The sequence below is a fragment of the Artibeus jamaicensis genome, unplaced genomic scaffold (assembly GCF_021234435.1).
Source record: "Artibeus jamaicensis isolate MK-2021 breed Jamaican fruit bat unplaced genomic scaffold, CSHL_Jam_final contig_391, whole genome shotgun sequence".
In the NCBI taxonomy this organism is placed as follows: domain Eukaryota; kingdom Metazoa; phylum Chordata; class Mammalia; order Chiroptera; family Phyllostomidae; genus Artibeus; species Artibeus jamaicensis.
In genome coordinates, this window is record NW_026521814.1 from 25,254,346 (window position 1) to 25,326,434 (window position 72,089).

Sequence of the window (72,089 nt, forward strand, 5' to 3'; positions counted from 1 at the left end):
TGACTTGGAATACTTCTTTCCAGTGCCTTCTTGCCTGTAAGGTCTCTTGAGAAATCCGCTGACAGTCTAATGGGAACTCCTTTGTAGGTGACTGTCCCCTTAGCTCTTGCTGCTTCTAGGATTCTCTCCTTCAATTTAATATTGGCTAATATAATGATGATGTGCCTTGGTGTGTTTCTTCTTGGGTCCAACTTCTTTGGGACTCTCTGAGCTTCCTGGATTTCCTGGAAGTCTATTTCCTTTGTCAGAATGGGGAAGTTCTCTTTTATTATTTGTTCAAATAAGATTTCCACTTGCTCTTTCTCTTCCCCTTCTGGTACCTCTATAATTCGGATGCTGGAACGTTTAAAGATGTCCTGGAGGTTCCTAAGCCTCTCCTCATTTTTTTGAATTCTTGTTTCTTCATCCTTTTCTGTTTGGTCATTTTTTTCCTCTTTCTGGTCTACTCCCTTGATTTGAGTCCCAGTCTCCTTTCCATTACTATAGGTTTCCTGTGCATTACCATTCATTTCAATTAGTTTAGCTTTCATATGTTTCTCTAATTTGTGACTAAAATCAACCAGTTCTGTGAGCATCTTGATCACCAGTGTTTTGAACTGTGCATCTGAAAGTTTGGCTATTTCTTGATCACTTAGATTTATCGGCTCTGGGGCTCTGAGTTGTTCTTGAGCCATGTTTTGATCTGTTTGTGCCTGTTACATATGAGGAGCCTTAGATGTTCACCAGGGCGGGGCCACCCAGGTCGCTGGTTTGTGATGCTGTATGTGGGGGCAGGGTCAGAGAGGGAGCAATGGCGGTCCCCTCTGCCACTTCCTGCCACTGGGGCCTGCATGGTCTGTCTCACCACTCACTCCTTCACCGGTTTATCTGTGAGCTAATGTGTAACCATGGTCAACCCTCAGTGGGTCCACCACCTTGTGCCCTCAGTGGGTCTGCCCGTTGCTTCTCCACACCTGGGATCCACCCACAGCTGCTGGTGCACCTGGGTTGGTCCAGTGGATCTTTCCTGCCAGACCCTGCTCTGCTGATGGCTCTGCCCCTCTTACTGGTTTGGCTGAAGAGTTCATTGTTGTCAGACTTCCATATAGTTCAATTTTCTGTGGTTTGGCTGCGTTTTTGTAGCTAAAACTTTTGTTGTTTTTAAACTTGGTTCTGTGAGGAGGCACAGTGCTTCCATCTTGGCGGAAGTCCCAAATGAATAAAATTTTGGAAGGCAGACATCCATGATCTCTCAGTTGCAACAGGTTCAGGAGTTAGCACTGTCTCACCATTCATTCCACACTGCCAGCTTTTCAAAACTCTTGCCCTTGGACTGCATTGCTTGTAACATGTTAGGCTGTGAGCATTACCTTGTGACCACGGAGACCAGGAGCCGGCAGCGCCTAACCTCCAGTCAGCTTACTGGTTTATCTCTCCAGCAGAACTCTAATTCCTTTTTTCTTAAGAAATTTTTTTGTTGTAAATGAGGCTGCATTCTCTGTTGAAATGGAATGAGAAGGACAGCACTGATCTAAAGTGTAATTAACGTCACCAAATTTCTGTGTAATTAACAGTGAATGTTTATTCTCTAATAAAGGTGATAGGTTCTTCCAAGCCGATAGTGTCTGGAGTTGGGAAGTGGAGTGTGGTGGTAACGGGGGAAGGGCAAAGAAGGGCGGTTCTGCAAAGATGTACCTCCCCATGGTTGATCAGGTAAAACACACACCTGCTAACTGAGATAAATATTTAAAGCTGAGGAAGCAAAGAGAAGTAAATGTCTTCTCCAGAAACAGAGAATGAGGCTAGAGACTGTGGGCAGAACTTGTTTCTAATATTCGTACTGCAGTGCCCACAGGCCATTGGGCCAGCCTATAAAATGTGACACTAGTCTGATCATCCAGGTAGTTGGAGAGCAGTATGTATTGGGGAAGATTTTGTTCTATTCTGGGGGCCTTGAGGGATCTCCAGAGTTGTTCAGCTAAATTTAAGTTGTCCCTTTAATTATCATTATTTTTTTAATTTTTGATTTTTAGAGATGGGGAGGGAGAAGAAGAGGAAGAGAAACATCTATGTGAGAGAGAAACACTGATTGGCTGCCTTCTCTATGTGCCCCGAATGGGGACCGAACCTGCTACCCAGCAATGTGCCCTGACTGGGAGTTAAATCCACGGCCTTTTGATTTGCAGGATGACGCCCAACCAACTGAGCTACACTGGCTGGGGACCTTTAATTATCTTTTTACCATCACCACCCCATTACTGCCTCTGAATGATAGCTTTGTGCATTTTTCACTTACAGGTAATGAACTGCTCTCTTAATCTAGTCCCATCATTCAACTTTGTTCCAAAGAGTTTCTTTATAGGCAATTTCCATTTTAATCAGAAGTGAATGGGACTATTGCCTTTAAAGTGGACCATCTGTGGGCTTACCAGGAATGTTATCAACTTTGATCTTTATTCAATTTAATTCTCTGCTAGAGCTTCCAGTAAAATTCTTTCAGACCTGCAGAAAACAGAGGGTGAAGGCAATTCCCTTGCATTCCGTGTGCCAGGGCACATGCTCTGTGCAAAATGAGGAGGTTTTGTTGTATGAATTCCCAGGCGGGAGGGTGGGAGGAAGCCCATTGGGAAGGTAAGAGAAGGAAATATGTGGACAGAGGCTGCAATGCTGGTGACAGTCTAGGTGACACTGGCAGCTGGCAATCTCCTGGAAGATCCTGAAACAAGCCTTCAAAGTGACTCCAGTTGGAGACTCCTTTAAATGGAAGGAGTCTCCATTTAAAGGCTGTTTAAATGAAAACTGCTTTCCGCAGTGTTATAAGTCCTGATGCCAGCCCGGGCTGAATGTGATGGGCAATACAGTGATGTAATAGTGTGGACAGGTCCAGACCAGCCCACTGTGCAGCAGGACCAGGAGACAGGTGAAAGTTTGCACGGGGGCATGGGCAACCGGGGCGGGTGGGCTGGGCAGCAGGCAGGGCCTTACAGAACCCAGCTATTGCAGGCCACAGCACAGGCTTGGCTTTCAAGCTTCCAGATAGTTCTCTGTCCTTTGAGGGGGAACAATTTAGGTTGCCTGTGGATCTCTCTGTGTTTAATAAACAGCCCCTGCCCTCCGTCCGAGGATATGCACCCCCGCACCCCCCTCCAGCTCAGTTGTCTTTTACACTTGGACAGGAACTCTTCTTGACTGTCAGAGCTCCTAGTCGGCTGCATTCCTTCTTTCTTTTACAAAACAACTTTATTGAGATAGTTACATACAATAAACTGCACAGAGGCAACTGACATGCAATACACCGCATAGATTTAACATGTATAGCTTTATAGATTTCGACATATATATAGACCCCAGAAATGGTCACCTCAATCAAGATAATGAACAGATCCTTCATTCTAAAAGATTCGCAGTGCCCCTTGGTCATCTCTTTTTTTTTGTCCCCATCTCTAGACAACCATCTGGACTATAGATTATTTTGCATTTCTAGGTTTTTATGTAAGTGGATTCATCTTTTTGGTCTGGTTTCTTTCATTTAGCATAGTTATTTTGAGATTTATCCATCATTACATGTATCAAGAATTCATTGCTTTTTATTGCTGAGTAATAATCCATTGCATGGACATATCCCTATTTGTTGACCTGTTGAAGAATCATTCTTCTTGCTTTGCTTTATAAAATCATAGAGTTAGAACTGTAAGGAGCTTTATTACTTAATCTAATTTTTAAATCTAATTAAGAAAATCATTATACAGATTAGATAACTGAAGCCAGAACCCAATTTAAAGATTTCCTTGGAGGTTATTTAAAGTTATAATTCATACCTCTTCCTTCCATTTGAGTCCAGCGATGGGGTGGACCTAGGAGTCTGCACTATTAACAACAACCTCTGGTGATTCTAATCCATGTATACAGTCTACTATATTTAAGATGCTGAACCAAATGATTTAAATAATTTGGTCAAGGTCATAGAAAGCTAGGAGTAAAGGCTGACTTTAAATCAATAGGTTTTGATATTTAATTTAAGGACCCCTTGTACTACATCATGCCCACACCAAACAGCATCTGCCACATGGTAGCCTGACACTGTCTAGTAGCATGAATCACTGCTTTCTGATGAAAGAGAACGCCACAGCTCTGGGATTTTGAGCTACTTTCATCTGTTTCCAGAAGAGGGCAGTGATAACAAATCCTTTGTTTTATATAATTCTTTTGTTGTTGTTGTTGCTATATTTCCTCCCTCCCTCTCTCCCTCCCTCCCTCCCTCTCTTCCTTCCTTCTTCCTTCCCTTCCTCCCTTCCTCCTCCCCACCCTCCATCCCTCCCACCTTCTCCCCTCTGCCCCTGCCCCATCTCTTGGTGTTAGAGTCACCTAAGTTGCAAATATAAGCAGCCATGAAGTGAGAGAACCATGGTGTGGGGAAGTACTTCGCTTTGATAAAGAGATAAAGCCCTCTAGAGAAATGTCTTTATTATATTTTAATACAACTTTGCCCATAGGCATTTTTGTTTATTGGCCTCTTATGTTTAATTTTGTGACTCAGTACTTCAGTGACCTTCTTAAAACTGTAGAAATAAAGGGGACTGAATAAAACATACAGAGTCAAGGATGCTAAGATTTAACCCAAACTGAAGAAACAAAAACTTTGATCTTTAGGAATAAAAACTTTGATCTTTAGGAACAAAACCAAAAATTCTTATTCGAGTAATCTTATTCCTTACCTCTTTCTGTTGGTTATGTTAGGAAGTAACAGGTAAAGCCTCACCTGGTATATTTTTCTCTGGTTACTTCAATTTCAGTGATCATTGGGCTATTTTTCTTTAAACTTTGAAAATTTGAACTCAGACAGAAAGTCCTAAACCCTGACTTGACACCTGGTGGTTGAAAGTGTTGCTTCTCTAGAGTCGGCCAAGCAAAGCTGTCAAGATTGTGAAAAACCACACAATAATAAAGCAGTTGAAAGAAAACAGAAGCAGGAGTCCAACCGAATCTGACAAGAAAACTTATTTCATTGTTGACAGATGTGGCATTTTCCTAACAATACTTTCACGATGAGTTGGGGGACTCAAACGCACTTGCTACTCTCAAAGCCCTGGAACGTCACAGGCCTTCCCTCCGTCAATGAGATGGACTAAGACAGGGCTCTGAGAACTCAACAGCTTCCCTGGGCACAACTGTGAGAAGGCACCTGTGTTCTCAGGCCTGTCAGACTTGCCTCCTCCTCTCCCACAGCCTCTTCTGGCCCCTCTTTACCAGGTATGGGCATCCCATTGTTTTCCTTATGAGATTCTTAGTGTGAGTTACTAAGGATCTCGCATGAAGTGAGACAGCCGTGGTATGAGGAATTATTTAAGTATCCTGTGTTATGTACCCTTACATTTTAACATGAATCGTGGGAATGAAAGGCTTTATCTTTACATCACAAGGCTTGGTAATGAGATAGAAGTTTGGGAATTAGAAGTTCTGATCTGTTTATCTATTTATTATATGTGAGCCTGTAAGCAAGTCATTTCTGAGTCTGTTTCCTCATCTGTAAATGGTAATAACAATTGTAACCTGCACATTTGTGAGTGGCTGTAGAGATTAGACATAACATATATAAAGCACCTGATTTATAAATGGTAGTTAAAGGAATGTCATACAAGGGTCAGAAATGAAAAGGACAGAAACTTTTGGACTTTGCCTTTTGACAAAAGGACTTTTACAAAATGACAGAAATGGGACCATCACAATGGAGAGTAGGGACCACCCTCACAGTTAGAATGGCTCCCTACGCCCTGCTGCTGTACGTGCACCTCAGTCGTCTGCACCTGCATTGCACTTCTGGAGCCGCGGTCTTTGGAGCATTTGTAAGAGTCATACAGCTACGGAGGGAGTGCGGAACTGAGAAGAGACTCCAGCGTGCTTGTGAGCCAAGCTATTTTAGTGTTGCTGCGTTTGAAACACAATTATAGAATACACGCCTCTACAGAACGACAAATGATCCCTATGAGTCTGACAAGGAAACGAATCTCGTTACTTTATGGTCACACTTCTGTGACAGTGTAATTTTATTTTGCCAAAATGTATATCTGTGTTTATGCATATGTGCATGCTCCTTGATGGCTTATTTCTATATACAACCCAAAATAAATACAATAACAACTGTCTCTTTACGATCTGGTTAGTTATTTCTTGCATGTGTTATGACAGAAGCACTCATTGTAATTCCTGCTCTCAGGTAATGAGAAGCTGTGATAGACATTAACAGAAGAGGCTTCAAGTGAAAAGTTCGCCCAGACTTTCTCATCGCCTACCTCCACATTTGATGTGCTGTGATGTTTTTAGTCATATTGTTTTAGAGTCTGGGTGGTGATGTTGAGAAAGAGGAGATGAAGCACTGGAATCTAAAAATGAGTAAATAGCTGTCAAAGAGTATTCTGAACAAGTGTCCTAAAGCTTGGAGAAGTTTTAAAGAGTTCATTCTTGGTACTGTTGCCTATAATCTGTAATTAGTAACCTATTGAAATAGCATTTGTTAAACACCTACATTGAGATAAAGACTATTGAAATTACATTCAGCTGGTGGGAATATATACTGCAATATTCACTCTGTGATAGATTTTAGTCTCTGGGAATTGGTAGTTAGCTTGAAGCCAAATGGTTCTTGGGAATCAATAACCTAATTAGCCCCCGGAGACTAGGATTTCTAGACCTATCAGAGGAGTACAGTTGCTGAACATCTGCCGGTGGGCACCCACCTTAGTGGAGAGATCTTTTTTTTTTCAGGCTTTAAGCTCAGGAGAATTCAGCAAACAGCCCTTCAGGTGCTGAATGACTACTTGTCAACATTACAGTTGGACTCATTGCTGTCCCTGCCCTGAAGCTTTTGCTGATGTCTCCTTACAATCAGTCAGCTCAGGGATTAATCTGGTCAATCCCACTCAGTTTTCCCTCAGTCCACAAAGAAGGAAGAAATGTCCAGATTTCCAAAAGGTTTGTGGTTTTCAACATCTTGCATCAATATCAGACATATGGGGTAAAAAGGAAGCAAATTGTTTTCCTTATTTAAGGGATAGATGAGAAATATCTGTGTCTCAAATGTAGGCAGAATTAAATATGTGTATTTCTGCTGCATGGCTTAACTGACTACCAGTCTGTTCAAGAAGTTAGTTGGTAACAATCAGTATGTTGGCAATTTCTTATTTCTAGCAATGCTCAGTTGGGGCAGACAGTAAAGTATAAAGTATAGGGTCTATAAGACCAGCCACCAACAAAACTCAGGTCAGAAGGTTGTCTTTGCCCCGACCTACCAACCTCTTTTCCAATCAATCAAAGTATTTGTGACAAATCTTTAACTAGACTCAAAGAAAAAAAGAAAAGAAAAGAGAACAAGAGGGAGGGCTACTATATTACACCATTCACAAAAACTAACTCAAAATGGACTAAATCCTTAAATATAACACCTGAAACCATAAAATTCCTAGCAGAAAACATATGTGGTACGCTCCTTGATACTAGTCTTGGCTATCATTTTTTTTCTTAAAGATTTTATTTTCTTTTTGGACAGAGGGGAAGGGAGGGAAAAGACAGAGAGAGAAACATCGGTGTGTGGGTGCCTCTCATGCGCCTCTTACTGGGGAACTGGCCAGCAACGTGGGCGTGTGCCCTGACTGGGAATCAAACCAGCAACCCTGAGGTTCACAGGTTGGCACTCAGTCCACTGAGCCACACCAGCCAGGGCTAGGCTATGATGTTTTTGACTCCCACACCCAAAGCAAAGGTAACAAAAGCAAAAATAAACAAGTGAGATTATATCAAATACAGCAAAGGCAGCCATCAATAATACAAAAAGGCAACCTATTTAATGGGAGAAAATATTTGCAAATTATTTATCTGATATTGGGTTAATATCCAAGATATATAACACATATAGTTCTATAGTAAAAATACAATTTGGTTAAAAATGGACCAAAGATCTGAATAGACATTTTCCCAAAGAAGACACAGATAGCTAAAAGGCACATAAAACAATGCTCAACATCACTAATTATCACAAAAATGCAAATCTAGACCATACTGAGTGAGATATTACCTCATGCCTGTCAGAGTGGAACAAGCATTGGTGAGGATGTGTTAAGAAGGGAAACCTTGTGCACTGTTGGTGAAAATTAAAATTGGCACAGCCGCTACGGAAACAGTACATACAGGTTCCTCAAAAATTTAAAACTAGAACTACTGTTTTATCCATCAATTCCACTTCGGAGTATCCAAGAAAACTAGAACAATAACTTGAAAGGATCCATGCACTCATGTGTTCACTGAAGTATTGCTTACAGCAGCCAAGAAAAAGAGCGCAAGTCTCTATCGATGGATGAATAGATAAAAAAAATTAGAGATCATATATATGTGTGTGTGTGTATATGTAATTCAGCCATAAAAAAGAATGAAATCTTGCTGTTTGTGACAACATAGATAAACCTTGAGGGCATTATGCTAAGTGAAGTAAGTCAGAGAAAGAAAAATACTACTGTATGATGCCACTTATGTGCGGAATCTAAAAAGAAGAAGAAAAGAACAAAAGCCAACTGTGTAGAGAACAGGTTGGTGGCTGCCAGAGGTGAGGGGGTGAGAGTAGGCAAAATGGGTGAAAGGGTCAAAGGTACAAGTGTCAGTTTTAGGACAGATGAATCCTGGGATGTCCTGTGCAGCACAATGACTACAGTTAATATTTGAAAGTTGCTACTAAGAGAGATCTTTCATCTCCCAAAAATAGTTTTTTGTAAGTATGTAGGGCAACAGGTTTTTGGTGATTATTTTACAATGTATACAAATATGAAATCATCAATGATCTACTCCTGAAACTAATGTAATACTATATATCAATTATTTAAAATTAAAAATAATTTGTAGAAATTAACGGTGGCCTGAATTATGTCAGTGGCATGAGATGGAGTTAAAGGGGTTGGATTCAAAGTTATTAAAAAGGGAGTCTAAAGAGCATTTGGTGACGGTATTGGTTTCTTAGGGTTTCTGCGACAAATTCCTGCAAACTTGGTGGCTTAAAACAACAGACAGTTAGTCTCTCACTGTTGTGGGGTCCTGAAGTCTGATGTCAAGGTGTTGGCCAGACTGCACTTCCTTCAGAGACTTCAGGTGAGAAGCCTCCTTGCCTCTCAGCTTCTGGTGACTGGGCATTCATTGGCTTGTGGCTGAATGACTCCAGTCTCCACCCAATCTTCACATACTGTTCTTCGATTTCTCTCCCTGTCAAATCTCCTGCCTTGCTCTTACAAGGACACTTGTCACTGGATTTAGGGACCATCCAGATACTGTATTTTTGGACCATAAGACACACCTAGGTTTTAGAGGAGGGAAATAGGAAAAAAATTTTGAAGCAAAAAATGTGGTAAAATGTTTAATAACATAAATAACATAATATTTCACCAATGTAAATGTAAACAGAACTCAACAGCAGTATTAACAACCATTATTCCTCCCAAATTTGGTGGGGGTTGGGGGGGAGGTGTGTTTTATAATCTGAAAAACACTGTAATTCAGGATGATTTCATCTTGAGATCCTTAAATATATTTGCAAAGACTCTTTTTCCAAATGAGGTCACATTCACATGTTTGGGGGTTAGGATATGAACATTTCAGAGGTCACTATTCAACTCACCACTGTGACCACCTGCATATGTTACTTTGGCTGAGCAAATGCCAATGAGGATGAATCCCAAGTCCCTCATCTGGAGAGGTGGCAAGTGCGTAGAGAGGGAGCACTAGAGGAGGTGCTGTTTTTGTGATTTAGACACCAAGTTTAAGGTGGGGAGTAGGGAAAGTAGAAACTTGACTTCACCATTTTGCTTTGTATCAATGCAATCTTGAGGTTTTCAACAATGCTGTCAATATTATTCAAATTGCAGTTATGAAAACAGTCAAAAGCTACATTTCTGAGTTGGGTTAGGGTTATCGTATCCTTTTTGAAAAGCTTTATTTTAAAAATACTTCAGGGTAAATAGCATAATGTATGAGTGAAATTAATTTTTTAATTATATCCTAACAGTAGTTAGGTAGAATTTGAAGTATTCTGATCAAGAATCCCCACTCCAGGGTGATTATCAGGCACTTCAAATATTGCTGTGGAAATCTACTCATGAGGATTGGCTAATTAGCATAAGAAATAATTTTAGCTGATGAAATGAGTACATTCAACATATATGTTTACTTGCAAGTCCAGCACCCTTGCATGAAAATGTATGGGAATCCTGCATGCACAGCCACCCAGTTCCTTTGGAGAAACCCTCAGAAGAATAGCTCTTTTATTCCTGGGTCCTGCACTCCACACAGCATCCCTGTCTGATCAGAGTGCTGCCTGTTTGCACTGTGAGAAAAACATGGCTTCTGCCTTCCCAACCTCTCAGGCAAATTGCCTGCAGGCCTGTCTGAGGAGAGAGAGTGGAGTTTGCCCAAACTTACCAGTTCTGGTTGACTGTTTTTGTGTCTGCTGTTAAATATTTGAGTATTTGGCAGAATTTGGCTTAATACTGACCACTTGTTGAAGGGGGTAAGGGGAAGTTCACCTTCCTCTAATCTCCAGAGGCTAAGGACCAAAATTTTTATTTCCCAAAAGTCTCAAACATTTGTGGAACACACTGGTTTGGATAAGTTTGCAACAGAATCTCTGGGCCCTTGATCCCAAATCTCTTTGAGGACTGTTAACAATACACTCATCAGGTACTTAAGGAAAGATAGGCTACCTGTGGACTTGGGCAAAGAGCTGGGTGACCTCTTCATCTGTAATCTGATGGCAGTGGTCTGCCTGAAACAGGGCATTGTAGAATCACTGCATACAAATGGAACTCTGTGACTTCTCTGATTGGAGAGGTTGGATCCTCTGAGAGAAGTTCCCAGAATGAAAAATGTTCTCTATATATAACAGGCTTGGTGTTTTTTCACTTACGTTTACATTAGCAAATAGAGTGGCCAACCTATTTCAGAGATTCTTTAGATTTAGCAAGGTCTTCTATATATGTACACACACACACACACACACACACACACACCTGAATGAGAGGAGATAGCCCTGCTTTGTAAATGATGCTTCAAATCTGAAAGACTAACGAATGATTGTTATTTATTTGCTTCTATAAATGAATAGTGTTTTTGATCATTCAAGTAATAGTTCTAACCAGAAAAATGATAGCTTTCAAAGTTCCATCTATTAAAGTCACATGGTTTGAAGGAGTTACAATAATACTTCATTAGTTTAGACACTAAAAAAGGGAGCAGTTCCAGTACTTTAATAGTGCTGTTGGTTCTGTGTTTCATAAAGTCCTCACTGGGTTTACACTTCTGAATGTGTCCATATTTGCAACAAACAGAGGCATTTATGGAAGAGAGACCCATGTAAGAATTATAAACATATGTTAAGGGTAAAATTCTCTAAAATATTTTATGTTGCTAAGAGTAAAATTTGCATATGGAAGAGAAAATGGTTTGTATAATGAGGGAAATGTGTCACTTTTAGAGAAGACTGCAAGCAAAAATGTGAAATACTAGCTATTTATAACTTTTAACTCAATCAGTATGGAATTTCCTCAAAAAACTAAAAATGGAACTGCCTTTTGACCCATCATTTCCATTGCTGGGAATATACCCTAAGAATCCTGAAACACCAATTCAAGAGAACCTATTCACCCCTGCATTCATAGCAGCGTTATTTACAACAGCCAAGTGCTGGAAACAGCCTAAGTGCCCACCAGTAAATGAGTGGATCTAAAAACTGGTACATTTACACAACAGAATATTACACAGCAGAAATAAAGAAGGAGCTCCTATCTTTTGTAACAACATGGATGGAAATGGAGAGAATTATGCTGAGTGAAATAAGCCAGGCGGTGAAAGACAAATACCATACGATCTCACCTGCAAGTGGAATCTAAACGGCAAAACAAACAAGTGAGAAAAATACAACCAGAGACTTGGAAATAAAAAACAAACTGACAGTAACCAGAGTGGAGGGGAAAGGGGGATAATGGGGGTAAATGGGGGAAGGGTTGTCAAGGAACATGGACAAAGACAATTCAGTGGGGGAGGGAGGATCGAATGTGGGAGATGGGAGTGGGCAAGGCAGGGGAGAGTAATGGGGGGAAATGGGGACAATTATAATTGAACAATAAAAATAATAATTAAATCTTATTTTTTCCCTATTTTGGGGGAAGGAATTAATAACTAGGCAGAAACAGAAAATGTGGTGGAATTTTATTGGAATTCTTTTTCTTTTTTTATTTTTTAAAATATATTTTATTAATTATGCTACTACTCTTGTCACATTTTTTTCTTCTCTTTATTCCCCTCCACTCTGCACTCCCCTCCTACCAGCATTCCCCTTGACCCCTACCTTTAGCTCATGTCCATTGGTCGTATGTATAAGCTTTTTGGCTTCTCCATTTCCTATACTGTTTTAACCTTACCTTGTCTATTTTGTACCTATCAATTATGCTTCTTATTCCCTGTACCTCTCCCCCTATTCTTCTCCCTCCCTCTCTCCATTAATAACCCTCCATGTGATCTCAATTTCTGTGATTCTGTTCCTGTTCTAGTGGTTTGCTTAGTTTGTTTTTGTTTTAGGTTCAGTCGTTGATAGTTGTGAGTTTGTTGTCATTTTACTGTTCATATTTTTGATCATCTTCTTTTTCTTAGGTAAGTCCTTTTAACATTTCATATAATAAGGGCTTGGTGATGATGAATTTCTTTAACTTGACCTTATCTGGGAAACATTTGATCTGCTCTTCCATTCTAAATGATAACTTTGCTGGCTAGAGTAATCTTGGATATAGATCCTTGCCTTTCTTGACTTTGAATACTTCTTTCCAGCCCCTTCTTGCCTGTAAGATTTCTTTTCAGAAATCAGCTGATAGTCTTATGGATACTCCTTCGTAGGTAGCTGTCTCCTTTTCTCTTGCTGCTTTTAAGATTCTCTCCTTATCTTCAATCTTGGATAATGTAATTATGATGTGCCTTGGTGTGTGCTTCCTTGGGTCCAACTTCTTTGGGACTCTCTGAGCCTTTTGGACTTCCTGGAAGTCTATTTCCTTTGCGAAATTAGGGAAGTTCTCCTTTATTATGTTTCAAATAAGTCCTCAATTTCTTGCTCTTCCTCTTCTCCTTCTATGGAGGAGGTACCCCTATGGTTAGGATGTCAGAATGTTTAAAGTTGTTCTGGAGGTTCCTAAGCCTCTCCTCACTTTTTTTAATTTTTGTTTCTGCATTCTGTTCTGGATGAATGTTTATTTCTTCCTTCTGCTCCAAGTCATTGATTTGAATCTTGGTTTTCTTACGAATGGTTCTTTACCTTCACTGTTGGTCTCCTGTACATTTTCCTTTATTTCACTTTGCATAGCCTTCACTTTTTCCTCTATTTTGCAACCATACTCAACCATTGCTGTGACCTCATGAGTACCAGTGTTTTGAACTCTGCATCTGATAGGTTGGCTCTCTCTTCATAGCTTAGTTGTATTTTTTTCTGGAGCTTTGATCTGTTCTTTCATTTTGGCCATAATTTTTTGTCTGGGCATGCCTGTTACATAGTAAAGGGCAGAGCCTTAGGCATTTGCCAAGGCAGGGCAACCCACTTTGCTTCATTATGGTGCTGTATGTTGGAGAGGGAACAGTGCCACTTGCTCAGCTTTTGGCTGGCTTTTAGTTACTTCCCCCACAACCCACAGGCAAATTGGACCCTTCTGGTGATGATTCCCAGGTGGTTGAACTTGTGTACATTCTAGAACCCTGTGGGTCTCTCCAATAGACTCTCCAGTGAGGCTGGGAGTTTCTCCTGCCACTGCAACTCCCACAGATTTTTATAGTCAGAGGTTTTGAGGCTTTATAACCTCACTGGAGGTTCCTCACTGGAACCCTGAATTGAGTAGTCTGTCTCGCTCCCCAGCTGTTCCTCCTGGCTTATCCAAATATAAATGTGGGACTGCCTGGTCTTCCAATTGTTGCCTTGCCACAAGCCCGCTCCACCCCAGCTGCCCATCTCCACACCTCCTATCAGTCTGGATAAGTGTTTCTTCTTTAACTACTTGGTTGTAGGACTTTCATACAGTTCAATTTTCTGGCAGTTCTGGAGATTTTTTGTTTTAAAACTTGCTAGTCTTCTTTTGGTTGTATAAGGTGGGAAAATATATCTACCTATGCCTCCATCTTGGCTGGAACTAAAATTATCTTTCTAGAGAAATCTACACACTAACCAAAGGGTAATCATTTGAAATTGAGACTTCACTTGAAGTAGAGCCAGCTAGTGTCACATAGCTATCCAAATCTTAAGTCTGAACAACCTTTTGGCTCTTGGCCAAAAGGTCTTACTGTGATAGGAAAAGGCAGAGAAGGCAGATAAGGAAAATGAAATGAGCAAAGGAAGGATACAAATCCAGTGAAAAAATAGTGTCCATACACTCATAGAACCTTAGCAGCAGAGGTTTCTGTATTTCTTTTTTTAAAATATTTAATTTAATTTTTAATTTATTTTAATTGGTTATCAAGTATAGTTCTCTGTCTTTTACTCTCATCCCAGCTCACCCCTGCAGTGCTCCCCACCTCCCTCCAATTTCCACCCCCCTTGTTTTTGTCCAGGTGTCTTTCATACTTGTTCCTGTAAATCCTTCCCCTTTTCCCCTGAAATTCCCTCCCCTCTCCCCTCTGGTCACTGTCAGCCTGTTCTCTATTTCAGTGTATTTGGTTATATTTTGCCTGCTTGTTTTGCTGTTTACATTCTTGTTAAAGGTGAGATCATATGATATTTGTCTTTCACCACCTGGCTTATTTCACTCAGCATAATGCTTTCCAGTTTCATCCATGCTGTTGCAAAGGGTAGGAACTTCTTCTTTCTTTCTGCTGCATAAAATTCCATTGTGTAAATGTACCATGTTTTTTTAATCCATTTATTTATTGATGGGCACCTAGTTGCTTCCAATACTTGGCTATTGTAAATTGTGCTGCTATGAACATTGGGGTGCATAGGTTCTTTTGGATTGGTGTTTCAGGGTTCTTAGGATATAATTCTAGCAGTGAAATTGCTGGGTCAAAAGGCAGATTCAATTTTAGTTTTCTTAGAAAGTCCCATACTGTTTTCCATAGTGGTTGTACCAGTCATCCCACCAATAGTATACTAGGGTCCCCTTGTCTTTACAACCTCTCCATTGCTTGTTGTTTGTTGCTTTGTTTATGATGGCCATTCTGACCATTGTAAAGTGGTATCTCATTGTGGTTTTAATTTGCATCTCTCTGATAGCTAGTGATATTGAGCATCTTTTCGTGTGTCTCTGGATCCTCTGTCTGTCCTCCTTGGAGAATTGTCTGTTCAAGTGCTTTGCCCACTTTTTAATTGGGTTGCTTGTTTTCTTAGAGTGGAGTTGTGTAAATTCTTTGTATATTTTGGAGATTAAACCCTTGTCTGAGGTATCATTGGCAAATATGTTTTCCCATACAGTTGGTTGTCTTTTTATTTTAATGTTTTCTTTAGCCATGCAAAAACTTTTTATTTTGATGAGATCCCATTTGTTTATTCTTTCCTTTATGTCCCTTGCTCTAGGGGACATATCAGTAAAAATGTTTCTGTGTGAAATATCTGAGATTTTCCTGCCTATGTTCTCCTCTAGGACTTTAATGGTGTCACAGTTTATATTTAAATCTTTTATCCACCTTGAATTTATTTTGGTGTATGGTGTAAGTTGGTGCTCAAGTTTCATTTTTTTTGCACATAGCTGTGCAGTTCTCCCAACACCATTTGTTGAATAGGTTATTTTTACTCCATTTTATGTTGCTGCCCCCTTTGTCAAAAATTAATTGACCATAGAGACTTGGGTTTATTTCTGGGCTCTCTGCTGTTCCACTGGTCCATGTGTCTGTTTTAATGCCAGTACCAGGCTGTTTTGATTACAGTAGCCTTGTGATACAGTTTGGTAACAGGTATTGTGATCCCTCCTACTTTGCTTCTTCTTTCTCAAAATTGCAGCAGCTATTCAGGGTTGTTTATGGTTCCAAATAAATTTTTGAAGTGTTTGTCTATGTCTGTGAAATATGTCACTGGTACTTTAACAGGTATTGCATTGAATCTGTAAATTGCTTTGGGTAGTTTGGACATTTTGATGATGTTAATTCTTCCAGTCCACGAACACGGTGTATGCTTCCATTTGTTTATGTCTTCCTTAATTTCTTTCTTCAGTGTTGTGTAGTTTTCTGCATATAGGTCTTTTACCTCCTTGGTTAGGTTTATTCCTAGGTATTTTATTTTTCCTTTTGTTATATAAAATGGGATTTTTTTTCTTGATTTCTGCTTCTTAGCAGCAGAGGTTTCTTAGAGGTCACCTAATTCTGTCCTCCCAACCATGTTGCAGTAAGTGGCCACCCTGGCCCACCTCCACTTAAGGCAGTATTTACAACTCACCTGCTCTAACTGGTAGATGCTTTACCTCACAGTGAGTCCAAATACCTCCCTTTAGATTTGATGGGCCCTGGTTCTGTCTTCTGGAATACCTGGATCACTCTTCTCCATCTCTGGCTTGACAACCTTGCAAATATTCAAGACAGCTGACATCTCTTTTCCTGCCTTAAAATAAATGGATAATCAGAAACAGTTAATATGTCTGAGGTTTAGGATGGCTGGGCCGTTCTGGGGAGTGCCGCACCAGCCCCATTCCCTCCCTGTGGGGGAAACAGCCTGACAACATACACAAGAGTCCTAAAATAGATTTATCCATTTGTTTGTCCTAATCTCAGTTTGGTCAAAAGGCTGAAGAAAAAATTCTAATGCTATCTTGAAAGCTTTGTTTTTAATTGAAAGCTGAGTAAATTCTAAAGTCATGCATTGTGATATGATTTTTAAATTGCTACTTTTCATGATTAGCCCAGTTTTACATCCTTGGTTTTATAAACCAAAAAGAATAAATTCAGTACAAATAACAGATTAACATGATGCTTTGATAATGCTTACAACAAGAAAAGTTGTTAATTTATATTTACATTTTTAAAAAGGAATCCCAGAGATACAGACTAACAGGGACTTGCAATTTGAATGTAAAATAGCAGGTATTGGTACAGAAATCACCCAATCAATACCTTTTTGGGACATTGACTGGTGGTATGTTCCTGAAATTTACTTTAAAATACCTTACTATGGACGGTGCTTTACTTTTAGTGTACAGTATCAGCTTCAGAGTGCACCCAAGTGATGGTGACTCCCATTTGAAGTGCCCCGATTAGGAACACGCCATGGAGATGGTTCTCCAACGTTGGAGGGATGGACATCAGGTCTACACTCCCAGAGGAACTCCTCCGACACCTCAGCTGGCTTGCTTCTTAGTTTTTAATCAACACCAGACTTTTTAAATGGTTATATCACTAGAAATATATTTATGTTAATTAGAAATAATTTCCTTATGGATAAAATTAGTCGTGATAAAAATGTGGATTTGCTGAAAATATTGTACAAACATTCTGGCTCTTGCATTCACAGGGTGTAAGAATTTCACAATGCAAACAATGGTAGTCTTCAGAAAGACACTCCTGACTTCTGCCTCTGACCACCATAGGCTCAGATTTGGAAGGTTCTGGTCACTTGACTTCTATTAAAAGTTAGATAAATACTGCTACTATAATAAATCTTTCATTCAAGGCACCTAAAAGGGTAGCAATCTGGGACTTTGTCAGGTTTACAGACGCTCTGCATGACTGCTTTTGTGATGACTTGCCTGTATGTGTGGCAGAGTTCTGAGACTTACTTAGATTAGATCATTCTACCTGGTAGCAAGTATATGGAGAAAAGACATGGCCTTCTCTCACCTGTAGTTATTGAAGATGTGTTGGACTGGATTATTGTTCAAAAACATCCACTTTCCCTCCAAATTCCCACACACCCATGGAAGGAATATGCTTTCCTATTCTTTGACCTTGGAATGGCTATGGGATGTGTTTCAGCCAACGTAATATTCATGTCACCATACAAGCAGAGGCTTGAAATGTGCTTGTACTGGAGGGTTGGGCTCTCAAATCTGGGCCAAGACCTTGAGAGGAACATGCCCTAGGTGGCACTATGGGACAAGAAAGCTGAGAAACGCAGGGCGCTGCTGTCATTGGACCCAGCCTACAGCTCAGTTGCCCAGGCATTGAATGAGCCATGGCAGCAGGCCCACAGAGAAACTTGTGTGTACTGTTGATATTATGCCACCGAGATATTATGGTTGTTTATTCTGTGGCAATCACTGATTGGTGTATGAGGCTACCTATATTTACCTCCCAAACCTAACAACTGTGGAAGTTCAAATCAGATTAGGTAGTAGGCATTTTACAAATATTGCTTCATTTAATTCTCATAAAAAATCTGGGAGGTAAGTATTATTTTTCCTATTGTATAGATGAAGTAAGCAAGGCTAAGAGAGACAAAACAACTTGATCCAATCACACTACTAGGAAAAGAGAATGGGAGTTAGTTTCAATCTAGACTGGAGAGTCCATCCGTTCCCACTACACTTAATTGCTCACTCCCACCAACTCGCACAGATTGAACTGAATCTTAACTAAACCTACATCTATGTGCATAGCAAGAGGGACGAGAATTGAGCCCATGAACTAGTGAGGGGCCTTCATGTGCACATTCATTTAACACACATTTAATGAGCACCTACTATGTGCCAGTGTATTGTGGTATGTTTTGGGGGTTTAATGAGAAGCGTGACAGATCCCGTCCTGCCCTCACAGGGATTGCACTCTCATTACAGAGGTGTTTGTTAAATACATGCTTCAAGTTTTGTTTGTGGTGTAAGAATTCTGGCCTCATTTTACACTGTGTGTATAAATAAAAGCCCTAGACTAAGGGAACTCCCTATCTCTGTGTGGGTTTTAATGGGGCACCTAGTCACTAACTGGGATGCAAGTAATAAATACTCTTAGAAATGCATTCATCTGCTAATGATAACTCTGGGTGGCTGTTCCACAGAGTTCTCCCATATGTTAATAGATCAAAGAGTTTGGAAAGAACAAAGTGACTCCTACTGATCTACAGGGAGAAAAAAAGTAATGGGAAATTATAATTTTTATTAATAAACATTATTAAACTCAGATGATTTCTGAATTTTAGAATAATCTACTGAAAGAATGGTAAACCAGGAAATATTAAAAATTATAATTAAAGAATGGGAATGACATTTAGTATCAGAGCATCACAGCAGCTATCTGAGCAGCACACTAAATGAAGTGAATTATTTCTACCGTAATAATGGTATTTGGTATAATAAAATGGCATACTAGAAATCTAATTGCACCCTGCCACAGAGTTAAAAAAAAAAAAACCCACAGTGATAATGTAAAAATATAGGAAGAATAGCTATGATCTGTATTTTTAAAAGAACATGGTAATACTACTATATGGTTCAATTTTCAGATACCAGGATTTAATATACTAAGGAAAGACAGAGAAAATGAAAATTGGGGAGGCATTTGAATAGGTGCTTTAAGAAGGGGATTTGCAACCGAACAGAAGCGGGCTGATGCTGATTACACTTTAATGTGAGATAAAGTAAAGATGGAGCAAATCCAAAGTAAAACATAATTATAAGTTTCCACATAATTCCTGGCAAAAATATGAGAGATTAGATTCCAGAATTGTGTTAGTAGCTTCATACTTTTGCCATTCACATTTACCCACTGTGTATTAAGCATTGTCAGAAAATAGATGAAAATATATTCATACACAGAAATAATTATAAAGGTATTTAATAAGGTATCTGGATTTTAAAGTTTTGCCTTCTTTCTGAAATAGAAAAAATCATAATTACAACTTATAATAGAAAATAATCCATGTAAACATCAGAGTGAGAGTCAGACAGAAAGCTATGAATTCATTTTTATTTTATTTTTTTTTAAAGATTTTATTTATTTATCTTTGGAGGGGAAGGGAAGGAGAGAGGGAGAGAAATATCAATGTATGGTTGCCTCTCACGAGTCCCCTGCTGGGAACTGGCTTGCAACCCAGGCATGTGCCCTGACTGGGAATCGAACCGTGATCCCTTGGTTCACAGGCCTGTGCTCAATCCACTGAGCTACACCAGCCAGGGCTTGAATTCATTTTTAAATAGAAAAAAATTAAGTGCAAACTACTTTCTCTATTTAGAAAGCATAAACCATGCATTATACTACCCCTTGATTTCTTTTCACAGTATCTTTTGCATATATTGTCAAATTCCCATGGGAGCATATTTGGAAGGGAAGACAGGTAATTAGTCTTGAATGTTAATGGACCACAAACTCAGACGAGCAGTCCTAGCTCCACAATGACTGAGAAAGATGAGTATCATTCATTCTAACATAAAAACAAACATCAAATGGGAACCAAAAAAATCAACAGTCCTTAACTCACACGCCGACAATCGATAGATCTGATGTACTGCACACAGGCTTACTTCTCCTTCTCTGTTGCACTCCGCCTTATTGTGACTCACAGACACTGCATTTTTAACAAAGTGAAGGCAGGACCGTCCTCTAGCAGAATGACTATAAGTAGCTGAACGTTCAGATGATGGTTTACATTATTTAGCAATACAGTATTTTAAAATTAAGGTATGTACATTGCTTTAGACATAATGCTATTGCACACTTAGTAGACAAAAGTATAGTGTAAATGTAACTTTTATATGCACAGTGAAACCAAGAAATTTATTTGACTTGCTATATTGTGTTATTTGCTTTATTGTGGTAGTCAGGAACTGCACCCATAATGTCCCTGAGGTACATCTACATAGGTGAGAATAATAGCCTCATTTCAGGTGAGCATCTGAGAGTTGGGAATATCTGATTATGAAGAATCCGAAATTGGCTAAGTTAGTGTTCATAGAAACTGTTCATGAAATCTGACCAACATCCATTTTATGCTCTAAGAAACCAACAATGTGGTAATAATCAGGTGATTTGGGTGTCTTTTATTTGTCAGTCTACCCGCAATACAGAAGCAGGTGGCCGAACAAAATAAGCTTCTACTAGAAACCTGATGAACAATAAACACCATCTGTCAACGCTAAGTCCAATGTACTTTTATGAGCTGGGTGGAGGCGGGGAGAGGGAGAGAAGGAGAGAGAGACAGAGAAATGTGAAAATAACTAGAAAATAACTTTTTTAGAGATAGATGCAGACATTTTTACAAATAAAATTCAAAAAGCAAAATACAGAAAGCATTGTATAAATGTAAATAAAAGTTGCATTCCTACAGTAATGTCGTCTCTGAAAAACTTGTTTTAACTTTATGCATTACTAAGTATTTTCCTGAAATGTATAATTAAATAATATTGGCTTATATTTTATTTTGTATATTATTTATTATTTTTATCTTTATTGTATTTTTCTATTACCACTTAGTCCCCTTACATCCCCCTCCCCTAGCAATCACTGCACTTCGTCCATACCCATGACTCACATTTTTAAAAAGGATAAAGAGATGTTATTTTTATTATTATGTTACTTTCATAAATTCATTGTTAAATATATTGACATTTGAGGTGGTTAGAGTACTAGAACACCTAGATACAACTATGAGTTTAGGAGAATGTATATTTTACTTCTGATTATAATGGTATTACATTTGGAGCAATTTGGATAATAAGAATAATTAAAAGAAGAAATTGACAAATCTTTCATACAGATTGTAGGTATTATCATTCTGACACATTATCATTTTGGCACTCTTACAGCTTTTTAAAAAATATATGTATATTATGTTATAAATTTGTGTCCTATTTTTTGTAATACTACATCAGAAATATTTTCCTATTCAATTAAAATTTTTAATACAAATCATTTTTAATTGCTGTATAATATTTCATTACATAAGTGGGCTACACATTAATGTTTATTTATATATTCATTTTTGTGACTTTTGATGACCTCAGAATAAACATCTTTACACTTCAGAATATTTTCTTTGTAAAAATCCTGAGAACTGTGATTGAGTCAAAGGCTAAATATTTTATGCACTGCTGTGGCAGACATCGGCTGGCCCTTTGCCAGACTTGTTCGATTCTCCTTCTGGACACAGAAACAGCATGTATTGCTCAGCCTCCGTCGTGGTTAGGTGAGCATACAAGAAAGAATTCTTTCCAAAAGAATGTGTCCAGAAGGGATAAAATGATGTACAATACTTCCAGGGCCACCTCTCACACTGTGCTCAACCTCTCTCTTACCTGTCTGCTGGCTGTGTGTCAGTGCAGAGTGAGCTGGGGTGGTTTTTGTTGAGGACCACAGGGCACCTGCCAGGCTGTCTGTGAAGCATGCTGGAGAAGAACCCTAATTTCACCTGCCTCTAACCGATACTATGTGAGTGAGAAATAAAATCACATTGTGTTAAGTGGCTGAGATTTGGGGGTTTATTCATTTTAGTGCTAGCACTATCTTAACTAATAAAGATATGGCATTGGAAGTAAGGTACAATTCTCTAATAAAAACCTACGTGAACTTGCCATTGGATGTGGAAACCAATAACTCCAAACATGGAGACCCATGTAATACAGAAGTTAACTATGTATTGAAAACGTCACTGGAGATAAGCCTGAAGAGGGACTAAGTACTCACTGCGTCTGTAGCTCTAGGGGAAGAAACCGGAAAACAGAATTTTGTGCTGTGCATTGGTTGTTACTAGTTTCTAGGAGAAAGATAGTAGAAGAAAAAATAAGTAAAAAAATAGCCAAATGGTTTTCAAGCAGAAATAAAATGAAATACAGAGAGAGAAAAATGGGGGAGGGGACATGAAAGAGCTGGAGAAACTATGTCTAGACCCCAAACAATAGAAAATAAGATTGAAAATGCCTTTAAGTGGTGGCTCTGTGACAAAGACCAGACGAAGGGCTTAGTGTCCTGTCCCAAGACTCCCTCTCTCCTGTAAGGCCTCAAGGATGCTGGCATTAAGTTGAGTGTATGTGAGAGACACAGGAGGCTGAGGAAGCAGGAGAGAAATCAGGATTAATGGTCATGTTCAGGAAAAAGTTTGGAGTGGGGTTCCTGGCTTGTGGGGCTGAGTGGAAGCAAAAGGATTAATAGCCTGCTAAGTAAACCATAGCCAACGAAATCAGAAGCCTGGACTGAACAAGTTGTTCACTGCTCAAGCCTTAAAATAATCCTTGGGTCTCCACACTGCACAAGTGAGAAATGAGCTGAAAAGCCATTGGGTCCCCGGAGGAAGTGTCCACTCCTGCTGCGAATATGGCCAAGATGGAGAAGGGGCCTCCAGAGGTCAAGGCCAGCAACCACAGAGGAAAATGGACAGAGAGGCTTCTTACGGAAAGTGAAGTTAAGGTCAAGGCAAGGAACTTCTCCACCCTCGAGGTAGGAGTCTTCAGAATTCCTCCCATGTCCAGAATGCTCCTTTCTTTTGAGTGAGGGGATTTCTTTTAGTAGTCGTCAAAAATCCTGTTTAGCAGTAGAAGTGAACAAAGTACTGATACAGGCGCTATGAGATGAATTTCAAAAACATTGTGCCAAGTGGAAAAAGCCAGACACAAAAGGCTGCATATTGTATGATTCCGTATATACGGCATATGCCCCAAATGCACATTGTTGAGGCAGAAAGTAGGTTAGTGGCTGCCTGGCCCTGGAATAGGAGGGAGGAGTGATTACAAATGGCCCTGAGGGATGTGGAAATATCCTAAAGCTGGGGTGTGGTGATGGTCGCACAACTGTGTTTACTTATTTAAAAATAGTGAATTTTACACTTAAAACAAGTACATTTTTGATATATAAGTTTATCTCAATAAACATTTAAAAAAATCTGCTTGTGAACATGAAGGAAAGTCATTTTAATACAAAGTAAGAGTAAACTTTGGCATAGCCTTTTTTGCGATATCAAGTAATATATATCAAAACTACAAATATTTATATTTTCTTACATAGCAATTCCATTCCTAGGAATTTGTTCTAAGGAGATAATTGGATACATGATACATAGTTATTTCTTACAAAGTTGTATACAATATTGGATAATTCTATTAACCTAAATGTTTATCAATAGGGGATTGGTTAGAAACATTAGGATATATCCAAACTGTAATAGCCCACAGGGGTGATTTTACCATGAAAATCTTCATGTATTTATGTAGAAAACTGTCCAACAAAACAAAAATGCAATTAAGGTACAGTGTTTATGGTATGGACCTGTTTACTTTACAAAAACATGGGGGGGTGGTAAGGGTGGAGGATACTAACTTTTACTTTCCCTGAAATATGTGATTCTTTTCAGATACAATGTTATCAGGAAAATAGAAGCAAAGAAATATACACTTTGGACATAACCTTATGTTAAAGTAAAACTATAACCAAGTGAAAATCTCACACTTTCATTTGGTATATTGGCAAATGTATATTAATTTGACTAAATTCAGGGATTCTCCCATTCCAGTTTGAAAATCACTATTTATGTGCAGGTGTTCAACTCATTTGATGTTAAATAACCCATTTGACATTCATCTTTATATTTTAATTTTTTTGACGTTGATGAAATAAATGGTATAATTCACCTTCATTAAATTTTTCCTATGGGTTGGTTTTCATTAATAAAGAGTTCCAAAAGTAAAATCCGGTCTGTAATCTGTGAGAGACTCAAGCCTGCGGCACAACATACAGGATTACAGGATCTTTTAACAAAATGAGCTAAAAGTGAGATGTGGTCTGGGGTGGAGGTCACTCTTCCGGTCTCGTCCTTCACAGTTACCGGAGAACTCTGCAAAGTAAATGTTTAGAAGCTAGATTCTTACTAGGAAGTAAAAGCAGAAGGAATTTATAAATTTCCTTTATACACAAAAGTAAATATTTAAGGAACTTCTATGTCAAATAGGCTGAAAAAAATAAATGTAGCTTTAATAGCTCTCTCTTACAGTAAGTTACAAACACATTTGCTTAAGAGATTTATAGTATTTATTGATGGGTGCTAAACTCAAAAGTAAAGGATCTTTCTGTACGTATGTCAACCAACTATAGGATAAAAATCAGTACATAGGTCAGATTATACATCTGAGTTTTCTGAGTAGGTTAGAGCTGCTACTGGGGGCAGACAACAGAAGAAAAGTCATCTCTTTCAAAGGCAATTATTTCCAGAGCTCCTCTGACATTAAGCAGCAGGGAGAAGCTGTGTGTTAGAAACTAGTACTGTCTTGTAGTTTATTTCAAAAAGGAGCAAAAACAGTATATTGGTACATATTCTAAGTTCCTAGTCATGTGGGTATTGATAAAAATTATGAATTTCAACTAATAAAACCTAAAAGGTGACAAATGAGTAATTGCACGTTGTTTGGAACCAATGAATATTCATGACAATAAAAATAGGAAGAGAGAAATATTTGGATACAAAGCACAGGACATTAACTGCCTAAAAAGTAGAAAATATTGGAGCTATTTGAGAAATAAAGCACTGGACTTTTATTTTATATAAAAAAACTACCATTCTTTTAAGTCCTTCTGTAAAAAAGGTAAAAGCTTGTCTTGCACTTTAATAGGAAACTTGCAAATTTTTAAACTGACAGATATTTAGTATTCTATCATAATTTTCAACAGGTTCTTATTTTTCCCTAGCTTCAAGATGCAATGGAAGTCTCATACTTTTTGACTGTGCAGTAGGCTGTGGCATTGTATTCTTTTTCCTTTAGATCAGATGCAGGAGAAATGTTTGCTTGAGAGGAAATTTTAGGGCCCAGGTGGCCACAGGGTTGGGCATTTCAAGGTCAGTGTTATTGTCTCTCTAACATTTCCTGGGTCTGCTTCTTTACCATTATTTTGGCCTCTAGGCAATTGTTTGCAGCCTTGGCTGCCATTGGAATCACTTGGGGAGTTTGGAAATAGTGATGCCTAGGTCTGACTGCCAGGAAGTCAGGTTTAATCTGCCTGGGGTGTGGCTTGGTCATCAGGACTTGAAACAAGTTTCCAGGTGATACTGATGTGCAGGCAAGGTGAGAGCCATGGGTCTAGTTAACAATATTCACAGCATGCTCCCAAGACAGAGCAGAGCAGCACTGGGAAATCATGAAGAATGGGAATCCCTAGACCTGACCCCAGACCTCCTGAGCCAGACGCATGGGAGCGGGTCCAACCCTCTGTGTTTTACCCAGCCTTTCAGGTGACCTGATACATGCTGACGTTGGGAACCACTGCTTTAAGAAACCAGCCTTTCCCTTATTGAGAATGAAGCAAGCAGAGCGAGTGAGCAAACGTGGCAGTTGTTCCCCTCTCCGATAGCTTAAGAGGATTTTGAAGACTTTTCCAAGGGTTGTGTTCCTTCACAGGTTTTACTGTGTGACTGGTGACATCATGTGAAGTATGTCTGTTATAAATGCTTTTCTTGGTTTCGTTCTCTGAATTGAGTATTTTTAGACTTGTCAACTATCTGTGTGTAGACACTAGTGAAAAACATGCTATTAATTATACCCAGTAGATGGCCTTCCATGTCTTCTGATAATGTAAAAACTGAATCTGAAAAGGCAATCTTACTACAGTAGAGCAACTGAGGGTTTTCTTTAATGTTCTAAAATCGTTTACTATGATCACTGTAACTATAGGTCTCATTAAGACCTCTAGTCAGAGAAATTGTTTAATAAGTATAAATTCCAAGGGAACAATAATATATGCCATCTCTTAGGTGGTAGAACATTCAAGTGAGGTACGTTTCTTCAGTAACGGCACTGTTTGTCCCCAACTTATCTTCCTTTCTGTATCTCTTACATATCGTACCAGTTTGCTACTGCTTTATAACAAGTGACAGCTAATTTGTGTCAGAAGCTTGAGCTGGGTATACGCAGGGCTAAAATCAAGGTGTCCTTCAGAACATTCCTTCGGGTGGCTCTGGAGCACAATCTTTTTTCTCGCTTTTTTCAGCTCATAAAGGCCACATGCCTTGGCTTGTGGCCCCTTCCTCCATCTTTAGAGCCAACAGTGTAGCATCTTTAAAGCTCTCTCTGACTTCAATCCTCTTTTTTCATTGTTATATCTTCTCTTTTCTGATCCATGAGTCTCCCTCTTGTAAGAATGTTTGCAATTACGCTGAACGAATTCAGATAATCCGGGATAACTGCCCATCCCAAGATGCTTAACTTAATCATATCCAAAATGTCCTTTTTTAAAAATATCAGGTAAGAATCACAAATTCTGAGGATTACGATGTGGACATCTTTGGGGGGCTGTTACTTATTCATCACACATATCAAGGGACAAAAGGAGGGGAACATTTTCTGATGAGAGACCCTTAGAGACTAGACTATAGTGAAGAATTGAAAAGTAGCTCCTTGGGGAGATCCACAAGCAGTATGTTTCAAATTGTGTGTGCTTAATGATCACCTGGCGATTTGTAAAAAATGTGTATTCCTGAGCCCCGTCCCAAAAGATTCTCATTCAGTGGGCCTGTGGTTCACTCTGCGCTCTGATTCAGTGCAGGTAATCCACAGATCCCACCTGGAGAAGCCAATGGGAGGGAGGTGGTGAAAAGCGCAGAATCTGAGACGACTCTCAGGCAACATCATGACTGATTCTGAGTAAACATCAGAATTACTGGAGGAACTTGAGCCCCACGCCAGGAGATTTTGATTCTACAGGCCTGTGGTTTTGAAAGATCCTCACCGGTGATTCTGAATGAGCATCCTCGCATCAATCTGCCTGGAATTCTCCTGTCCTAGGAAGTCCTACCTGCTCCCTCTGTGGCCATGGAAGTCTCCTATTCTCCTGTCTTCAAAAAAATGATTCTACTAACAAATATTATTTTTCTCTGTGGCTGATTAAAGTTCAGATCATGTTAATTATTTTTGTGTCCTTGATGCCTTTCTCAGAGCCTGGCATCCAGTGGGTACCAAATAAATGCTTCTGGAATAAATCAGAGGTTCTCAAACTTTCCTTTGAGTCAGAATCGCCAGGAGGGCTTGTTAGAACTCAGGGCTGGGCCCAGCCCTGGAGTTGCCAGCTCAGTCCCCGCCTCTGGGCGTGGCCTAGACCCTGTATTTTGAACAGTTTCTCAGGTTAAGACTGGTGCTGCTGGTTGGGAGACCACACTTTCCAGGCAGCGAAATAATTAGAGTTTAAATTGTTGAAGCTCTAACTCTTTATTACAAAGTAAAAATTTTTATATGTGATTGAGGGGGTTAGAACTTCACCTTGTTTTTGAATTGTAATTTTTTTTATCATTTCTATTTTTTCCTCTTAAAAATTTTAAGCTCCAGAAATTGAAAAAGAAAATCATATTTCTCCAGTATTAGCTGTCTACAGTGTTTTATTGTTTATTTTTTCTCTGTATGTGAATTCTCTAGACAAAACAATTGAAGATATTTGGGGAGTTTCTGTTGATAAAGAATGTTTTCAAACTTGTATCTTCGGCATTGTGCATACACAGTATGCACAGTCTAACAGTAAATTATCTTTTAACCTGAAGTTTTAGTTTGATTTGCATTTTTGCTTGTTTAGTTAGTTGATTTATTTTGCTCATATTCCTCAAAGGGGGTGAAAATATAAAAGAAGATAGTTACATGCAGATCATGTAACAATATTATGAGTCCAGCCAACACAATTAACAAAGAACTGCTGATTGGTTTGTCTAATTGCCTGAGTCATGGCAGTGTACACTTTTTATTACAAAAATGTATAAAAATTATCCAGTGTATATTTCCAGGAAATTGTATTTCTTTGGAAGAATAGTTGAATCTCCCCCAATACTTATTTAGCTAGAGGTCACACACAGGGGATTAATTTTCCTTATATGTATGTTTTCAACCTAAGAAACTCTTTTGAAGAGTCAAGGATAGCTTTCCTTACTCATACAAAATTATCACAGTATGCTTTCTTCATAAAATAGGCCCTGAAGTTTGGTCCAGCCTTGCAAACAGCCGTTTTTTTTTTGTTTGTTTGTTTTTAAACTTTGGTTTAGTAATAGTTTCTGGTGGTAAATTAATAAAAGATATTGATTTTATTTATTGTACTCCCATGAAAAGGCTGTATAACTGAATTGATGGGATGGAGGATTACTAAAAATATTTTTATAGGGTTGGAAAATAGTAATCTTGTATACAGTGCTGAATTTGACTATTGCTGGAATCTTGTAAACAAACTCTTGCATTGAGTTAGTTACTCTTGAGTGGCTGTTAGTGTCAGTACATTTTTATTGAGTGCACGCCATGTTTGCAGTACTATTTAAGTCATTTTCTATCTGGTAAGTTTTCTGTTTTTGCCTTTTGTGTACTTTTACATGATATAAATGATAAAAAATAAAAATTGGTATAAAAAGTTATTGTCCCAAATACATATATTCAGGTTAAAATTTTAAGATAACATTTGCATACAATGAAAAGCAGAGATGAGATAGATTTTGACAAAGGCATACATTTCTGTAATGCACACTCTTATCAACCAAGCTGGAAACTTTCATCACCTGATAATATTGTAAAAACATCAGGTGGTGATAATGTTTTCATCGCCATGAAAGTTTCCATCAAATCCCTTCCCAGTCAATTCCCCTTCCACAAAGAACCACTGATCCGATTTCTGTTGTATGCTCTCTCTAGGGTCAAGCTTCTTTGAATCAATACAATGCTTTTGAGATTCATCCCTATTGTATGTATCAGCAGTTGGTTCCTTTTAATCAATGAGTAGTGTTCTACTGTACGAGGCATGGGCAAATTTCCGGTCCAGTTGAAGCTTCCCCAATGGAGAGAGAGAACAGGCAGTATCTGAGGGCGTCTTTATTTCCTCCACTCTTCATACATTTAAGCCATTTTTTCCTAGAAGGGCCAACTTTGGACTTCTTTATCAGTATCGCTAAGACCCCACTATTAGATCTGATACTGATAGATCAGAATCTAAATACAGGGCGGAAGACCTGGTATTTCTAGGCAAGCTCACTGAGATACTTAAGACTGTTAATGATTGACACTATTGCTTCAAGCAAACCCTCAAAAGATTAAAGGCTAGAACAAAAAGAAAAGAAAAAAAGTGGCCAAATCGCTCCCAGAAATTTATGCTGATAAACCAAAGTAAGCAGGTTTCCAGGATTAAAACAGCAGCGAACTGTGTGGGGTGAAAGGAACAGGAGTCCCAGGGCTCAGGCCTGATTTGTCCTTGGAGGGGCATAGAGACCTGGACCTGAGCAAGTCACCTTTTACCTCTCTGCACTTAAAAAGAGAGGGTTGGGCGAAACAGAAGGGGGGAGGTGAGAAGGAAAAAAGCAAGACTGTTAGTTTGTGGTGCCTCAAAGGGAGAGAAAACAGATTTCAATTTACCCAGTGAATCAAAGCCATTCCTTGTTTTTCCTGATCACTCTGGTCCCACCTGCTGCCTCCCTGAGGGCTGCGAGCTCACCTGCGTTTCCCCTGTTGTTGCCTCCCAGCAGCAATGTGAGTACAGCTCAAAGGTACAAGAGCAAGCTTATCAGTGCTTCTGAATCACTGGTTGAAAATACAGCCCGAAGAAAGGGGATCTTTTCTCTCATGCGCCGCAGTACGGTGATAAAATGCCAACACGATAAGAACAAGATAAATAATGACAACGATCCCCATGGTGCACCCAAAAATGTCAGGTTGGTGCTACACGCTGTCCAATGAAATGTTTCAGATGATCTAGAGGGGAGTATGTACTTTTCACTTACACAACTAATTCTTTCAAAGTGCCAAACTGTTATGAAACATTTCCACCATTGCAATGAAGTATCTGGCTATCCCCTACTTGCAGTTGCTGCACAGACACTGTACACAGATAAACATACATCTCATATTTCATGTGTCTTTGTCAGCACTGCTTGGGGCACATCTCCTTGGTTGCCGTCTCACTCTAGAGTCCTGAAGTGTAGCGCGCAGAGCGTCTGTGGCTACGCTGTATCAACAAGCTATGCTGTACCAATGCAGCCCCACCCTCTATTCACCTTGAGTCGTTTCCTCTTTCTACGGGGCTCAGAGGGGAGATAAGGGGAGAGGAGGTAACTGAAGCCCTTCTGACCATTATCCTAGCCAGACCTTTCCTCTTCCTCCAGGGAAAAGCTTTTACCCCGGCTTAGATCCCCTGGGTATTTTAGAACACAGGCTGTAGTTCACATTGTTAGTGAAACACAGTCTAACAAAAATACAAAGAAACCCTTATTCAGTGGTCTTACTGTTAGTAGTAATATTGATTTTATTATATTATATTGATATTATTTTGAAATTATTACATGTATTATGCTTATAAACTAATGTGTTACTGTTGTAATTCTGTTGATGATACTGTTAAGAACCATAATTTTCACCATAAGAGAAAGGAGATACGAATATAAAATTTTTAAAAAGTTGTAGGTTACTTTTGATTAAATTTGTTTGACATATCAAATATTCAAATATATTTGAATTTGATATATAAGAATGAATTTATGTTTTTAAGTGTTTAAACATTTTTAATGTTTTAAAAATTTAAAATGTTAAGACACCTTGGGTGTTTCCCCTGAAAAGACCCAGAAGCAATGACAACCCAGAGACGATGTGAATGTTAGTGCCCGAACTCCAAACACGACTTCCCACTGAAAGGAGAGGTCGCTGGTTCCAGGTGTGGAACGGCAAGCGACAAATCAAGTCCGGAACACCTTATTCTGGAAAGCAAGGGAGCTACCCACTGACCAGAGGTGGACGATTTGACTATCAGAAAGAAAAATGACAGCCAATGATTGAAACACACTAATTAAATAAATATCTCCGAATTTTTAATGATACTCAAAAGAAAAAGCCAAAGCAGCTAACACAACTAATTTGTCACTATAGGAGTCTATCAACTCCTTACTCTGAGAATTAGCAATTAAAAAGAATTAAGTCTTAATCTGCCTTTCCTAAGAAAACTCTTATTTGTAAGTTACAAGTAGCTCTAGTTGATGAAGAAAAACTTTTCTTACAGAAGTATTCTAGAGTAAATATCAAGGAATAATAGAATTAGAAAAATCACCATTTTACAATGTCTAATGAAATAATCGATTCAGCCCTGGCTGGTGTGACTCAGCAGACTGAGTGCCAACCTGTGAACCAAAGGGTTGCAGGTTGGATTCCCAGTCAGGGCACATGCCTGAGTTTTGGGACAGGTCCCCAGTAGCTGGTGCATGAGTGGCAAGCACATATTAATGTTTCTCTCCCTCTCTTTGCTCCTATTTTCCCCTCTGTCTAAGAATAAGTAAATAAAATCTTAAAAAAAAAGAAAATAATTGATTCAGGTCATTAACATGTATGGTAGCTAAAACGAAGAAGACAAATATTAATGAGGATCTAGGTATTCTGAGGGACCTAAAATGTCACACTACAACTTTATAACTAGGAATCAGGCAGTTGGATCTACCAATCAATCAGTATTGTTAAAATCAGGGCAAACAGATATTAGGTACTTTGTGGTATGATGTAATTTAAAGTGCATAGGACCACTTGTGAAGTATTCATGCCGAAACTGTAAGCCCTGATCCTAATCAAACCTTCATATGTAACTTCTAGGTTATAGAATCAAAGGAGATAAGAAACAAGTAGAAAGAAATCATCAAAATTCAGAATGTTATGGGACAACTGACACAGTCTTTAAAAAGTTACTGTCTGAGAAACAAGTGATAGGAGAGATAAACATGCCAGACAAAGACCTATCAACAGCAGCAATGAGATTTCCCTTTGTTAGTTAAATCTAGCTCTGCATTTGCATATGTATTGATAGCAAAGGTCGGTGGTTGTTCTGTTGATGACATAGTGCTTCTACTAACTTCTTCTGAAGAATGTAGCTGGCCTGGTGATTCCCGCACCCCTTCCCACATTCTCTGACCTCCCCTTCCCAACTTCATCAAAATCCAGAGGGACCAGTTTATGAAACTAATAGCAACCAGAGGAACATAAACGGACAGAACTATTTCTTAGAACAAATGAAACTTACCTGAAGCAGTCATGGAATTGAGTGGGGGAGGGGGTCACAGAGTCGAATGCTGTAATAAAAAAACAATAATATTGTGGCCAATGATAACAGCTATAGTTACATATGTTGAGATGAAAGTAATCAAATCTCATGCACTGTGATGGAAATCATTGCTGCACTATGCGAGATGGTGCTGTAGGGTTCTAAAACGAAATTTCCCCAAGCTGTGTGCAGAATATTAATAGCTGATTAGAGCTCTCTCTCTAAGTATCAAATATAAGTAGCTCTAATGGGAATAGTCCCAAAATATAAACCCAATTTAATCAGGCCCCTCTGTTTAAAATTCAGAACACATTTATATACATGTACATGAGCGGTATGTCTGTATCTATCCAGTTTCATTTAACTCATACTTACACTGTCAGAATTGACTCATTTAAAAAAATTTAATTGGATGAGTTTCTTAGTGAATCATGGCTGGATGCTGAATGATTACAAGTTAGTGGCAGAGATTAAATATTCTTAAAAGAAATATTATGCTATAAACTAATCTGTAACAAACCATAATCCACCTAGATCAATGATTGTTTCTACTTTTCTTTTGGGGGGGTGTCAGAGATGCTTCTGAGAATCCTATAAATATTTAGGATTCTTTTCAGAGAGAGATGTAAATATGTGGAAAATTAGTCTATGGTTTCAGAGGTGATGCCACCTCCCTTCCGTGGCAGAGTGCATCTTCCAAAGATGGCCACAGTAAGAGCTTCCATTGTACATGTTCTGCAGTGTGACTTGCTGATCTCTCATCAAGAGGTGAAGCCTAGTTTGTCTTCCCTTACTTGTGGGAAGTGATTTGCTGAAACAGAAGAATGCAATAGAAGAAACATTCTGTGACTTCCAGGGTCAGATCATAGGACACCTTGCCACTTTCATCTGGGACTTTTGGAACATTCTTGGGACATGCCCTCTCAGGACACCCCATCTCTGAGCATAGCCACCATGCTGTGAAGGTCACAGACTACAAGTAGAGGCAGCTTAGAGCCAACACCCCATACCAATGGCCAGGTGTATGATGGCACCATCCTGTACACTCAGTCCAGCTGAGCCATCAGGTGATTCAGCTGCAGCCCACATCTGACTGCAGGCCCATCAGAGATGCCATGAGAGCACTGCCCACCTGAGTCCGTTTGACCTATAGAATGATGAGTAATAGTTGCAAATTGTTGTTTTAACCCACTAAGTTTGGGGTAATGTGTTACCTGGCTTTTATTGATATATCAAAAAGAGGAAATAAAGTTAATAGATTGTAGTTAAAAATTCTTAGGCCCAATGATTTACTAGCTTGTATATTTGTGTATCTTATAAAAATCAGTAAGTTTTTACAGCATTTAGATGTGTTTAGATTTGAGCAGTTTGTTTTTTTATTTCATTTAAAAGGGTTTTCCGAGTACAACCAGTAATTCTTGTATATTTGGTATCATTCTACATTAGATTTGGATGGTTCTCCCATTAGACATTGTGGAATGCAGCAATATATCTCTTTCCCTCTATTTTCTCTTCCCTTTTCTTTCCCCACCTTTTCTTTCTGTTTTTCTCTCTACCCTGACCACCCTGTTCATATACATACATAAACCACATATATTACTATATTCTCATTTATATGTGGTCAGCATATCTAATTCTATATCCCCAACCAACTTCCTAACATTGACTGCCTTAATTTTAATAGCAGATAACGGTGTGAGAAAAAACATTTTGAAAATAATTCTTTCTTATGCTTTGACCCAGAAATTTCACTTTAAGATATTTTTCCTTAAAAATGAGTAGTTAATTTAGATAAAAATTTAGTTGCAAGGATGTTTATCACAATATTACATATAACAGGGAAAATTGGAAACGACCTGAATGCACATCAGTAAGAAACTTAATAAATGATGTATATTCCTATGTTGAAGAATACTGTGCAGGGGTTAAAATGAAATAAAACTCATATTTACATGAAAAGATGTTCAAAATATGCAGCTAAGTAAAAATGGAAGAGGCTGCGCACTATGGATAATGACATGTTTCCACAAACAACAATAAAGCACATGTGTATGTACAGGAAGAATTGTAGAATTGCACACCATGTTGTTGAAAGGGGATACCTCTGGGCGGTAGGAGTATAAGCTTTTACTTTTTATTTCCAACACTTTTGTACTATACTGATTACTTTTATAATAGTAACAACTTTAATATGTTTTATTTAAATGGGATATGAGAGAAAAATTCATAAAACAAAAGGTCATAGACTGAAGTTTCTTACTTACTAATTCTAAAAGATTCTTCCCTCTGCATAAAAAGGGAGAATGGGTAGTGGGTCAGTGAATCAATGTCTTCATCTCTAAAACTTGCCCTTTTGGAGTATTCTGTCCTACCTACTGTACCTGGATTATTTCTCTTTGGCACTGTGCTTCCTGTCAGTCATGCTGTTCGGCTTTAGTAATCTTTTCAAAGATTACTAAACAGTTTTTACATGTATATTCTACATTCTCAACTATATTATACATTCCTTGGTTATTGCCTTTTCTTTATACAGATTTATGTGATCAATAATACTTTGTTTGTTGAGGGGCTGATACAGAGGTCATCAAACTCTGGCCTGTGGGTTAAATCTCACCAACTACTGTTTTTGTATAGCCTGTAAGCTAAGAATAGTTTTTAATCTTTAAATGATTGGAAAAAAAGAATAACATTTTGTTACACATGAAAACTATGTGAAATTTAAGTTTCAGTTTCCTTATCCATAGTTTTATTGAAACACAGATATACTCATATTTTTACTTATTGGCTATGGCAGCTTTCATGCTATAATGTCAGAGTTGTAACAAAGACTGTATGGCCTGAAAAGCCCAGAATATTCACTAGCTGTTCTTTACAGAACAAGTTTGCCAGCCTCTGAGTTAACACGATGTGTGTAGGTAGTATCAGAAAGGTTCTTTACAGGAACATCTGCTTTTGTAGATTGCCTTAAGTAGTATGGTAGATCACACTATTGTTCTCAATTCCTCTCTGTTGCTTGTGTAATAAGATTATAGATCCAATATCCTTGTGCATATGGCATTGCAATGTCTTCTAGTAAAGTGGACACAAAATACACTCCTGCCTCAATGTCTTTAGGCTTGGTCATAATATGCTTTGGCCAGTGGAATATTAGATGTGATGTGAGTGAGGCTTTACATGTGCATGCAGAGCTCAGCATGGGTTCTTGAGTGTCTTTGATCTGCCATGAGGTAGCAGACGTCTGTCTAGGTAACCCCTTGTCCCAGAGTGAAAGACATACAGAATAGACCTGACCTTGAATCAGAGTCAGCTCAGCCAGTGTATGGCCCATGAGTGAAAAATGAATGTTTGCTGTTGAGAGTTGACGAGGTTTTTGGACTGTTTTTTTTTATACAAAAATCTGGTTAATACTCATGATGATGTTTGGAGGCCACCATTCAATCCAGTACAGGTGGTGCCTGCCATTCTTTTTCAGTTTGTTCTCTCATTGTTGTTAAGTGATTATAGGGGGTGCCTTGAGGTTATGTAAATATTCTATTCCTTGTTATACTTTCACTCATTAGTTTTAGCATCTATTGATGATTCTTGGTCAACTGGTGATTTTCTAATTCCATCACTTGTACATTTACTTGTTGGTATTCTACTGCAAAAGATTTTCCTTTCTTCCCTCCCTCCCTTCCTCCTTTCTTTATTATTAATATAGACATATTATTATTGTTTCCAATAGGTTATAATCTATTATTGTTATTATTTAATTTTTGTGTTTAAGTTTTCCAGATGTAGCCAGCAAGAGCCAATTCGAGCAGGCTTCTGGGTTCTTTGACACAATTGCAAGGTATCCTGGTAGTTTTGTTGCATAGCAGTGTGTGGGAACTACTACTCTAATGCATTTAAACCATGATTTAGTTTACAACATTTTTCAGAGTACATTTTTTTTTTACCAAGAGATAAAAACAGTTGTCTCATGTCTTAATTATAGGGTACCAGAAAACTTAGCAAGGTAAAACCTACAATATCTGAAAAAAACATACTAGATATCAGATGTCAGTGATGGATGTCTAAGATAGAAAATGTATTCCATAATGTAAAATAATTATTGATTACAAAATCAAGTCAATTTAGATTTAGGTTTAGATATAATTATGATCTTAATTTAAAAAGAAAGGGGAAAAGTGGAATTTTTACTTTATTTTATTCTTTTAATGCTATTTTTTAATTACAGTTGACATTCAATATTATTTTGTACTTGTTTCAGTGTACAGCATAGTGGTTAGACAATCAAACAATTTACAAAGTGTTCTCCTTGGTATTTTAAGTACACACCTGGCACCATACATAATTGTTATAATATTGTTGACTATATTAGAATTTTTCCTTTTAAATTGCATTCCTCTGATTATAATCTCTCTCTCTCTCTCACACACACACACACACACATCACTTTTAAAGAAAGAGTGCAGGGAACACAAGAACTTTCAAAATGGAAGAGAAAAATGATCTATTTTAATATCTGTTATTTAGCTACCTTCAATATTAAATAACTTAGAGAAGGATCAAAATTACTTCAGTGAAGCCAACTATACTGTTAAATAACTACATCACACAATATTTTCCCATATAAAATTTTGTGTTAATCATTTTTTTTATTTCTTAAAAAAAATAAGAACATTCCAAGGAAGTAACATTTATATCTTTAGGAAGGATTTCTTGTTCTAGCTACAGATAATCAGCAGTGCATATACTGAAACTCTGAATTTGTAATATTGCATTACTGAAAAAGGAATATGCCTTCTATCTCAGATAAGAGCACCTCCCCGCCACCCTGCCAAAAATCACTAAAATAAATTAGAAGAAAATTCCCATGGGAGTGAGAATTATAATTCTTCTTATTAACAATAATAGTTATGACAACTATTATTTTTGAGTATGTACCAGGAATTTTACATGTCATTATTGTTTTATAAATAAACTAAGTGCAGAGAAATGAAATAACACGTCCAAGGTCACATAGCTAGGAAATGGGACTCAAGCCCAGCCAGGATAGGCCAGGTTATTTTTGGAAACAAACAACCCCCAAATCTCAGCAGCTTATAATTGCAAAGTTATGGTTCATGCTACCTGTGCACTGTGGGTTGGCTGTAGCTCTACTTAGTTTCTCTTCATTCTTGAACCCAGGCTGACAGTGAAAGCTTTTTTTGGAGTATTGCCAGGAGTTGTAGTGGAGGGAAAAGAGAGCATGGAAGAGAAGGAACAAAATGGCTTAGGGGCAGCCACTGTACTGTTGAACAACTAGGTCACATTTGGGAACTGAACATTGGTATTTCGCATTTCAATAGCCAGAAGTTATGGCCAAACCCAACGTCAGCGAGATGGGAAAGTAGAATCCTTCCACTGGGAGGGGCAGCAAATATTTGTGAACACTAATCAGCCTACTATGAATTCGTGTGTGTGAATGGCATATTTTAACCTAAGCCAGTGTAGCAGTGTCCTGGTCTCAGTGATTGGTCCACATTGGACCAATCAGAGTGAAGCAAAGATTATTGTTTGATGGCTGGGGGAAGAGTAGACCTTGCTCCTTCTCTAATATGGAGTTGCTGCAGCCATTTTTCTGCCACAAAGAAAGAAGTGTGACAACAGCCAATATATGCATCAAGACAGAGTCTAGAGAAGTGGAGCCCCAGCACTGAGGACCCCCATGAATCTCCAGAATAGCTCACCCCACAGGTGGGCCAACCAGAACTTTCCCATGATATATTCCAACAAATTCCCTTAGGTTAAACCGTTTGAATAAAATTTTTTACTACTTCTACTTCTAACCAATAATAAAATCCAAGGCCTAACAAAGTCCTAAACTATCTTGGAAAAGGCATGTAAACATGTATGTATAATATATTTAATTTTGTGTAAAAACAATGCAACATTGTTGCATTAGGAAAATTTTGAAAAATAAACAAATGACCCATAATCACACTACCTTAAAACATTAACTATTAATCCGTCCAGTCCCCCCACCATGTGCATTTATTCTTACACACATTGTGTCAAAGCATACACATAACTTTCATCTTGACCTTTTCACTTAAATGTACATTTAAATTCTTTTCCCCATGTAGCTGCAAAATGTTCCAACAATAGGTCAATATGCTGCGGAGGGAAAATTTCCTAAGTTTGAACATTTAGGTGGTTTCTAGTTTTTTACTTTATACATAACAGTGCCATGCCATATAGATGTATGAGCAAGGAGAAAATGGGAAGGACAGACAGAACACCTGATTCCAGTGGGTGCTTTTGTTTAGGCCTCCGCGCCCCCTGGACCATAAGGCAGTGACGCACAGCATTCAGCAGGGGTTGGGCTCTGCTTACTGATTATTACTGTCGTGGATACTCATGCATGCACATCTGACATTATTTATTGTGTGAGGTTAAAAAATGGCATACATGTCTTGAAATATTTGCTAGAATAGAGAATTCTGGTTTGGAATAATATTTAAAGTAATTGGTTAAACTTCAGAAGACAATAACTCCAAAATGGAAGCTAGTAAGACTGGGAAACTCATATCCATGTCAGTGATAACAAGTCAGAGGAAATGCTGCTGACATACATCAATAAAGATTATAGAAAAAATAATCTTTTTATACTGAGGCCCCCACTGGCATGAAGTGCGTATGCCAATCTGTTTAGCCTTTGAAGAGGTTGTGCTGAAAGGAGGCAGCTCTTTCCTGCCCCGAGAGTCTCTTCACTGCCCCACACGGGTCACACGGCTCTGCTGGCCTGGCCTGCTAACCAGCCCCTGCTGCCTCTGTGTCTCTGCTCTCACATCCTCCTATAACTTCGCAGCTTGAGCTAATATTTTTCTTCCTAGCTTGAGATTCATTTAGATTGATACCTATTTTTTATAAAGAATTAGAAGGGGCTGATGTGGTTATTCAAGAGCATTGTCTAGGCAGTTTTCCAAACCTATTTTTCAATCTCACTTAGGAACTGGAAGAGTGGTGGTCCCCTTGATTGGATGATGAACTTTTGGGCCCTGCTAATCTTGGTTTGGGGATACAGGGCTACAGCTATTGATCCTGACATCTGTTTCTTGGTCTGGGTTTCAAATAGGATTTCTTGGCAACCATATTAGCAAAAGCATTTAACCTGTGCCTATGGGAGCATTGAAAACAGAGCCAGATTGTTCAGTGGATCTGATTTTCTAAATTAGGAAATCCTTCTTTGGCAGAGTGTGGGCTGGCTCAGGACAAGGTGGTTTTATTGCTGTGGAGCCATGAGGGTGCATGGCAGTAAATTCTGAGCAGAGAACAAAAAATGCACTTAGATCTTCAAATGAAACCTAGCAAGTAAGCATTTCCTGATGGTGAGGTTGTTGAAGCAGAGGTTTACAAGGAGAGGCTGTTTGGCATCTCCTCAGAGATGATATGAGTGAGGTTAACCTAGAAGTGAGAGGATCTATAGCTCCCAGGAAATAGGGGAAAGAATGAGGATTACCCATAAAAATTAGGCCCTGGAAGACAGTCAGACAAAATGTAACCCCTGCTTGCAACCCTAACATAATCACTGCTGAAATGAGCAACTGGGGCTATCACTTTGACTGAAATGACTACTTCGCAAGCATCTCTGGCTAAATTCCACTCAAAGAGTACAGAAAAAGAAAACATTTTTATTATGAATTTTTTAATGTTTTTATTTTTCAACTAGTGGTTTTAGTATTCTTTTAGACAATGCCCTAGAGTCCTCTTTTATAGAATTTTTCTTCCAAAAAAACTTCAGTATAATGCCAAGAACATTTATCCCCCATAATTCAAATTTGGGATTATGCCAAAATCTATTATAGGATTTCATTTTGATAGTTGATCCTGAATATCTAATGTAGACCACATACCCTTTTTCTTTTCTAATAAATGCCAGACCTTCAAAGTAGCCCTACCTGCACCAGTGACTTATTTATAAAGGCTTTGTTATTTAGGTTTTCTTTGGTCCCTGGAATGTAGCTCTCTGAGGGTAGGCCAAGCCTGTGGTTCTCACTGGCTTCTTCTCATGCTTAGTAAGCACAGTGCTGGCTCAATGGATAATAAGTGCTAATGGATTCCCTGCATCCTTACAGCTATGTTTACTGAAAAAAGAGAGAGAAAAAAAGATTAAGTGGAAGTAGTATAATAAATAAATAAATGTGATAGAATGAGAGAACTAGAATGAAGTTCCCATTTACTAAAATATATGTTTAGCATTTAAACAAGGTGTACAGCTGTTTAGAAAGAGAAATAGAAAAATATGTAATGTATTTTCTCTTTACAGAATTCCCCGATTACAATATGTTGTTTCGGATTTTCTTAAGGGTTTTTCTCTGCACTCTCCAGTTACCCTTTGAGGACCATTACTAAGGGATGAATCTGGCACTTCTGCCTTCTCAACCAGCCCGGTATGTCACGGAGGGGAAATTGCTGGCTCTCGGTTCCCATTTGGTAATAGCCCCGAGCACATCAACTCTGATAGGCCATTTATGGCTTTTGGCAGTGGAGTGGGGACTGCACACAGGGATGGCTGAGGAGGAAAACTCTTCAGGATTTGGGCGGGGCACAGCCTGGACTGCTTGGGAAAGGGCAGCTAAAGTAACTGGTGCCCTGGACCCTTGCTAAAGATGATGGCAACTGAGAGAGCTATTGCTAACCCACAAGAAGCCGCCTGCCAACGTCCCCCTCCTTCATTTTCTGAGGTAGCCATTGGCTTCCTCATGCTCTCATGCATTCTTTAGGTCCCCGGCCCCATTGCTTCCCCAGCAGATATTCTGTAAAGACAAAGGGGAGACCTTGAAAATCAGCAAGAATAACTTGGTAAATCGAGAAAATCACTATATTATATAGCAATTACTTAACAAAGAGTCTGAGGTCTTCAGTTTTATTTCTTTTTTTAGAAGATAATATTATTTATTATCTCTTATATAATCTTTTTCCAACTATTTATTTTTTAATTTTTTTGATAAGTTTTTAAATTAAATCATTGTTATTGTTATTCTGTTACAGTTGTACCAATTTTCCCCCTTTGCCCTCCTCCACGTATCTTGCCCCCCACTTCCAGAGTCAATCCCCACACTGGTGTTCATGTCCATGGGTCATTCATACATGTTCTTTGTCTCGTCCCTTCCCCTTCTTTCCATCCAAGATCAAACCCTTGTCCGATGTATCATTGGGAAATATGGTCTCCCATACAGTTGGTTCCCTTTTCATTTTGATGATGCTGTCTTTAGCCAAGCAGAAGCTTTGCAATTTGATGTAGTTCCATTTGTTTATTTTTTCCTTTATTTCCCTATTCTAGGAGATATACTGGCAAAAATATTGCTACATGGAATATCAATTTTTTTCTGCCTATGTTTTCCTCTAGGATTTTTATGGTGTCATGATTTACATTTAAGTCTTTTATCTATTTTGAGTTTATTCTGGTGTATGGTATAAGTTGGTGGTCTAGTTTCATTTTTTTTGCATGTACCAGTCCAGTTCCCCCAACACCATATGTTGAAGATACTATCTTTACTCCATTTTGTGCTCATGCCCCTTTTGTTATATATTAACAAAAAGCTCTCCCCTAAGATCAGGAACAAGACAAGGGTTTCCACTTTTACCTCTCTTATTCAACACAGTACTGGAAGTCCTAGCTACAGCGATCAGACAAGAGATAGAAATAAAAGGCATCCAAATTGAAAAGGAGGAAGTAAAACTGTCATTGTTTGCAGATGACATGGTAGTGGACATAGAAAACCCTATAGTCTCCACCAGAAAACTACTCAACCTAATAAGTGAATTTGGTAAAATAGTGGGATACAAAGTCGATATTGAGAAATCAATGGCATTTTTGTGCACCAACTATAAAATATCAGAAAAAGAAACTAGAAAAAATTTTCATTTACTATAGCAACAAGAAAAATAAAGTACCTAGGAATAAATTTAACCAAGGAAGTAAAAAAAAAACATATTTGGGAAACTATAGAATACTGAAGAAAGAAATTAAGGAAGATACAAATAAATGGAAGCATGTATTGTGTTCATGGATTGGAAGAATTAATGTCATTAAAATGTCTATACTACCCAAAGCAATCTATAGATTCAATGCAATTCCTATCAAGATTCCAGTGACATATTTCATATAACTAGAGCAAATATTTCAAAAATTTATATGGAAGCACAAAATAGCCTCAGCAATATTGAGAAAGAAAAACAAACTAGGAGGGATCATAATACCCTACATCAAACTGTACTACAAGGCCACTGCAATCAAAATAGTCTAGTTCTGGCATAAGAACAGACACATAGATCAGAACAGAATAGAGAACCCAGAAATAAACACAAGTTTCTATGGTCAGTTACTATGCAGTTTTATTTCTGAATGAAACATTTACTTTGGGTAGAAATATATTTGACACCTCTCCTTTAATAAGTCCCTGGTGGATGGGCATAATTGTATTTATTTTCACCACACAGATGTTGTAAGAATTGGTTAATGCTTTTAAAGGGTGGACTTAAAATCAAAACTAATTGAACTTGAACCATCTGAAAGGCTTGTAAAATAACAGGCACTTATACCTGTATATGTTATACAGTAAGAAACTTCCTTTTTTCCTCTGCTAAAATAAAAAAACCCTAAGCCATAGAATATTTTCAACCCTACTATGTAGCTCTAGTTATTGATTGCCAAGACAATATTCATATAAATACTGTAAGACTTGGTAATTCCTTGCAGAGTCTGATTCATTGGGGAAAAGTACTCTAGCTATTTTAAGCACTCAGGTACACGTTCCTGAGTGAGGCTACTGTCATAGCAACTGATTTACCACAGAAAAGCAAGGAAGTGCCTTTGCTTAGAAGTGTTTTTCCTTCTCTTCCATTTGGAAATCTCTCCTTGGCTCTTAGGATTAAGTTTCATGACTCAGACACTCATCATGGAAAATTTCACTTAGTGAATGCAAATTACATGGCAATATTTAAATGTCTGAAGTGCCAGATTTCATGGGTGTTAAAATACTATGGTTTAACACGTAAGGTTGGGAAAACATGCCAAAGTACCAGAAAATCTTGTGACAGACAAATGAAAAAATGAACCCTATGAGTTTGTATAAATATACCTGGAGAATTCATAGTGAAAAAAGCCAGATCAGTCATAAATTTAAGGCTTGTCTGGATCTCCTTAATTTTAATCACATTTTGGTCAATCTGTTTTGAGATGAGATTATAAACTACTTTACATATTCTGAAAAAGTTAATAAAAAACCCCAACCAACCAGCCAATGGCCTGATGAGCAGTCTCCCACATTTAGACACTATTTAAGGGGTTGGGGGTAAAAAGTTAATCTTTTGGGGGGAACATTTTAGTGGCTCACGATCAATGAACAATGAAATAACCTGCGAGTGGCAGGGGAGCAATTGTGTCATGGTTTCTGTATAAAAATAAACTTTCACAGAAATAGAGAACCCGTGGAAGGTTATCAGCCTGCAAGGAGGTGGAGAATGGGGGAAAGGCACAGGGAACAAGAAGCATGAATGGCAGGTACAAAATAGACAGGGGGAGGTTAAGAATAGTATAGGAAATGGAGAAGCCAAAGGACTTCTATGTACGACCCATGGACATGAACTAAGAATGGGGGCTGGATTGCTGGAGGGGGGGGTACTGGGTGGGGGGGGCAAAAGGGAAAAAAAGTGGGACAGCTGTAATAGCATAATCAATAAAATATACTTAAAAAAGAATAAAGTTTCAAAAAGGCATTCACTATAACACCCGAATTTTCTAAAGTCAAAAAGTGTTTGTATAACATGGCCATAAACATTCACCAAATCAAAGTATTAGACTTGGGAAAATAACACTTTAATTCTTTAAAGAAAGGTAGGGGTGGATAAAAGAAATTATGCATATGAAACTGCTGTGTGAAACCCTTGAGATCCAGAAGTGTTTTGTAATTTAGGACCTCTCAGAGCTTGGATAGATAATAAGGAAAATATATCATCTCTTCATAAAACCCTGAATGAGGGCTGGGCAACACCCTGTGATAAAACAAATTGGTATTTCAGCAGTGAAATGTGTGAACATTCACATGGACTGTGATCCATGAAGATTAAATAGCCTCAAGTCAGTTCAGGGCAGGTTTTGTTGCCAGATGAGTTCAGGTCTGGTCAGGCTTTGACGTCAAACGAGTTATGATAAGTCATTTATTAAACCTCCTTGGATCTCACAATTTGTGGGTAAGGGATTGTGAACCTGTACTGCTCTGCGCAATGACCAACACACACACATACTCTCTTCCTCTCTCTCTCTCCTGAACAAGGCTGAAAGTGCATACTGTTTTAAAATAAAATAGGTGGATTAAGGAGTTGTGGAACTACAGTGAGTTAGTAAAAGATAACAGTAATATCTGGGAACACCTATCTGCCTTCCAGCAGAATGGTCTGTATTTTTTAAAATAAAAACAGAAGGCTGAGTGGATGGAAGAACTGATCTGAGAAGTGTGGTGATGATTCTTGTGCTGGCACAGATAGAGGCAGTTAGGATGTACCTTCACACAATAGTGGGGTAAAAGGTAAAATAAGGGATAACGGGATATCTAGCAATAATAGACATATGATTTTGTCACAGACACATTTGTGGAGAGGCAAAAAATAAAGGATTTTGCATCAGTTAACGAAGTTCCTGAGTTCAAGTTGTGACTCCATTACTTGCTTCATTTAACCCTCAGTTGCCCTATCTGTCAAATGGGAGAGTAATGCCAATGCCATAGGATTGTTAGGAGGCACTAATAAAATAAAATTGTAAGATGCTTGGTGTAATGCCTGGGGCATGGTTAGCAGTTAAAAATAAAATAAAAATAAAAAAGCTAACAGTTGTTACTAATGGTAAAGATACAGATATCTCACTCACCCAGTGTGGTTAGTTAACATCAGTGTGCCACAGGATAACACATAGGTGTGCAGTTTTCTCTGCCCGCAGGTGCCTCTGCGGGGCCACCTGTTTGGGGTACACGCATTTGAGAGATGTCCCTTGAATAGGAGTTTGCTCCAGTTATACCTTCACACAAGCAAGAGGCTTTTTTATTAAAATAACTTATTTCATTACTCTGGCCAACCGCCCTGAACTTTCCTTGTTGTTTTGTGTGGTAGTGGGTTTTAAACCAACCAGTTTACAAGGTCCAAAAACTCTGTTCTACCTGGGTTCAGAAAAATGTTTATTTTCTTCAATTGTTTTCTGACTTAATCGTATCTCTTGATTGTCATATCTCATAACTCACAATCTTCTATGTGTTGAATTTTGCCCTTTCTCTTTCTTCTTCACCAACCAGCTACATACCTGAAAGACAGCCAGCCCTTCCCTTCCCTCCTCTTAATTTTTACGGCAAAACTAATTCACATAATTTGTTGATTTTTTAAAATCCAAAGTCAAATAACATAGAGGTGTGTGTGTGAGTGTGTGTATGTGTGTGTGTGTGTGTGTAAAGTAAACAAGTAAAAAGGGTAAAATCTATTGTGAACATCCATAATTTCATCACCTCAATCCCACTTTCCAGAGGCATTAGCCATTTGGCCTGTGTTCTTCCAACCAACTTTCTATGTGTATAGATATTCACATCCTATATGATAGGGAGGAGTTTGTTATTGATTTAGGAAATGCCATCCCATACATACTGTTCTGTAGCTTGCTTTTTTCCTGTTTAACCATGTACCAGGAGCTCTCATATAGTTATTGTTCCTATGCTTTTGTATTAAGTTGTATTCTTTAGGCATAATTGTGTATAGTTATTGACTTATTTCTTCATTTGCTGAAGTAATAGTTATTGATATCAAAATGAGAAAAATGTATACTAGTTGCTATGGAAAAGGCAAGGTCATAAGAGGCAGAGTTTTTTTGTCCTCTGGATGCTTATTATAATATGAAAAGAGAAATGAGACAAGGGCACAAATAACAACAATATTAAGTAATTATTCATAGAATATATAAACTTAGACTTTAGTACCACTATGGCTCAGAAGAAAGTAAATTAACTTTTAGGAGGGCTGATGAGAAAAGTTTTTTAGGAGGTTTTAGATTTACATTGGGTCTGGAAAAATTGGTTTGATTTCCACTGATGTAAAAAAAAACTTATATATATATGTTTAGCCAAATCTCTAAGAGAAGAAAATATAGGACATGCTGAAAGGAGGGTCATAATTCAAATGTATTGATTGTCAAACACCCCTTGATTTCAGAGACATCAAAAATTGGTGAGAAACATACAAATTAAATCTTGAAAATATAGGAATGGGTCACTTGGACTGGAATAGCAGAAAAGTAATTAGAAGCCAGATCATAAAGAATCTTAAAGGGCAGGGGAAATCTGAAATTTGCCAATTTTACTTATTGCACATAATTTTCTTCTAGAGCTGTCTTTTTTTCTTATGACAAGCTGTTAGACTTAAGAAACCGACCAGATATGCTAGTCTTGAGACATAAAAGTGTATTCTGGAGTCCTTATTTAAATGATGCCTTTAAAGCTATTGTTCCATGTTGGCAGGTGCTCCCATTACAGACTGACTTTTTCCATAAAGAGAGAAACATTTCATATTAATTTACTCGTGTGCCCAGCACTGTGCTAAGCACCATGATGTCAGTGGTGAACAAGTCTCAGCCTCACATGCCATGGCTTGGTTGATAGTTTCCAGTTCCTTCTCCCCTCTTCCCAGACATCATTAGTGTCAAATTTTGCTGGCCTGTCAACCATTTAAAATATCCATTGCCTCACCGTCACCTTCCACTGCCTTGGACTTGTTTCAGGCTTGTGGTTATGGTTTCCTGCTTGCCTCGCCAAACTCTTTCTTGAAATCCCCATGCCCTTTCTTTACTAACACCTGGTGACTTTTCCCCACTGCACTTCGCTTAGAGCAGAACTATTTAACAAATATTTTTTAATTTTTTACAGCATCTTCATAGTTACTTTGTAAAAAAATGATTGGTTTCTGGATTACCTTCATGTTAATGAGGACAGCTACAATGAAGATGACAAAGCATGAGTGGACTTTGAAATATGCGAAGAATCTCCTACAGGAAATGTTTATAACAACAAACAAATGGAGAAAACCTGTGTCTAACTCCTAGACTTGGGCACGAAGCTCAGTATACATATTTAGAATTTTTCACTTTCTTGAGAAATTGACCCCTTTTCTGTTATGAAAGTGCGTTCTTTTCCTTGATAATATTCCCTCTACTAGTCCAGAATTTACTTTGTCTGATGTCAACATAGCTTTCAAAGACGGTCCCCACTGATACCACCCCCTGGTATACACACCCTTGTGTGGTCCTCTTTTACTCTCGACCAAAACTAGCCTGTGTAACTAATAAAATACAGTAATAGCGAAGTTATTTCACTTTTGAGATTAGATTATAAAAAACTGTGACTTCTACCACAGGCCCTCTCTCTTTGTCTCTCGGTCTTGGATCATTTCCTCTGGGAAAAGTCCTGTCATGAGCTGCTCTGTGGAGAATCCACGTGGAAAGGAGCTGAAGCCTCCTGCCAACCACTGGGTGAGGGGGCCTGGACACAGATCCTTGAGACCCAGCCAGGCCTGGCAGCCAGATTGTGGCACACCCTGAACACACCCAGCTCAGCCACCCCAGATTCCCAGCACACAAAAACCTAGGAGATAATAAATGTTCATTATTTAAAATTGCTCCTTGCAGTGTAATTTGTTATACAGAATAGATAACATACACCTAGCTTTCTTTTGACTAGTATTTTCATGGTCTTTTGAGGGGCCCAAGACCCCTTCAAGTTCAGTGATTGCACAGGACTCACAAGACGTGAGAGCAGGTTATATTTGCAGCTCAAGCTTACCACAGTGAAAGATAGAGAGAAGCAGCAGGAAAGATATTTTCACTGGGCAGAGTGTGGAGTTAGAGAGGAATCAAAGAAATGCGAGTGCAGATATGAGTGTGCTGTGTGCTGTGAAGAAACATGGTGCAAAGACACTGCACACAGGAGGATTTGACCTGGCCGGGAAAGTCAGGGAGGGCGTCCTGGAGGAGGTGCAAATGAGACCTGGAAACAATGTAGAAGAGAATCACAGAAGACGGGGTGAGAGCTTCCAAGAAGAGGAAGCAATCAGGGTAAAGATACTGGGCAAAGAGAGCAATCGGCATGACATCTAAATGTGGGACACTCAGCCCTCTTAAATGCCCTGCTCACTGAATACACCCAATCTCAGAAATATCACTACAGTACCAAAAACACAGTTATGGCATGTTGGGCATACTTTCAGGGGAAGAGATTTTATTTCAGTGTAAAGGAAGTAGTTTGGATTGTCCTTTGGAGTTATTGTCTCCCCTTCAGATTTGGTGGGACCTGAAGCTATACTTTGTGGGGGCCCTCTTTAAGACAACAAATACGGATGATGGATAGAGTAAGTGCAGGCCTTAGAAGAGGACATAGCAAGTAACAAGCCCTGGTACTGACGCTTCATTAGTTTCAGGATAAATAAATCTACCTCCTGCCTTGAGATATTCAGAAAAAGGGTGCATGACCATCTCTTTGTACTGTTGTCGAGGGAGTTCGGGTGTTGTATAGAAATCTGGACCTAAGAGACCTCTAATTTCCTTCCAAATGCAGATTTTGTGTTTCCTTGGCTTAAGGTTGAGAACTGAATAGGCCAAAGTTTGACTTGGGAATCCTCACTTCCAAGCTGGTTTGAATTGTCTGATAGCCCAACAATGGTGTGGAGTTTGGGACTCAATGTGTGGGCCTGGGTGTGAGTGTGTATCTTTCAGGTGCTGAATTAAATGAATCTGAAAGCTGGATGTCTAGCTTCATTCCCTAGCCAATTGCTGTGTTTTAGCACTCAAGTCTGAAGCCATAGAGTCTGAGCTAAAAAGTTTTCTGAGTCAAAACTTGGGTTTGATTCCTATGCAAACCAATGCATGCACGAGGAGGCCTTGTCAGGACTGGCCCAGAGAGAGCACCTCCACCCTGCACCCCCACTCCTCACCACACAGCTGATCCCACTGGGCAGAGGGGGCTTGAGGAGAGGAGACGGAGGGTGCGGCGGGAGTGTGAGTCCATCATCCCTGCTGCATTCAGTGCGCCACTGTCCAGAGGGAAGAGAACACATCACAATCACTGCCCCCCCTCAGAGTTGGTTATGCTCTGAATCATTATTCTAAAACAGAACTAATACTTACAACAACAAATAACAGCGGCCCTGTGACTGAGCGCTTCTGCATTCCAGGCAGGTCATAAAGCTCTTGACACACTTTAATTAGAGCTGAGAGATAGGTGAGTTACGTGTCTAAAGTTCCTGCCATTCTGGTCACTAGAGATGTAAAACCAGGTGAGGTTAAGTGGTCAGTTTATGGACACCTGGTCACGCTCATCAGTGATTGCTTTTCAAGTCTGTCAGGTTTTTCGGAATTTGACCTTTTTGCCCTCCGCCAGGCCCTGTTGCCCTTGCTTGTAGGTGCTGAAGTTTGGAGCTACTGTGTTAAATGTCAGCTCACTGCCCCAGGGCTCAGCCAGGCTGGGTCTGGACCTGTTCCCTTCTTTTTTGGAGTAAGTCTAAAGGGACACCTCTGAGCCCAGGAATAACTGTCCTGAGCCAAATAGCTTCTATCTGAGCACCTGCCAGTTATGACGTGCAAACAAGGACAGTGCTTTTCAGTGTGAGATAATCGCCTGCATGTGGCTCTAAGCTGGTTTACCTTTCCTACTTTAATCTCTAGGAACATATTCTTTGTTGTATTTTTTCCCATTACCATTCAGTCCCCTCCTGCTCCCCACCCCCACTGCCCCAGCAATCAGCACACTCGTGTCCATGACCATGAGTCCTTTTTCTTTTTAACTCAATCCCTCTGCCCCCTAACCTCCCTTAGGTTTCACGTCTGTCTATTTTGCTTGTTAGCTCAGATTGTTCATTAGATTCCACATGTGACTGAAAACATATGGTATTTGTCTTTCTCTGACTGGCTTATTTTAGCTCTAGTAAGGCAATAAAAGATAAAGTCCCCTTGAAACACGTAAAGAATTGGAACTCTGTGTACTGCGTGTCCTCCACCCCACTCAAACTCGTGGTGTGTCTTTGTTTTGTGCCCTGAGAGGACGAGGAAGTTCTACCTCAGACGAAAGGTCGTGGATCAATCAATAGTGGTTGAGAGATGTGCTCACCCAGGATTCAATCTTGGCTGATTTTCCCAAATATCCCAAATATCTACCATTTCCATCAATATGATCCAAATACCCATATGCTGATACAAATCTGCTTCAAATCTATGTATTTTTTTGTATCAGCAATTGGAAGAAGTGAGAATATTGCCTTTTACTTATTAGGCAAAAAGTGATTATCTTTTATTTATTCTAAAACATTACTTTTGAAATGTAAATGGCTCTCATTAGTTCTGACCCTTGGGGTTTTGGAGAACCATCCCACCTCCACCCAAACTTCATGTCCATAATTTCTAAAACTCGATCTATTCCATCTTACTCTCCTTTTCTTTGTTCTGTCTATTCACATTTCTTTTTTTAAAGATTTTATTTATTTATCTTTAGAGGGGAAGGAAAGGAGAGAGGGAGAGAAATATCAATGTATGGTTGCCTCTCATGCGTCCCCTGCTGGGAACTGGCCCGCAATCCAGGCATGTGCCCTGACTGGGAATAGAACTGCAATCCTTTGGTTTGCAGGCCTGTGCTCAATCCACTGAGCTACACCAGCCACGGCTCTATTCACATTTCTAAGTCCCTTCTTTCTCTTTGAATTTTTATTGATGTTCCCTGGGTTTTTCTTTTCTTTGATATCTTTCTTTTGTCTTTCTTTTTATTGTGGACACCATTACAGATGTCCTTATTCTCCCTGCTCCCACTGCCTTGATGTCTCAAATTACTGAAATTACTGAGAATTTCACAGACTCATCCATCCTTCACTGTGGTTTTTGTATGCTGATATCCTAGTAATTTACTCTTATGCTTTAAAAATATTTTGTGTGTAAAAATTCCCACTTATAACTTTTTTTTTTGGTCTTAGTAGTTAACTGGACTGATGATATACTTATTGAGAAAATAGTTGACAATGACTGCTGCTTTTTTTCCCTTCAATTTGAACTATCAGCTTAGAATTTTTCTTCCTGTGAAACATTTTTCTTTAAATTATGTGCTATTCTTGTACACATGAAAGTTCATACCTCTTTCTGCTTGCAGCATCTAGTCATCTTCTTCTTTCTTCTAAATGAACCGGCACCACACTGCCTGGAAAACCCTAATGTTAGCCATAACTTACCAACGGCTTAAATCGGAGTTCTCCTGACACATGGGCTTGGGGAGGGAAGTCTTTAGGATGGACGCTCTTGCTGTTCTCCATTCAGAGGGAATACCAGGACGCCACACCACAGGGGTAGAAGCTGTTGGGCTCATGCGTTAGTTTACTAAGGTTGCCATACAAGTACCACCAACTGGTGCTTAAACAATAAAAAATTTATTTCCCAACAATTCTGGAAGCTAGAAGTGCAAAATCAAGGTGTCATTGGGATGGTTTCTTTTGAGTTCTCTTTCCTTAGCTTGTAGAAGTCCCTCTTTCTCCCTGTGTCTTTACATGGTTTTACTTCTATGTGTCTCTGTCCCAGTCTATTTGAATGATCCAATATGATTGGGTAAGGGGACATTCTGATGACTTCTTTCAATTCAATTATCTCTTTAAAGACCCTATCTCCAAATACAATTACATTCTCAAGTACAGGGGGTTAGGATTGCAATATGTACAGTTGTGTGGTGGGGGAGACACAATTCAGCCCATAGCAATATATTAACAACTCCTCATACTGATGCCCAATTCCTGGCAACAGTTAGCTTCAAAACACAGCCCAAACCCTCAGCCAGTGCAAAAGTAGGATTGTGGAGCACCCTTAGGTTCAGATGTTGTAGGCTTCTCCTCATAACAGACTCTTCATGACAAATGTAGACATGTTGCTTATTTGATTCCCCAAACCGACACAGACCAGGGTATAGAGTAACCACCAATTTAAAAAACAACAGCGAACACCACACGGCCAGAGGCAGATGTGCCAACCTCAGCAGGAAGTGACTACAGTGCACTGAGAGCACCAGAAAAACCTTAAAGGGGCAACCCTGTATTGTCAATGGCCACACAATACAGTAAGAGCAGATACTGTCAAGAGTAGGTGATGTTGCAACACCCACAGTAGAAGGCTGTGGAAATTTTCTCGTTAAGTATAGTGAAAATTGCTTGGGCATTTGGAGATAAACTTTAGTCACTAGAGTAATTCACTTATGCAAAAATTAAAATTTCTCAGTTTTACTGGGTAAATAAATGCTCCTTTGTGTGGATGACAAAGTCCTGCTTCATATTCGTGAAGGTCTTTGCTATAATCCTGAACATGAGCATGTAGAAAAGGGCTGTGGGAGCCAGGGCTCTGCTGTCCTTATGGTACACAGGTTTAAACCTAAAACCGCCCAGTGAGACTTGACAAGCCACGACTGGGGTTTGTCACTAATAGTTTTCAAAGGAGACGTTCATCAGACAACTTTTAAGATACACCCTCTGCAATGTGCGGTGGATATGGATTAAATGAAAATTTTAATAAGTGCTATGATTTCATGAATAGGACGATTATATGGCATTATGTTTGTGTGTACATGTGTTAAATATAGTAACATGTTTAGTGGAAATATTTAAAATACACCACAGTTTTTATAACCTTGTTTGGCATTGTTTAGGTTTTAATATACTGGGAGCCTGAAAACTGGAAGTGCCCTGGGCATTTCTCAGCCCTGAGCCAGAAAGTGCCACGTGGTCAGCCTCACCCGCCTCTGAATCATCTCCGGTGTGTGCGTCACGCCTGATTCCCTCCTGTTTCCTATCATCCTTATTTATAAAGTTGTTATAACCGTCTTACAAGATTGTGTGCTTAATTCTCAAAGGCCGCTCTCCACAGTAAATATACCTAGACTTTGTTTTCTACTTGTTAAACCATCTGAGGCTTCTGTAACGTTTGTTGCAGGTGCCTTCTGGCGTTGCCCTCAGAACTCTTAAAGGAAGTTCACGCAGATGTTTTGCTGCCGAGTTTGCACAGCTCACTGCACTGGTGTGCCAGTTAACATTTAATAGGTTCTGAAGTAGGTAGTGAGGAGGAAGGCCCAATTCTTAGTGTTTGCTGGTTCCAGACCTCACTGAATGTGGAGTTGGGAGATATGCATAGTTGGCTTTTGATGGCTGATCTAGCAAGAAGGTTCTAGCACCTTAAATTGTTGTCTTAAAAGTGGGTGCATCTTATGGTATGTCATTATACCTCAATAAAGCTTTTCAAAAATAAACTGACAGATAAAGGACTTTGTTAATTCTATGTGGCTAATGGTTTTCCTTGTCTGATTACAAAATCCCAATGTGGCTAAGTATCGCCAAGTTACATCTTTTCTTTTTATTCGTGGATGAGGACAGTGGCTATATATGTCATTGGAGGAGGAAGGGGCTAGATCAGAGCCAAGAAACCTGTAGCAGCATTGACAGGTTTTTCTCCAGCACCAGGCATATTTATGGTAGTCTGCAGGGAAGGGTGTGGTTTGGTTATTCACCTTCCTTGCACATAGTCGTCCCTGGCAGGGGATAATGTTCCTACGGAGGAGTGTTCGTCTCTGTCGTCATCCGCGTGCTGGGAAGACTGTGGCGGATATGGGGCATTATACTCTTTTGATCCTAGGAGACATTCACTCCTTGATAAAGAGGAGCTAGTCCTGCCTGAAAGCATGAAATTGTTTCTTTGACCACCAATCTCTTTCTTACCAAATGTCCTCTGGGCCACAGCAGAATAGGAAGCCTACAGTGAACCCTCTGGTTTTAACTTGGGCTTTTAATGTTGTCTTTGCAGAATATCCTAGAGCTTGCTGCTGAATAGCCAAATATAAGAGAGCAGCTCCCAAAAAGGGACCAGTCAGGGACTGGGAGGGCATGAACTTTGGCAAAGAGTCTGTGATATTTTCCAGCCCCAAAAGAAACAATATGTTTTTTTTTTTTTGTTTTGCACATCAATCTGGCAAATTAAAAAGGATACATTGTTTTAATTTAGAGTACTTAGAATATAATGGGCCTGAGAGTATAGTCTGTGTGGCTTAATTTGCTTAATCAATAACTCTAGGGAGTGTTTCAGCCTGGTGGTCTATTTCCTCTGCTCTGTGACCCCTGCAACCTTTGTATACAAAGGGTCAACCTTTGTGCTTTTGTGGGATCCTATTGCGTGTACCTAATTTTTAAAGGTGTATTGACCCTTATTTTGGTTAACTTTAATATTTTTATTATGTTAAGAATACAATATAAGATCTACCTTCCTGACAAGGTTTTAATTGTACAATACAGTGTTGTTGGCTAGAGGTAAAATACTGTACAATAGCTCTCTAGAACTTTTTCATCTTACAAAACTGAAACTTATGCATTTTGCCATGTCTAATGCATACCCACATTTTTGTGCACATTATACATGGGATTATTATACCCATTATTACACCCATGGTATGTAATCATTATACCCATGTATAATGTCCATCCTTATTTTTTTCTCAATACTTTTGGCAAAAAGGTGCACATTATACATGGCAAAATGCAGTAATACCCATTGAAAAGCCACTCCCTACTTTCTCCTCCCTGAAGAACCTGGCAACCACATACTCTTCTCTGTTTCTATGACTTTGACTATTTTAGATGCCTCACACAAGTGACACAGCGTTTGTCCACCTGTGTCTGATTTATTTCACTTAGCATAATATCTTCCAAGTTCATCCGTGTTGTCACATATTGCAGGACTTCCTTCTTTTTTAAGGCTGAACAATATTCCCTCGTGTGTATGTACCACATTTTCTTTATCTATTCATGTGTCACGGGCATTTTGTTTGTTTCCATACACTGGCTGTTGTGAATGATGCTGTGTGAATGCGGGAGGCAGATGTCTCTTGGAGATCCTGGTTTCAGTGATTTTGGGCAAATACCCAGATGTGGAATTGCTGGGTCATATAGCAATTCCATTTCTAATTTTTTGAGGGCCTTCCATGCTGTTTTCTACACAGTTGCCTCATTTTAACATTCCTACCAACATTGCACAAAGGTACTCTTTTCTCCACATCCACAATGAAAATTGTTGTCTTTGGGGGGAGAAGGGGCAACAGCCATTGTAACAGGTGTGAGGTAATCTCACTGTGGTTTTAATGTGCATTTCCCAGATGATTCGTATTTACCCTCCTATTACTAGTACCTAGCAATGCCTGAAACACAGCAGGAACTGTTCAAAAAATATTTGTTGAATGAGTGAATTAGGTTGTAAGTAACTCCATTTTTCAAGCACAAAGGAGGATTCAATGTGAGCTGTGGGGATAGGAGGAAGGGGAAGTAGTATCTATGACATAAAAGCAAAAGGCCCCCGGACTCCTGGAATTCCCTCTGGGGTCATATCAAAAGGCTGGCAAACATGGCTGGGGCCTGGGGACTTGGATAAGTTCACCACAGTGGAAAGTGATGTGTTTTTAGAGGGAGCAAAATTAAAATATTTTACACAATTTTTAAAAATCACTACCTTAAATAGTTGCGGTTTCTGAATAGTTGTTCTCTGGAGCAAAGCCTGGAAATGTTTCTTCAATATTTCCCATCCTTCAAGGCTCATCTCAAGCATCTACCTCCACAGCTGCTTGTCCTAAATCTCTCATTTATTCTAGCACATTTTTTCAACTAATATTTGTGTTCTCTTCTTCCTCTTTGAATTCCTTCCTCGTCTGAATTCCTTCTCTTTGAATTCCCATAGCTCTTTGCACTCTACCTTGTCTCCCACAGTAGCTCCCTGCACTTATCAGTGTAGAGCTTTCCTGATATTTCCCCCAAACTCCTATTAGCATGGACATTTCCGTAAAGATCATGGTTTTCCTTGTTTCTATGTGGCATGACGGAAGCAGTTACTTCAACGTGGTGATATGTGTGTAAGCCGCATTCTAGTCTGGACTTTGACAATAAATGAATGAATAATCTGGAACAAGTCATGTGGGGCTTCAACTGCGTTATCTGAATCTGAATTCTGAGGGAGTGGACACCAGGATTTGTTATCAGCAGCTGTAGGATTTCCTGTCTCCTCCTTACTTGACAAGGCCCAAGGCTGAGATTCTGTTTCACTTCCTTTTTTCCCACCCCTTGCAGCTGCACCCAATCATTCTCAGAAGAGCCAGCACAAGTGTCTGGAGGCTGACTGATAACCAGTCCGGAACAGGAAGGCTATGTTGCTGTGCTTGGAGTGGGCACAGGGGGAAGGATCATAAGGTGAAGAGATTGTAGCAGGACCAGGCAAAGGCTGCAGAAGTTGCAGGAAGAAAGTACTTTGCATGCCAAGTATATTGGGGCAGATGGGAAGAAAAGACAAGGGGGCCTAGGACAGAGCTGGGCTAGACCTGTGCTCAGGTTGGCTGGGCTTCAAGGCCTAGGGTTGTCACTAGGAAGCTTGGGTCCTTAGATGATACCCCTTCCCTCCCAATCCCCGTGATCTCCAGGATAGGCTTCTAGCAGCCTTGTTCAGGGGCCGTTCTAGTTTAAAGCCTTCTTCGCACTACAGAATAAGTAAGTACCAAGTGAGGAGTAGGTCTCTTGGAGTGAGAGGGCATGAGAACATTATAAATCTGAAGTGGGAACAGATCCTCTCTCCACACTTTGCTCATCAGGGGAAGGTGTTATGAATAAAGGAAGCTCATGGGATTTTCTTTCTCTTTCTCGGTTGGAGCTCATGGGGGGCCCTGTACTCACATGATGGATTCTGTCTTCGCAAGGGTGTGCCTCTGCCCCTGAGCTCTACATTTCCCCGCTACCTCATTCTTCAGGATTGTATTCTGAGTCCTGCCTCTGGTCAAGGCTGGACTTCAGAAATGCGGGGCGGATGCTTCCATTCCTTTTTTCTGCCCAGTTGCAACATTCTTTTAACTTGGGGGAGGAGAGTGTTACAAGGAGGAAGCAAAAGACACAACTTATGTTACTTTCTGATTTTTCTCGGAGTGTCTGGCTCTCCCCTTCACTATTTAACAGACTAAAATAAGCCAACAAATAAACCATGCAGGCAGCATTTGGCAGCATGGAGCATGGCATGCACTTTAAAGGAACATTGTGCCCCTCCATTTCTCCCTGAAATTTATCTGCCTCGAATCTTGCTTTTCAGCCTTGGCTAATAGCTGTGCAATCTTGACCTGTATATCACCTCTGCTGGTCTTGTCTAGTATTTATTTTAAAATCTTCCCGAAAGGCAGGTATGCCAATATTTCCTGAATTTTTTTTTACTTCACTTCTCCCCCCAATTAGGCTACTTTTTTTCCTTTTAGAGAGAAAATTGTTTAAAGTATATTTCTAAGACAGCAAATGACTATTACAGAAATCTAACAGCTTTGCCCTCCCTGCCTATCAATCAGACTCCACTCTTGCTTCGACGGGACATTATTTTATTTGGAGTTAGGGCACTGCTGAGAATGTTAATACTGCAGCACCTTCTCTTCACTTTAGAAAACCCACAGAACAATGTCTCTTAGACATAAGTGTGGGAAACCTTTTGCTTCTTCTTTTTAACATGCTTTTTATAGATGATAATGTGATTCCTGTAATGACCGTGTTTCTTTTTCCTTTGGAGCAGCTCAGCCATGGTCACTGTACAAAACCCTACAGCAGGTCTCTGCTGGACTCATTTTCATTCTGGTCTCATTTTATCCCCACCTACCCTTGTGTGTATGTTTCTGCCTGTGTAGTGGGGGGATTGATTTCGCTTAATTTCAGGGAAAGATTTCTCTCCAATCTGTTTGTATTTATATTTCAGACTACTTCTTCAACTTTTTATTTTGAATTCATTTTAGGCTTGCAGAAGATTTGAGAGCATAGGATAGACAGTTCTTGTGTATCCTTCACCCAGGATGCCGTACCTTTATTTTTGTTCTACTGAATATCTCTGTGACGGTCCCTTCAAATTCCTTTCAGAACAAGGCCCGCAGGTGTGTCGTCACTACTTTGGCAGCCCAGAGGCTGTGTATCTCAGGACGAATGGGTGGGAAAGGCCTGACGCAGACCTTCTCTGGCAGCTTTTGATGCGGGAAGGATGTCTAGCTTAAAATTAAACTCCACCTTCTAACAACTTATTCAAAAGTGATTTGGGGCCCTGGCTGGTGTAGCTCAGTGAATTGAGCGCGGGCCTGTGGTTCGATTCCCAGTCAGGGCACATACCGGGGTTGCAGACCAGTTCCCTGCAGGCCAGTTCCCAGCAGGGGATGCATGAAAGGCAACCATACATTGATGTTTCTCTCTCTCTCTCCTTCCCTTCCCCTCTAAAGATAAATAAATAAAATAAAAAAATAAAAAAGTGATTTGGGCACGAGCAAACAGAAACGAAAGAAAAGATCCAAAGAAAACTGGCCAGTAAGACAATCTGGTTAAAATTCTGAATTTGTAGAAACCAAATTTTTAAAATATTAGTAATTAGTATTGATTATCATGGGTGGTTTCATAATCCTTTATGTGGCTTTAAGCATTTATGGCCACATATTAGATTTTTTCCTTACTATTTGGCCTTATGATAATTCATAATTTGATTTTGGCCAATGGATTATTATTAAAAATTATATAAATGTCCAATAATTTGTGGCCTTCTTATACATAGGTTATACTGGCGCTTACAAGCCATTCTTATGGCATGACCTTGTCTGTAGGGTTAGAGGTATGTATGTGTGTGTGTGCGCACATGCATTTAAAAAGACCTGGAAAGAAATAATTCAAGGTTTCAAAGTTTTGATGGATAGGTAAATTTGACGGTTCATAATGTTCCTTTTTGCACATATTTTCTCATTTTTTTGTATTGAATAGTATTGTTTTCATATCAATGTTACTCCAAGTTTATTACCTTGTTGTTAAAGTTATTTTTCCCAACTTTTCAGTATTGTAAGAAGCAAAGAGCATAAATAAAGATCTGGAAAATTTTTTAGCAGAAAAAAAAAGAAACCAATAATAACAATCTGAAAAAATGCTTCAGGTTTGCAGAGCTATGAAGCCTCCACATGGTGTGTCTCCCGAAATCACAGACACTAAAAGGAGCAGTGATCGTGGTTCCTCATCTTCACGTAAATATTCATTTATCAATTTTCCTGCTGACCAAATTACTTTAAAACTAAATATCTATAAGCATTTCATATTTGGTCAGATTACATGGTGAAATTTCATTTAGCCAAATTGTTTCCAGTGAAATTATCTGCTGCAGTTTGTGAAATGTGAAGTATCTTGGCATTTCCAGCCGGGGCTTGATGTGTCCATAATTGATAAGAGTCCTGAAATGTGAAGCGAAGGGATGCTTTCATCGGTCCTGCAGCCAATTCAGCCCACTTTCTGGAACATGCCCACTGTGCAGTGAAATGGGTAATTTTTCAGAGATGAGCAGGATTCAAATTCTGCAGGGAAGAGTAAATGTTCTAACAGATATGTGGCTCTGATAGAATTCTGGTCAAATGGGAACCAGAACAAGAGCAAGCCATTCCCCGGATGTTAACTAGATTATTGTCAGGATCATTTTCATAATATATGCAAATACTGAATCACTATATTGAACAGCTTAAAGTAATATAATGTTGTTGTGTGTCAATTATACCTGAATAAAAAAAAAAAGAATAAGCAATTAGTCCATAATAAGACTTAGTGCTGCTCTTGCTGTAATGGACTGAGACTTTCTGCCTGGTTCTAGTCGAGGAAGAGTGTGCTATGGTCTCACTAAAATCTAAAGTGACACTGGAAATTTGCAATAGAAAACTTTCATCCTTGAAGATGTTGAGTTTCCAGGGAAGTGACAGAGCTAAACTGAGTAATAGAGGCTTCTCAGAGATGTTACCCTGTGTTCACAGCATCTTGTCTTTTGTACATAAGGCAGGGGTTGGGGCTGGGGTAAGGAACAGGCCAAACAGGCTTAAGGGCCCAGCCTAATCAATGGTGCCTTGGGGAAGAGAACCAAGAGTCTTTATTAATTATAAAAAATCTTTTTGAACCACATCTCCATTCCTAAGACACTGCACATCTTACTACTGTGATTTCAGGGTCCTTTTGCCTCTAGTATCCCCACACTCTACCTGCCTCAGCATAGTGTTAGAAAATTATTTAAAAATAGAATCCTCAAAAAATGCCCACCTGTTGATGGAAAAACCTAGCAGATTTGTAGATTAGAAAATAGCCCTGGAAGCTAGGGTTCTATCCTAACTGTGTGTGGGAATGGGCTGGAACAAATAGCGGATTGCTGTGCCGACCTTCGTTTCTCCATCCATTTGTTCACTCTTCTTGACAGAGAATCATTAAGCATCAGGACTCTGTGGATACATAAATAAGTAAAACTTGGTTTCTTGGTCAAGATACTTGGAATTTAGGGGAATGGATAAAAACCAAAGACTGTTATCCAGTGTAGTAAGAATGACATTGAAAGAGTGCACAGAGTGCTAAGGAGCAGAGAGAAGGAACATCAGATCACACGTGGAGATGGCAGGAGAGACAGGGACCATTTAGAAGAATAGGTGATGCTTTCCCGGAAGTTTAGACTCTATGGAAAGCGAGGGGTCCATTAGCTGACTTGAACAGTCTTACATCTATATTCTTATGTTAATTGAAGAAAAGCTCACTTGAGCTCCCTATATAGGGAGAAGCTTTCCAGAACTGCAAGACAAAAGCAAAGAAAATAAAGAAATTTGTCTTATTTATCCATGCCTGCTTATACCCTAGAGAGTGGTTTAAGTGTTAAGGCCTCCTTCCTGATGTGCTCTAAGAAGAAAATATTAGTTCTTGGGATCTTCCTGTCACTTAACGCATTTACCTGTAGTCCTTTGAAAGGTGTCTGGCCCTCATGAAAAGCCAGTCATCTCTACAACTCCACCCCTTCCACACTTCCTTCCTCTGCCATGCCCTTGTAATACGCTTTGCAGTCTTTCATTCTAGGTTGAATCATTCAAGTGTTGTAATATTCTCAGAGAAGCAGCCACCATACTTGGTCTCCATCTGTGGATATATGTAGCCCCAAAGTTAGTTTTTCACTAAATATCTTTGGTTACCCTTTGATTTTATTTTAAAACAGTACCCTATTTTCCTGAAAGTGACCTGTTCCAAATCTGAACTAATTATAGACACAGTTGCAAATCTACAGAAATCGTTTAAAAAATCATAAGCAAACAAATAATTCCAATTTCTTGCATACGCTGTTGGTTCCTCCCCAATTTCTATTTGTTCCTAAGAAAATTCCTATTTGTTCTAGAGAGGATGTTAATTAGTCCAAGTCAATCATGAGAATTCCATCCCCCTGGTCAAGCCAGAACCTTGAGGGGGAAGTCAGCTGAGTAGCCTCTGGAGAAGGTTTCTTTCTCCTCAAAAAGATGTAGAAGATGTCCTTTCTACTTCCCTGGGAAATTGCTGTGTGGGGATGTGCCTTGGGAACCACTGCACCCATAATGCCACCAGCTGGAGGGTGAAGCCAAGCAGGGAAGGAGGCTGAGCTGGTAGATTTATCCAAGAATAAAACAGGAAGCCCAAAGTATTATGCCTGAACCCTGTCCTCCTTGAAGCTTTCCTGTTCTGTGAGACAACAAATTTCCTTGTTGTTTATGCCACGATGAGTCAGGATTTTCAATTGTTTGGAGCCAAAAGCATCTTAAGTAATAGTTGTGTGTTCTGAAGTTTATGAACCTCATTTGTTTAGTTCTAGGAAACAGGTCTGATTTCCCATTTCATGATAGTTTAGAATGGGTAAAAAAACTGTGGTACATTTACACAATGGAATTCTATGCAGCAGAAAGAAAGAAGAAGCTTCTACCCTTTGTGACAGCATGGATTGAACTGGAAAGCATTATGCTAAGCGAAATAAGCCAGGCGAAAGACAAATACCATATGATCTCACAGGAACCTAATCAACAAAACAGACAAGCAAGCAAAATATAACCAAAGACACTGAAATTGAGGACAGCCTGACAGTGACCAGAGGGGAGAGGGGAGGGAATTTCAGGGGAAAAGAAGAAGGGTTAGCAGGAACAGGACATATGGATAAAAACAAGGAGGGAGGGTAGAAATTGGAGGGAAGTGGGGAGGGCTGGAGGTGGTGGTGGAATAGGGGGAAAGGCAGAAAACTGTACTGGAACAACAATTAAAATTAAATTAAAAAAAGAAATAGCATGTCAGAGGTGGAGAAAGGGGCTGTTAGAGACAGACAGCTGGTCAGGGAAGGAAGAAACATAAAGGGAAAAACAAGAACTCAGGATGGAGCAGTGTGGGATTATTTAAGGTTGGGGGGAACAAATTCTCCCACCTCAGTAGCCCTGGTGGGTATCAGAATATGTCTCAATGACAAATCTATAATGACGGGCCAGGCCAGCGTCATTAAGGGAAGTTTGCTTTCTGTTTAATGTCTGCCTGTTTTAGATGAGGCTAATTAATATTTAAAAATGTCTCTTTGTAAACAAAGAAAAGGTTAAATATTAAGGAGGTAAACTTATCTGATAAGGCACAAAGAGAACAAACCTACTCCCTTGCTGTGCTCAGTAAATGAGTGCAAAACATACGCAAATGGAATGTGTTAGGAGTTTGCTTCATCCAGAGAAAAGGGAGGGGGGAATGAGGCAGTATTTTGATTGCTACATTGAGCAGTTCATTTCAGTTTTGGTCCCCATGAGAAGCTCCAGCCGAAGAGAAGCAAAGCTAGTGGATAAGGACACGGTGCTGTTCTTCTGCAAGTTACTTTATTTTGGTTCAATGGCTCAGCAAGCCTGGCTAAGCTGTTTGCTCAGAAGCCTGCCAGTAGGAAGCAAATAAGCTGCTTGACGACCCTCCTAGAGGGAGCTGAGCACTCGTAATTAAAATGCACATAATTCTTAGGCAACAGCTTGTACACAAAAATGACTGGAAAGATTGCAGGCACTAAAATTGCACCATGCAAAACAGGTTCAGTCTGTCCACACAAATGCTAAACCCACCAGTAGATTTAGTCACCTGAGAGAGAAGTCACTCGAGCCAAGTCATTTGCAACCATGTACAGGAAACCAGCTGGTTGCTATACTCTTTGGATGCCAGGGACTAAGATTGAGGGTGGCTTGTTTACCAAAGTCTTGGGGCATGGACTACTCAGAACTTAGCATGAGTATTAAGATGAACTCGGGGCTTTTCTGCAATCAGCTTGTACATCTGTGGTCTCACACACCTCCCACCCCTCGGAATGAGCTGCTGCTCCGGGTTGCACAGCTGCAGGCTCAGCTGAGTTCCTCAGAAGTCCGCCCGTGCGCTGCCCAGGCTCAGAGGCGGAAGATGAGATATGTGTACCGGTCCCCACCCATTGGGGTGTCACTTTGGTTTTTGAAATCACCGTTTGTTTGAGGAGTATGCTGAAACTTAAATAACATACAAATAAAGGCTAGATGAAATGAGAGAAAACTTAATACCTTTTCTATCTAATTACCATAAAAAATGTGTGTGCCTTTTACATAGTAGGTACTCATGGTTTTAAAGAATAAATAATAAGTGGTTTGTTAACCTGAGTAGAAAGAATTAAAAAAATTGTATTAAGAATGAGACAGACTATTTAGATTAGTGGTTTTCAATGTTACTTTTCCCCTTCACACTAGTATATTGCCATACTGAGATTATTACTAGTAAGTTATTATTACTATTGCTTTTGTTAATAGCCAACATTTTGACATAATGTTAAATGCTCTACATTCATTGTTTCATTTTATTATCACAATAGCATGTGTACAGTTATTAAACCCAATCACAAGTGGAGAGAACGAGACTTAGAGAGGCAAAGTAATTTGCCTGGGAACATGGATTAGGGAAATGATTGGATCAACTATCAAACACAGGTATATTCTAATGCCGAAACCTTAACCACTGTATAGTTACTGACAATAATTGTACTGAATTTTTCCAAGATTTTCTCTAGTATTTTTTTTAATAAAGGGGACTTAAGAATCTCTTACATTCTAATGTGTTGCTTTAAGAAAGAGAGTAGACTGGATCATAGCTAATATGCAGAAAATGATGGGAAATTATGCATGCTCATGAAGTGTCTCATATGTTTGTCACAGTAGAGAGAAGATTAAGAGCTGATTTTAGAGTTACTTATTCAGGCAACTCTAACTACTGACACTGAGTTTAGTCCAACACTATACGGTGCCCTCCAGTTCAAGATTCTAGTTTTTTCATTTTCCTGAAATGCTTACTTGGTTTTTATGGTTCATTAAAAAAATTTGATACGAAGACTTTTCACATTCTGCATTCATTCATATTTTAGACTCATTCATTCAGCTAGTGACCATGCATTTGACTTCAACGTCTAAACTATACCAAGTGTGCGGTGGGGGTTATGGCACCAGCAGCCTGTTCTGATACAGTATTTCTTGGAAGGTCCCAGTTTCCTACTTGATTACCTGCTTTGTGTTTACGAGATATATAGGGTTTCACTTTGGTGACCTCCAAGTGGGTCCTGCCTGTACTGCCTTTGGGACATACAAGCTAGTGCAGGCACCATATTTTAAAGTACTCTTTTGCAATATTCATTTAAACACATCCTTTAAATAAATATATACATATATGCTCTTTGTAATACATATATGCTACAAAAAATGCATGGTTATTATTCCAGCAATACATGCTTACTGGAAAAAAGAAAAAAGAAGCATATGAAGTTGACGTGAAAAATTTCAAAAATTTTACTGCCAAAGATAATTATGTTTTAAACTTTAGTGTTTCATTTTTCTTATTTTGGAGTTGACTATTTTATCAATGTTCCGACTCTTTCTTTTCTCCACTTCAGTGGGGACTTCTCTTTCTTTCATTTTTATTGGCCATTTGCTCAATGTGATTTCATTTCCAGGAGTTTCTCCTCTAGGGCCAGGTCTGTTCTGAAAGGAGCTGCTCTCCTCAAATCCACTCTTTTGTGGGTCTCCGTGCCCCACATCCTTTGGGCACCCCAGTTGCTTCTCCTTTGCATTCATCCACTAAGACAAGGCCGGTGCGTTGCCATCACTTCCTTTTACTTTGTGGTCTGTGGCATATCTTGTACCCAGCTCAGTTGTACAATATATGCTGTTCATGGGTTTTTGGTCTTTTAATTTAGTTGTTCTGCCCGTTTATATGTAGAAATACATAAAAAATCAAAAGCTACATCACTGTTACTTCCATCTTTCCAGAATCTCTTTCTACTCTCAGGCTTCCTATTTTGAATAACAAGTTAATGCTAGCTACAGAACAAGATAAATGTCATCTGTAATCAGGCCAGGACTAAAAAGTAATGTTTTACATCTGATATGTGTTTCAACCTGGCTGCACATTAGCAGTACTTTGGAGCTGTAAAAATACTCATTCTAAGGTTGAAATACTGATTCAATTGGCCTTGAGTGCTGTGCTCCCCATGTAGTTCTGATGTATACCCGAGGTTGACAACCTGTAATAATTAAAAATTTTTCAAAAAACTGGTTCAAAGTACTTAGCAATCAACTGAAACTAAACCAGCTACCACCTGTCTCTTTAATCTGCACAAGAGTGTAGTCTCCCCTATTCTTATCTCACATGGTTCAGGGGAGGCTAACCCATTCCCCAGCAACTGGAGTAAAGTTGCCGAGGTATGGCCAATCAGGGTGTTCCATTCCCATCCAGGGATAGGCACATGACCCAAACTGAACCAATGAGAGATTTACCTGTGATATTTGTTATGAAAGAGGTACCCTCTTCACAGAAATTGTGAGCTGCAAGATCAATATAAACCTTGAACTTTGTTTTTGCTATCTTTACTGCAAAGGAGGAAAATCTGCCTGAGACTTAAGCATAGAGAGGAAAGCATTGTGAGAGATGGAAAGAGAAAGTATCTTGATAACACTGTTGACGGAGTCTTTAGGGTCCAGAATATAAGACCCCTCTTGGCCTAAATTTAGAATCAATTGAGAGATAGATGCAGAGATTAGGTAAATGGAGAGGAAATAGTTTTATTACTGAGAAGCTGACTGAGCTCATGTCTTTGAGTTGCTGCCCCAAAAGCCCTTTAGAACATTGTACTCCTTAGTTAATCTGATTTCTAACTCGTCACTAGCAGGGCTGGAATCTTTAGATGTTGCCCTCCATTGCAGACTGCTTAGCACAAGGCAGAGGAGCAAAATGGAAGAAGGATGACCAGGTCAGACAAAACAAAGGGCCCTGGAAGAGCTGAACCACACCCACATTCCAGATCCTTTCCTAGTTCCCCAGCTGGATAACTCTCCCAGGGCGTGGTTTGGTGACATCAGTTGTGATTAGATTTTAGCTTCCACTCCCTCTGTACCAATGGACCTGCAGACCCAGATCACTCCTTTTACCCTTGGGAGAAATGATTAAGAAGGCTAAGGGTGCTAGGATTCTTCTCATCCTGGGAGATTGCTCATCCTGGGAGATTTACAACTGTTTGAGCTCCTGGATTCACTTACATATGAAGCTATTTGCACCCCTGAAGCTTGCTTTGTGACCACATAAATTCTCTTTCTTTGTTCAGCCAGTTTGACTTAACTTATTATAGTTTACAAATCCAGAGTTTTGATTAATATATTAGCTAATTTTCTTATGTTTAGTAAATTAATTTAAGGAAATGCATTGAGTGGCTGTAGAGAAAAAACATTTTTTTTGTGTCATAAATATGTCTCCTTTAAGTTTATATTAGGGTTACTCTTGGGTTTAGATATATTGAATACTTATCCTTTGGGGATCTTCATAAGGTGGCCTTATCTACAGGCTTTCCGAGTACTTGTCCTTACTTCTTCATCCTCTCTCTTCTGGTCTTGGGTGGTAACAGTTTCACTATTCCTAGCCCTAGCATAATGTACCACCCCTGGATATTCCCCTACGTGCTCACTTGCCCACACCTTTAGTAACCAATCTCTTGATTAACTTGCCTTGAGTTAGTCTACAATGCTTGTTCTTCTTTGACTATAGCATCCTTTCCCATTGGCCTCTTGTCTGATAGCAGATGGGTCATTATATTACATTGACACAGACATACCTTCGCTGGCCCTAAAATGTTCTCAAGAGACGTGACATAATAACTTTTAAATATATTTACTATACAAAGGTCAAAAGGTTTGAATGTTTTTCCCAAGAGAAACTCTTTACCCTGTCCCTAACAAGTACAATGTCTGGCTATATATTTAAGAAAAAACAATTTTTCAAAGAAAAACACCCCCCCATATATTTTTCCCTGATCAAATTCATAAGAACAATAAAACATATCAACATCTAGATAGAAAGAAGTATTTGCTCATCTCAGAATCTCCGAAGTAGTGAGAGGACATCAAAATATGTACTTAGTCAATTTAACCTGTAAATATTGTTTTGAAGGATCACATTAAACAAGTACTTGAGAATAAAATGTTTCTCGGGGGTTGCTATGGCTTTTCATGTATTATTCTCAGATGAGTGTACCATTTCTTCCTACTTTTTCCCCTCCTTTTTTTCTCTTTGACCAAAGGAGAAACAAATCTCAAATGTTATTTCTAATCTCCAGTTTTTTCTCATTACCTATCTACTAACTTCCTTGAATATGAAGAGAACACTCTATATGACTAAAGTTGCTTTCTGGAGGGCTATTTTAAATGTTCTGGTGTGCTGCTGAAGTTCTTTTAGCTGCATAGTTTAAATGAGTCAATAACTTTCATTGCATTTCAACAACTGGTGAGAAAACATAATGGGAGAAAGAGACATCCTGTGCCCGATAGAATGAAAGGGCATAAAATATTTATGGGCAGCCTTAACAAGAAATATGCATGACCTAGATGAGGACAATTACGTAACTTTATTGAGTGTATAAAGAAGATGGGCAATAATACTAAAAGTTCACATTTCTGTGTGCTTTATGCTAGGCCCTGTGCTCCATCCCGCCCCGTGTTACCACCCCCTGATCCAGGCAGCAGAGAAAGACCACAGCAGCTAGCACATGACCCTTGAACCTGCCTCAGGTTACTTCTCTGTGCTTCAGTTTCTCCATCTGCAAAACAGGGAGAGGACCAATATGCACCTTACAGGATTGTTGTAAGATTTAAATAAGTCATTGCAACTAAAGTGCTGAGAACAGTGCCTGACAAATAAGCCCTTACTATATATTAGTTATTTTCACTGCTTCTTACAACAAGCTCACGGCACAGGCACCATTATTAGAACCGTGTTATAGAAGAAGAGACTGATGTCGGAACAGCTGGAGCTTTTCTAATGTTATCCAGCAGGTGGGTGAAAGGGATTCCTATGCTGCCATGTCCAACTCAAGAGCTAAGACTCTAAACTGACTACATTTGAGTTTGTAGATAAGAAGGCAATGGCACTTGTTCTGACATTTTGTAAAGTAGTTCTAGAGTTCATCTGTAAGAATTAAAAGGTAAAGTATTTTATAAAAATAGAAGAAAATGAGAGATCAGTCATATATGATTGTGTCAAGCATTGAAACATTTCTATGTTAAAATAGACGATAAATAGATTGATGGAAATGTTCTGTATCTTGATGTGCTGGTGGTTTTATGACTGTAGTTCTAGCCAAAATTCTTAAAACTTTATACTTAAAAGGAGAATTTTATGTGTGAAAATTGCATTGCAATACAGCTTTGGAGCAAAGATAACTATAATTAACAAGGCAAGCAATCAACTAGGAGGAAATTTACCCAAATATGGTAAAAAGTTAATATGTTTGCTATGGCATCAACCAAAGCTAGTCAATCATATAACCTATGACCCCGCAATTCCAGTCCTGGGCAAACACCCAGAAATGATTGCTTCTATCTGCCAAAAGACATGTAAAGAATGTTCTTAGCCAGCAGCCTTGTTTATCATAGCTCCAAATTGCAGACAACCCAAATTTCCATCAACAGCAGAATGAGTAAATAAATTGTGGTATATCCACACAATGGAAAACAACATAATAATGGAAAAAGTGAATCAGTATATGCAACACAGATGTGCAAACATAATGAAGGAAGCCAGACACAAGAGACTACACACCGGATGTCTCTATTTATAAGTACAAAGCAGGTTAAACTTATATAATGACAAAAATTAGAACAGTGGCTACTCCGGCAGGGTCACTGCTGATAAGCAGGCCATGGGGGAGTCTCTGGGTGCTGGTACTGTTCCATGTTTTGATCTGGGTGGTGGCTACATGGGTGTGTACAAACGTAAAGCTTCATGAGGCTGTGCACTTAAGATTTATTTACTTTCCTGTATGTACATTGCACCTAAAAAAAATATCTGATTTGTGTTAATAAGATGGGCAAAGGACTTAAGATCACAAAAGAAGAAATCAACTGACTTAACTGTTATGAACACAGATGCACATTCCATTTCAGTTGGCAAATGCAAATGAAAAGTTATTTTTAGATATAATACCTATAGCTGAGCAAGATGAGGATGTTATGAGGAAGATCCTGAGATGAAGTTTTGTGGGCAAATGATTATTGAGGAAGTTCGTAAGTGTGAAACCAGTAAGGGTGTGGGGGAAGTAAATGGGGAAGAGGGAGAAGCCCAGCTAAGGTGTGATTTCAGGTGAACTCTCATTCTCAGCCTGGGCCCAAAGGAGCTATAGAGGGCAAATGACGCTGCGTAATTTATTCTGCCTTCAGGCAAGTGATATGGGCTTCCATTATCAGGAGTTGGCTAGCAGCTGCCCCGGTGGACATCATCTCCTCGACCCCATTCCTAACTACCAGTGCACCCTGCCTAAGAAACTCTGAAGAAGGTTGCCAGCGGGTTATGTTGGAGTGAAGGACGCAGAACGAAGCTGGGGGTGGGCACACAGCCACAGTAAAGGGGATGCAGGGAGTCTAGGTGGAGTGCTGGTGGTGTCTGCAACAGTGTGTTTGTACCAACGTGGGGAGTTAGTATCCTGTGGTACATCCTGTGTGAGATTGAAATGACCAATTATGACCAGTTGAGCAAGTGGAGAAATAAAGCTAAGAATGAATGAATGGTCTTTCCCCAAACTACTCTGTCTTTCCAATAACCTTCCCTTACTTTTCATGTAAAATAGGTGCTTTGTCGCCAATTTCAGCAGAAGGGAGAGGTAGGAGATTTATAGGCAAGGAGTTGATTTGTTCAGAAAACATTCAGATCCTATTCAAACCTTAGAATTTGATGAGTCATGTATGTGCCACAGAGAAGCTCTTGGATTATGATATTGTGTGTTTGTTCTCTCTGGCAGGTCTGTTGGTTGCCCTCAGTTTTGGCCCTACCTAGCACAGTCATATACAGTTCCTTCTTTGCTAGAGTTCTTTGCAGTTTATCGCATTTGATCTTAATGACATCCTGTGAGGCAGCAGGAGCAGTTGTTTTCCAGATGGAGAAAATGAGGCCAGATAGGTTAAATTCTTGCTTCTCAAATCTAATCGCTCATTACGGATATTTGTGGGAGTTTTGTAAGGTACTGTTTGGAGTGCTGGGAGTTGGGGACCAATGTCTATTTTTAAAAAAAACTTCCTAAGGTGACCCTGAAATATAGCCAGATTTGGGAACATAAGGCGTAAGTGACCTTCCTAGGGTCCTGGGAAAAAAAGGAAACACACCCAGGCCATTAATTTATTTTTTCACTCAATCACGAACTTATTTATTGAGCATTACTTTGTGACAAGGATTCTATTAAATACTAGTGGGAATGCAACAGAGAACAGAGAGTTGTAATCCCCTGGGCCGAATAAAAGATTATGATCTGAGGAAGGGATTAGGGTATAAAGTGGGAGGAGCAGGGTATTGCACCACAGGGTTCCTAGGGCATGATTCCACATTAGGCAGACAGAGTCAGCAGTGAACTTGGGCATGAGACAGACATCGAACTAATAATTCCAAATGTGATAAACCTGAAAACGAGAGCTTTATTGTACTTGGGGAATGATAATATCAATCATCTTTATATAGAGGAGAGTTGCTGGTCATTTTGGGACACTGGCACTGTCCTATGAAGACAACTAAAACTGCTAAGTGGCAATATATATCAAGTGCTCTCTTTTATTAAAACATTACAGAAGTCTATTGAGTAGGTTGCTACACAGAGGTGTCCCTGACTTTTTGATCTCAAATTCCACAAAGCAGATTAAACTCCCTACTGTAGGATTTTTTTAAAAAATAGTTATCTAAGCCAAAAACAATCCTGCGGAGAATTTGCCTGGGGTCCAAAAAGATATACAATTCATCTTTTATTTCCCACC

General features: G+C 39.2%; 1 long non-coding RNA gene across 1 annotated transcript; it reads right to left on the reverse strand.

Annotated features, from left to right (window-relative positions):
- Nucleotides 1–16,279: 16,279 nt before the first annotated feature.
- LOC128627391 (uncharacterized) lies at nucleotides 16,280–30,462 on the reverse strand. Its single transcript, XR_008391576.1, has 3 exons — nucleotides 30,313–30,462; nucleotides 24,507–24,709; nucleotides 16,280–16,564 (listed from the first exon to the last, which is right to left on the reverse strand). It is a non-coding gene; the product is annotated as an uncharacterized LOC128627391 (long non-coding RNA).
- Nucleotides 30,463–72,089: the final 41,627 nt, after the last annotated feature.